We start from the raw sequence: 72,089 nt of genomic DNA on the forward strand, positions 1-72,089 counted from the left end.
TCCTATTGTTTTAAGATTTCTAAAGGGACTTACTAACAAATTTCCTCCATCACCATTTGTAATGTTTCAGTGGGACTTTAATTTGGTATTAACATTTTTAATGGGGTCCCCATTTGAACCAATATATTCTTGCTCTTTGCGGTTGCTGGTTCTCAAGACTGTCGGGGCCGGGGTAGGCGGGAGCACCGCCAACAGGCTGGCGGTGCTCCTGAGGGCATTCTGACCGCGGCGGTATGTCCGCGGTGAGAACCGGAAAACCGGCGGTGTCCCGCCGGTTTTCCGGTGCCCTGAGGAATCCCCCATGGCGGCGCAGCTTGCTGCGCCGCCATGGGGGATTCCGACCCGCTCACCACCATCCTGTCCCTGGCGGTTTCGGCCGCCAGGAACAGGATGGCGGTGAGGGGTGTCGTGGGGCCCCTGGGGGCCCCTGCAGTGCCCATGCCTATGGCATGGGCACTGCAGGGGCCCCCGTAAGAGGGCCCCACTTTGAATTTCAGTGTCTGCTCAGCAGACACTGAAATTCGCGACGGGTGCTACTGCACCCGTCGCACACCTTCCACTCCGCCGGCTCCATTCGGAGCTGGCTTCCTCGTAGAAGGGTGTTTCCCACTGGGCTGGCGGGCGGCCTTTTGGCGGTCGCCCGCCAGCCCAGTGGGAAACCCAGAATGACCGCCGCGGTCTTTTGACCGCGGGACGGTCTTCTGGCGGTCCCAGCCAGGCCGGCGGCTTCTGCCGCCGGCCGGGGTAGAATGACCCCCTGTGTTCCTGGTGGCCATAACATCGGCCAGAAGGGTCAGTGAGCTTCAGGCTCTTAGTGTGGAGCCCCCATACCTTTCTTTCTACAGGGACAAAGTGGTGTTAAGGACCAAGGCGGCTTTCCTCCCGAAGGTTGTTACATCCTTTCACCTGGGGCGCCTGGGGCACGTAAAAAATGGTGATAACTGACGTCTGCACGTCGACGAGGGCTTCTTATTGCCTAGATGACGTCATACGGCGTCGCGTGGAGTCGGGCGATTGTGACGTGATCGTCGACGTGCAGAGCTAGAAGAAATTTCCGTAGAGGCTGGCGTGAGGGGAGAATTCTTTAGATGAGGAATCCACAGGTAGTTACTGTATCCACCAGAAAAAGCGTTACCGAAGGTAAGTAACTTATTCTTATGTGTCTTGGGCTGAGGAGGGTAAAGATGCTGAGGGATGCCATGGTGCGTGGGTGACTGAGTGTTGGGGTGGTGACTGCAGGTATGGTGGTTGTGCTGCAAGTAGGCATGTCTGTGGTTGCGGCATCTGGGGGTGTGGTGTCTGGGGTAGATGTCTCAGGGTCTGCTGGGGTACTGTCTGTGGGTAGGTGTTAGACCTGACAGCCTTAGGGTGGTCACCCCTAGCATTTTGCCTGCCTCCCTCCACTTTTTACACACTGTTTTTGCTGGTTTTAAGACTCTGCACACTTTACCACTGCTAACCAGTACTAAAGTGTATATGCTCTCTCCTTTTTAAACATGGCAACATTGGATCATACCCAATTGGACTATTTAATTTACTTATAAGTCCCTAGTAGAGTGCACTATATGTGCCCAGGGCCTGTAGATTAAATGCTACTAGTGGGTCTGCAGCACTGATTGTGCCACCCACTTAAGTAGCTCCTTAACCTTGTTTCAGGCCTGCCATTGCAAGACCTGTGTGTTCAGTTTCACATCCAATTCGACTTGGCATTTAAAAGTACTTGCCAAGCCTAAAACTCCCCTTTTTCTACATATAAGTCACCCTTCAGGTATGCCCTAGGTAACCCATAGGGCAGGGTGCTGTGGAGGCAAAAGGCAGAACAAGTACCTGTTTAGTTTACATGTCCTGGTAGTGTAAAACTCCTAAATTCATTTTTACACTGCTGTGAGGCCTGCTCCCTTCACTGGCTAACATTGGGGCTACCCTCATATACTGTTTGAGTGGTAGCTGCTGATCTGAAAGGAGTAGGAAGGTCATATTTAGTATGGCCAGAATGGTGATACAAAATCCTGCTGACTGGTGAAGTTGGATTTAATATTACTATTTTAGAAATGCCACTTCTAGAAAGTGAGCATTTCTCTACACCTAAATCCTTCTGTGCCTTACAATCCATATCTGGCTGGGTTCAGTTGACAGCTCCCTTGTGCATTCACTCAGACACACCCCAAACACAAGATACTCAGCCTCACTTGCATACATCTGCATGGGTCTTCCTGGGCTGGGCGGGTGGAGGACCTGACACTCACGTGTCAAATGACTGTAGCCTGCCGTCATACAAAGGACTGGCACACCGCTTACTGGGACACTGGCAGACAGGATTGAACTGAAAGGGGACCTTGTGCACTTCTAAGCCACTCTTTGAAGTCTACCCCACTTCAAAGGCACATTTGGGTATTTAAACAGGGCCTCTGCCCATACCAACTCAGACACGTCTGAGTTAGACACTCTACCTTAAAGACATTTCCTGGAGAAGAGCACCTGAACCAGAATCTGCAACCTGCCCAGCAGAACTGCCTGGCTGCCCAATGGACTCACCTGACTGATTTCTGTGAAGGACTGCTGCCTTGCTGTTGCCCTGCTGCCTTTCTGCTCTCTGGCTGTGCTGAGAAGTGCTCTCCAAGGGCTTGGATATAGCTTTCTTCCTGTCCCCTGAAGTCTCAGGACCAAAAAGACCCTCATTATGAACACAGTGGTAAACACCGTCGACCGCTATGACAACAGCGAACAGAAGACCGCCATTGGCAGTGAACAGAAACCCTCCATATAATGATGCAACAAAAATCTCTCTGCCACCAGTCACTGCCAGGACCTTGTCGGTAGAAATGCAGGACCTCCCACCATGACTCTGCTGAGCACACAAACACCCGCCCTCCAAATAATGAAGCACAAGTCACTGCGGTGGTCAGTGGAAGCCGAACGACCATTGGTGGTACAGATCACCACGGGCAGCAAGTGGACCCAACAGTAAGAAATGCACACATTGGCAAGCTTGAAACCCACACACCTGACACACATCCACAAACCTATAAAACACTCACAGACATACCCCACAAACCTTTGCAACAAAATTAGGGCAACTGATACAGCGAACCCCAGAAGCAGACACTGAACGCCACAATACACAGTGCATACACCCAACCACACAACAGCACCCTCACCTAGATCCACACAAGACACCACTCACAACACACACCATGGCACCCCCCCAACCACCCACGCTTCACAGAAAGGGAGCTAAGGACCATGGTGGACGAGATACTGAAGGTCGAGCCACAATTATTCGGAGCACAGGTCAAGCACACACCCATCTCCAGGAAGATGGAGCTATGGCAGACAATAGTGAACAAGGTCAATGCAGTGGGACACCATCCATGCACCAGGGACAACATCCTCAAGAGATGGAATGACCTGCGTGGGAAGGTCAGGTCCATGGCATCCCGGCACAACATTGAAGTCCAGAAGACTGGGGGAGGACCTCCACCAACACCACCCGACTACACTGACTGGGAAGAAAAGGTACTGGCCATCCTGCACCCTGAGGGACTCACTGGACTCACTGGAGGAATGGACTTGGGTAAGTCCTCCACAATTACCCCATATCCATCACACCTATAATGCATGCACCACCCCACCCCTCCAAAATCCACCAGGACCACCACCCCACCCAGGCCACAATCACTACATCCAGTCCGCCTGCATGCCCACAAACCAACTTACAGGCCCACATCCCTCTCCCTGTGCACAGCCACCTACCCCTGCAAGGAATCACAATGGCATTACTGCACCCACAATACACCTCCACACCCAAAGCAAACTGCAATGCAAACCTCACAAGGCACTCTGCATGGCTCCAAAGTGTGAAAACCTGCCCAGTCCTGTGCACCCCATCCGATCATGCAATTGTAACAGACATGTCCATTCCCTTCAACCGGCACCACCACCCATGCCACCCTGACGGACAGGACAAGGAGTGACAGTGCCCCACAGGGAGACAAAGGCACCTCCCAGGACACTGGAGATGGAGCCCTGGACATTGACTATCACCCTGGCCCCTCTGACAGTCCTGGACTGTCAGCATCCAGCAGCCCCACCCAGGACACCACTGACAGTCAACAACATCAGCCCAGGACAACCGTCCCCAGGCCACAGACTGGTGGAACACATGGACAGAGGCCACAGTCACCCCCTACCAACAGGCAGGAAGATGGCCCCAGTACAAGTGGTACCGTCAGACCTGTGCAGGGGACACAGGCACAGGAGGCCAGGCCCAGTGGGAGGGCATCACTGGTCCAGGGGGAGGCCACAGGATTGATGCTGCAGCCCAGGACATGATCTCTGAGGTCCTCGGAGCATATCACCATACCCAGGACAGATTGGCCCAGATAGTGTCCACCCTGGAGCAGAGTCAAAGGATGCAGCTAGCACACCACCAAGAGGCCATGGGGCACAATGCCACAATGGCCGCCATGGCGCTGCTGCACCTTGTTCCAACACAGCCTGAGGCCCACACAGACCAGGAAGCCCCTACTACAGGCCGGGAAACAGACCGGACAACAGCAGCAGCAACTAGACATGTTCCACCATCTCAGGACACACAGGAGACATGCATCTCATCCCGCATAGGCCAACACCGGGCACCCTAAGGGTCCCGCAGGCCCAGATATGGCACAGGAACACCTGCCCAAACCAAGGCCCCCTCAAAGAAGTGAGATGGACATACCACTACTGCCAACAAATGCTGCAACCATGTTGCCATATTGCACAACCACCAGTAGCCTACTCCCATCACTGTAAACTGTACAATGTGATCCCTGCACCAAATAAAACACAAGTTCACCAATTACAATGTCCCCTGTCATTATGTTGAAACAAATTGAAGTATGGAAGAAACTGTGTTATTAACCATTTATTCTTATCTGAGTAGCAGTATTTGCACCCCATGTACACTGACAGTATGCTGCACAGACAGCAATCTCATCGATTAGTCCCACATAGTAACTGGAAGTAGAGTTGTATCAGTTGGGTCCTGGAATGTACATCTTCCCCCTCCTCATCAGAACCATCACTCACATCCCCTCTCCGAGGAAGCAGGTCTGGATATACAGCACCCACCTCCTCCAAGAGTGGGATAGAATTCCTCACAGCCACGTTGTGCAACATGCAGCAGGCCACCACTATTCTCCACACCTTTTCAGGGCCATAGGCCAGGGAAACCCCAGAGATATGTAGGCAATGAAATCTAGCCTTCAGGAGACCTATTGTGCGCTCTATCACCCTCCTAGTCCGTCCATGGGCCTCATTGTAATTCCTCTCTGCATCTCTCCCAGGATTCCTCACTGGTGTCAGGAGCCAACACATGTTGGGGTATCCAGAATCACCTAAAAAGGGGGGCAAAACAGGACTGTCGCTGACAACCCTCCATGGCAGACAGCCTGGCTGTCTGCTATGTGGCAATAAGTGTCAGACACACCTACCTATGATCCTTCCTCTGTCCCCTTGTAATTGTTCCATCATGCCTATGGGTGTTTTGGGACAATAGGGCCTGCATGGTGCAGATGAGGAATTTACAACTGGGTAGTTAATGCCAAAATGTCTTCCCCCTGTATTCCAGAAGTGTTGTGGTGGAAGTGACCTCAAACCGCTAGCGGTTGACGTAATAGCGTAAGGAGGTGTTTATCGCAGTGCGCAAATTCAGTGTTTAACATGGTTGTCAATGGGCATTATTAGCATATCATTATCGCTGCCAGCAGTGACAGTGCACACCGTCGCAGGGCGTATGCGAACTCGTCACCCCATCTTCACTTGACTCCCAGATCTCGTGCATGCAGGTACTCCACTGAGTGTCCTGGGGTGTCCTGCCTCTTGTGATGGAAATGGCACATGTGGCAGGGGAAAGGGCCCAGGCCTTCACCAGCGAGGAATTAGAGAAGCTCATGAACAGGGTCTGCCCCTGTATGCCAAGCTCTACGGTCGGCCAGAGGTAAATGGGGGGCATGGATGTGTGTAAGGGTGGTAGATGGCTGTATACATGTGTGCACATATGACACTGTATAGTCCTGGGTTCCTGACATGCTGAGCGTGTGTGTGCTGTTAGGCTGTTTAAAATGTCCATCCCATAGTGGACGTATAGCCAGCTGTATATTATTGGCCATTGCCTGACCTCAGTGTTACTTTTTCTGTGTGTCCCTTATAGGTAAGCACCCATCAGAAGAGGGGACTTTGGAAGGCCATCGCCAGGGAGGTGCGGACCTTGGGGGGGTCTACTACCGGGGGAGCACCCACTGCAGGAAGCGGTGGGAGGACCTGCGGTGCTGGGCGAGGAAGGTCTGTGAGGCCCAACTGGGGAAGTCCTCCCAATGAGGAAGGGGTGCCCATCGGGCACTGCCACCCTTATGTGACGCATTCTGGTGGTGGCATACCCGGACCTGGATGGGTGCTTGAAGGCTGCACAGCAGTCACAAGGGGGTGAGTAAAAATACCATACTTTGGCTCCTTGATGGATGTGTCTGTGTGCGTTCGTATGTATGCTGTCTAGTGGCAGGGACTCTGACTGATGTCCATCTTTATAATGGCCCTCGTGGGGAGTAGGGTTGTATGGGTCAAGTCTGCAGTACGTCACGTCCTTCAGTGCTGTGGGGAATGGCTGTAGAGCAAGGTTCTGGCCACTAGTCAGCTGCATAGCCATGTGTATAGTGGTAGGTGCTGCCTGGTGGAATATTTTCAGGGTGGGTGTATGTGTGAACCAGTTATGTACCTCCATTCAGCTATTTACAAGTGTCTCTCCTGTTTTGTCTCCCCATCCCTGTTCTCTTGTGTTGCCTGTGTACATCAGCATCATCTGGCGAGGGAGCTGAGGCACCGGCGAGTGGGGATGCAGCAGCCCACAGTTCCACGGAGGCAAAGTCGTCCGATGCCAAGGGGACCAGTGGGTTGGAGGGAGAGGGGAGTACCACGAGGGAGGCAACTACCACCGGAGGTAGTGACTCTGATACCTCCTCCGATGGGAGCTCCCTGGCGGTGGCGGACCCTAGTGGGCCCACCCATTCTGTGTCATCTTCTGCCACCCCCATACCACCACCGCCCTCCCATTTGTCCCCACCGAGTTGCCCGTGCCCGCTCACCCAGAAGGGTGGGCATCCCCTTTCTCCCCAGGCACCTCCTGCCCCAGTCAGCCCTGCTGCCCTCACGGAGAAGGCTATTGATCTCCTGAGAACCGTCTCTGTAGGACAGACAACCATCATCAATGCCATCCAGGGGCTAGCATCAGAGGTGCAGTAGACCAATGCCTATTCGGATGGCATTCACGGTGCCGTGTCTGGCCTGCAAATATCTTTTCAGGCTCTGGCCACCTATTTGATGGCAGCTAGTGTCCATGGTCATTCTGTCCCACCTCCAACCACCTCTACCCCTTCCAGCACCCCGCTCTCTTTACCCGTCCAAAGCACACATTCTGACACACAGGCACACACCTCAAAACACAGGAAGCACACTTCAAAACACAAGCACCACACCTCCCACCACAGACATACACACAGCCAACATGCACACACACCAACATCCACTTCCCCCAGTGTGTCCACCTCTTCCGCCTCCCTGTCTGTCCCCTCTACATGCACACCCACAGGCACTGCACCCTCAGTCAATGCTGCTGACCCTATTCTTGCAGTCACCACAAAATCAGACATCCATTCATGCACCCCAGACACCACACCTGCACTTACCACGACGACTTTGGTTGACACATGTAGCACACTCACCAGACTTGCAGACACCCAGACAACATACATTTACACTGGCAGCCTGTTTTGTCCCACTGTGTCCACCCAACCCTTCCCAAGACACTCAAACGCACCAAAACACCCACCCATCACACATCCATCACTCCTCAGCATACTGTCCAGTCACCTGCACCCACGTCACGCACACCTACACCTGTCACGTCCACTCCGTCTACCTCCACTCCCACGCCTTCCTCCAGGTCCACCCCAATTGCCCCTAAGAAACTTTTCCTATCCCATGTAGACCTATTTGAACCCACTGGCCCACCCCGTCTCGTCCCTAAACGTGCACACCTCCTTGCCCTGTCTACTCCTCCCACGTCACAGCCCACCCCTCTCCGCCCTTCCCATTCCCGTGCTTGCTCCCCTGTGAGAAAGAGACCCTGTGCTGGCCCTGGAACATCTGCTGCACCCCAGGCCAAGTCCGCTCCACCAGCTGCAACCACGAAACCCTAGCCCCCTCTGCCTTCAAAATGTAAATCAAAGCTCCCCTCCCAGTCATAACTCCCCACCCCCACCGCCCCCTGTTCACTGAGGTGCCTGGATGCCCTGTTGTTGCCCCTATGAGGTGGAGTACCTTTGCACTTGTGGGATTCAAGTTGGGGCCAATATGGACTACGTACACTGGATTGGCCATTGGCCTTTTGTTGCACTTATAATGCTCATTAATCTGAATAAAATTCATGTGTGGCCTGTGTTGTTTATGGCACACTCAGGATCCGTGGTTCATCGTTTCATTGGTTGGGCATGTTGGGCACAGGTGTGTACTTTGGGCAGGTTGGATTTGCCTTGTGTCGGGTAAGTACCTCTTGCTGTGGGGTATATGGCTTGTGCTGCTGTGAAGGGTTTTGGGAGCGTTGCGGGGTGGGTAGAATGAGTGGGTATGTAACTGTGCCCTTTCTTCCCTTTTTTAGTAGGTTGCGGTACTTACTGTTGTGGTCTTCGTCGGCGGTCTCGGTCATGGAGGTATATGGCAAGGAGCAGTGCTGGCATGATCTGCAACTCTCTCTCCATGTCTGCTTCAGCGGGTTGTGTGTGCCCACAGTGAGTGTTTCCTTTTATTTGGTTCATTTCCGCCTGGCTTTGCGTGGCGGTGGTTACCACCCCGGAACTGACGGCGGTCTAGTGCTTCATTATTTGATGTGCGGGTAGGGCCTTTCCGTTGGCCTGTGGGCGGGCTCTGCCGTCATTGTTGCACTCCTCTGCTGGCGGTGAGTGTTTTTCAGGCTTCCTGTCTTTAAGTTGGTTCATCATTTGGCGGTTTAAACCACACATCTGTTGGCGATAGTTACAGCCAACACTGGCGGTGCGGTGTTTACCGCCATGTTCATAATGAGGGCTTTAATCTCTACAAGAAGGACTCCTTGTGTGGCGAAAATCAACACACAGCCTGCTAGAAATGACGCACAGCCTGCACTGCGGTGAAAAATTCACTGCACGCTGAACCGGAACGACACAGCCTGACTTCGCAACGAGAAGATCGATGCAGCGCCAGCATAGCGACCAGAAATTTGACGCACAGCCCACTGGATCAACGCACAGCCAAGCCGGAACCATGCAGCCCGACTTCCTGAGAGGAATCGATGCAGGGCCTGATGTGCAGTAGAAATTTCCACGCAACGGCCACTGGATCGACACAGCCCCTGTGACTTCGTTTTGTCAGCGCCAGAAATCCACGCATCGTCCCCGGGTGTCCGAAAACCCTGCAACCCAAAGAGCATCCACTACCGAGAGCCAGAAATCGACGCACAGCTGTCCCTGTATGAAAATAAAACAACGCATCGCCGTGTGCGGCCCGAGAAATTGACGCACACCTCCTTGTTTTCCTCGCATCTCCTCCTCTGCAGTTCTTTGCGGAGATTTTGAATGCAAACCCGGTACTTTGTGCTTTAAAGAGACATTTATTGCTTTTAAAAGACTAAAGGAAGACACTTTATCTCACTCTTACAGTGATATCTCAACATATACTTATTGCATTTTAATCGTTTTGACCTGCATCCGATCAGAGAAATAATATATATTTTTCAAAACACTGTGTGGTGTATTTTTGTGCTGCTATACTGTGTTATTTCATGATTCTTTGCACAAATACTTTACACATTGCCTTCTAAGTTAAGCCTGACTGCTCAGTGCCATGCTACCAGAGGGTGGGCACAGGATAATTTGGATTGTGTGTGACTTACCCTGGCTAGAATGAGGGCCCTTGCTTGGACAGGGGGTAACCTGACTGCCAACCAAAGACCCCATTTCTAACAATAGGGTAGGTGTAGTGGCTGGATCTGTGAATGTTGATGTGGTGTCTGCAGGTGTGTCAGGTGTGCTGTCTTTAATGCTGGGGGTGGTGGAGGAGTCACAGCAGGTTGTGACTTTTGCTGTGTGTGCATCTGAATGTTGCTTGTGTGTTTACCAGTGGTGTGTCCTGTGGTGCTTTAGTTTGTCGGCGCTACCTTTGGATGTTGAGGTGGATGCATGACTGTCTATTTGTGTGCTTTGGCTGGGTCAGGGAAGGAGGGTTTGAGAGTGGGAAGAGGAAGACAGAGGGGGTGCGGGAGATAAGGGGTGACTGGCTGCCATCAGTGTGGAGGCCAGAGCCTGAAATGATCGTAGGTCAACCAGTGCATTGTGAATGCCCTCCAGGAACTCATTACTCTGTTGTATCTGAGTTGCCAGTCCATGGGTGGCATTCATGATGGTTGACTGACCCACAGAGATAGAGCTCAGGATGTCAATAACCTTCTAACTGAGGGCATCAGGCCTAACAGGTGCTGGGGAATAGGTGCCTGCAGCAAAGGAGGCACCCACCCTCTTGGTTGAGTGAGGACTCCGAACTGGGTGGGGAGCTACACGGAAGGCAGTGATAGAAAGGGAGGTGGTAGACGGGGATAGTTCTGGGGTGGTTTTGATGGGTTTGCCACCACCAGGGACTGTCCACTGGAGCAGGATTCTGAGGATGATGAAGTGGATCCAGTTTCCCTAGTAGCACTCCCCTAGGCCTCTGGGCCACTGGGTCCCTCAGTGTTGGTGTTCGCATGACTGAGGGGCCAGTGGCCAGCAGCTTCCCCACTTGGCTATGCCCCATCTCCTTCACCTGCCAAAGCTAGAAAACAGAAAGTAAGGCAGGGTCATCACATTCTTTACATAACACGTACTACACCCCCAGGTAGAACCCGTTTTGTACCGACATCATGTCACAACAAGATACAATGTACACCCCTAAATAAAAACCTTGTCACACACTAGCTAAACCACCTATCCCACACCTACAATACTATCATATCAGGACAGCTATTACACTAACCATTCCATGACAAGCTGACTTGGCCACATTATACTGGGCCCCTATCCACAGCATCATAGTCAACCAATAACCAAGCTATGGGAAATAGTTGTAACATTGCTTCCCACATATCAAATACACAAAATCTACACATACTAAAATATTGACCTGGTGTCATGCACCAGGCAAGGGACCATATCATATGCAAAAACACAAGGCAACATGCCATAACCATTTCATGTCACTGAGTTCACAACCTTCGCAATGGAAGTCAGCAAACATGCAACTATTCTAATTAGCATATACAAATTTGGAGTTTGATAGAGTCTGAACACATCACCAACACATGTACCAATAGTGATGTAGGAAAGGATGATTCAAACTTTGTGGAACATGTCATCTGATTCAATGATCTCCTGTAAACAAGGTATTGCACACTTTAAGGGCATATTTAGTCCTGAGCATTTACCCACACAGTACCACTAGTAGTATTACAACTCTTTCAGTACAAGGGGCTCCTGTCATTTGCAGGAAGGTGAGACGTAGTACAACGTATCATACTATTATTCCATCAATAGCCCAATGACTGAGTGGCAACATCACCATCCACACATCAGACATGACTAGCCTTACATCTATTTGTGAAAAAATAAGAGACACAAACCACATGATAGGGACACACACCTTGATTCAAGCCAAATGGCTGAACAACACATACCATTAAATCAACATATATATGTGAACCTGCACAACAATGCAATGTAGTCAGTGCAAAAAATAGGTTTCCAATCAAAAAGCATTCAAACAATATCCAAATAGCTAAATAATCTATGTTTAAGACACATTACAAGTGTGATTTTAGACAGAACCTTACAATGTACATATGATGTTGGCAAAAAACAGTTCTCATTGTAATTGTAAATAAGAGGTCTTGGACTATTTATCATGCCTACAACACTCTGGCTAAGGAAATAGCTGGGTAGCCATTTCCCAACTATAGAACATGAACATGTTACTAATATTCGTTGCTCTGATATCAATGTATGTCATGCCATGGGAGTCAAGCAATATCTCCAAGGGTTACCACTCGGATGACACATTACAGAAGCCTATATACATCCCTCACATACCAAAGCGGTTCACCTTGTAACAGCTAAGGTTAAGTTTTGCAAGTATGGCATGTGAAATGTCAGACGGAAATCACAGCCTCACATGATGCTGTCACTCCTCAGAAACCGTGTGAAAAGTATGGATGACTTTAACATGTCTGACTCGATGTTACACATAGACATGGATCAAGGGACATTATAATGGACAAAGGGCAAAGAACTGGACAACTTACCATCATGATATTGGAAGTATAACCTGCAGGTGGGAAGGAACAGCCAGCAGGATATGAAAAGCTGTATAGTGGTATACATCTGACACAGTCACATGTGCATCATCAAATGCTTCTGTACAGAGGGGAAAACATAGTTGAATAATTAGTTTCTATACAAAATAAAATGTCCTCACCTATGTACCAATGTTGATGACTTTACATCTATGTGTTTCTTAAAGATACTTTTAAACCCTTTGCACTTACTATATTATCTCAGCTTAGATTCCTTTACATCATACACTAACCTGGTAAATGAATGAAAATGTTTTGAGTCTGTAATTACCCCCTTATGGCTGTGGGCTACCCTCAAACGCCCATCCAACTCAGGTAGGGCACAGCCAACATGTGGGCCATTGGCAGGGTCAAGGTCTGACGGGCACCCTGTCCTCCTTGGGAGGACATCCCCAGCTGGGCCTCTGTGGTGTTCAGGGCCAAGAGTATCAGGTCCTCCCACGGCTTTTGACAGTGGGTGCTCTGCCAGCTGTGGACCCTCAGGGTCCACACTTTCTTGCCTGTGGCATGCCAAATTCCCTTCTTCTGATGTGAATTGACCTGCCTGGATGACACAGGCAAGAAGAGAATGTCATGTACACATGCACCATACCAAAACAAGCAGGGTGAAAATGCAAGTAAGTGCAAATAACCATACACAGACTTCCTTCAACATCCCCTTCCATGTGGAATTACCATCTGCAGTCAGGCCATGTATGACATTGAGAGAGGCATACAACATGCATATTCAGCACCAGTTGTTGGCTTCAAACATATGACCAGACCACAAGTATGTCGCTAAACATGGTATATCTGTCCAAGTATTTTTCACACTACCTTCAAATATAATTTAATACAGTTTGTAGGTGGGTCAGGGAACACTTACCGTACACTCCCTACTAGGTATCAGGTCTCAAAATCTATATATGAATATGTGCACATGTCCATCTACCCACACATATTACCTCAATCCTTGATTCAACCACATTTCCAGAACATCATCATCCACTCAACAATTAAAACTTTGATATTGGTATGCACTTACCTGCTCCTCAGGTGCACCACAGAGCTGTTCATACAGGGGTAGGACCTCCTCCACAAGCTTTTCCTGCTTCTGAGGTGAGAAGGCAGAGGCCCTGCCACCTGTAGGACGTGGCATGATTGCTCCCAGAGGCGGTACACAGCAGCTTAGGTCATGGAGGTCTTGCTGGCAGGAGTGTCAGGAGTCAAGTGAGGGATGAAGTTTAAGATGGCAGTCACGTGTGCCACAGACAGGACCGTCACCGCCGGCAGATGTCACCATTGGCCCACGTCCGCCAAAGGCAACGATGAGTTCCAATGGCAATGTCCACCATGGATGTATCCGCCTAACGCCATGATGACATCCGCCAGCGGAGTTAGGCCACTTTCTAATGTCCAGTACAGTAGGTCCGGCAGCTGCCATTTTAAGGCTCATGGATGAATGACACAGTTTACAAAGTTGCATTACTAACTGTGAAACATATCTGCGATATTGTGTTCACTGCTGCCTTTATGCAGACATGTAGAAATGTGCATGTATCTTGTAGAGGATGTTAAATAGATGTATCCTGAGTTATGTAAATAAAATAGCATTGTCAGCAGAGTAATGGCAATCTGTAAATGGTCTAGATGTCCCAAATATGTGCATCATGTTAAGTAAGTTAATGTCACGTTTACTTTCAATGACATGTTTCTCCTTTCAGTGAACATGATAGGGTTTAGGGGATCTGAATGCAGTTATAAGCCAAATGTTGCCTAAGTATGTGCTGACTACAACATTTTCATAGTTTCATGTGTCAATAAGGCATTATGGGTGATGTAGTTGTGATCACACTTATGCTGTATAGATTGGTTGATACACATAAATTATGGTGTTCTGCAGCATAGTTACCGTGGCATGAGAAGAGCAAGACGACCGCCAGTGTACCGTCTACTAGCGGACCTGCAGACTATGAAGGAACAACATGTGATTCAAATCTACCACCTGGATAAGCAGACAATCATGGATCTCTGTTGTCTGTTGGCGCCAGATCTGATGCCTGCCATTGGTAATCCCAATAGCATACCTCTCATTCTACAAGTCATGCACTTCCTGGCCACTGGGTCCTTTCGAAATACAGTGACCCTAACTGCAGGGATGTCTCAGCCGATGTTCAGTCTTGTCTTGAAGGGTGTACTGTCTGCATTGTTGAAACACCTGGACAGCTACATCAGATTTCCACAACATGAAGATTTGGCACATGTAAAGGCTGCTTTTTATGCTTTGGGAAGCTTTCCACATGTGGTGGGAGCCATAGATGGCACCCATGTAGCCTTGGTTCCCCTAAATGCCAATGAACAGGTGTAAAGGGAACAGGAAAAACTTCCACTCCACCAATGTCCAGGTGGTCTGTTTGGCTGACCTCTGCATTTCACAAGTTTGTGCAAAGTATCCGCGTTCAGTCCATGATTCCTTCATCATGCGGAACAGCAATATCCCACTGCTGATGACACGACAATACACAGAGAGGGTCTGGCTGGTTGGAAAGTCACATATGTCATGTGTGTCTGTAACTTACATCTGCTACCAGATATGTGGATGTTCAAGATTTATGTTTGGCTTGTTGTAACTATTCCTTACAGGGGACTCTGGCTACCCAAACCATCCTTGGCTGTTGACACCAGTGAGGTACGCAACCACAACAGAGGAAGTCTGCTTCAGTGAAGCCCACGGAAGGAAAAGGCATGTCGTGGAGTGGATTTCTGGGCTCCTGAAGGCAAGATTTTGCTGCATCGATAAGTCTGGAGGATCCCCCCTCTACTCACCCACCAAAGTATGTCAACTTATTGTTGCCTGCTGCATGCTCCATAACCTCGTCCTGAGACATCAGATACCATTTACACCAGATGAAGGTAAGCCACCAGTTCCTGCGGTTGGGAATGCAGATTTACCAAATGAGGATGAGCATGATAAGGACGAAGCTGAAGACATCAGAGCTGATCTCATCAATCAGTACTTCATCTGACTTAAGGTGTGTGATGTGATGTGATGTATTTAAATTGAATCAGTGGGGGATTGGTGAATATTAGAAATGCCTGATAAGGTTCTTAGTATGACCACCAGAGAGGTCATAAGTGGCTCCGAAGCCCATGACTCAGATATGAAGGCAGATTGTTACATAGAGTTGTGTACAGACATGTAATAAACATAGTCTAAGTTTTACACAATGCACAATCAGAGTTACATTTGTATATATGAATTGGGTGTGTTATGTATATGTATCAATGTGGCCCATACCTTATTTTTGTCATTTACAGATAGCAAATTCACTTGTTGGCTCATCCTCATTGCCAATATCAGACAGTGTCACAGGCAGATGGGATTTGCAGGCTTGCATGTGAAGTCAACATGGATTGAACAAGGTACTGTCAGGCATGAGATTTGTAGTGTGTGAATTCTATGCCCAGACTGTCAGGACAGTGGGATGGTAGTGTCTTATACCACACTAAAGTCCTGTTTGGTATTGGAGGTGTGGCCAGTGGTGGCAAGTGTGTGTTCATTCGTCTTTGACACATGTAATAATGTGGTATCCATACCCTCGAACTTCATGATGGTTTGTATTAGATGAAAACTAACTTCTAGGTAGCTGTCAGTGTGTTTGCAGACCAATATGTATATGTCGGAAGACTGACATAGGTGGATGGCAAGCCTACAGATACCTGACCATGGAAAGTGGAAGGTTCCATGACTGGGGAGATTAGTACTGACCTCTGTCTACTTCATGGGGTCTGTTAATTTTGGAGCTATGGTATGGGTATGTGATAAGGATTTAGCTGATGATACACTGAAGAAATATGTTTTCCTCCTGGGATAGCGAAAGACTGACATGTCTCTAACTTCAGTTGTCTGTGGGTTGGGAGTGTATGACACCTATGCTTAAACACTGAGGTTAGCAGCAGTACTTCTCTGTGTGATGATTGGCATTTTCCCAATCTATATGTGGGAAAGTACAATGTAGGTGATTTTAGTAATGCTTGTTATAATTAGCCAATGCAATATATAGCCTGGTTATATTGTACATGTGTGATGAACATGACAAAGGTTTTACATTTGAGAGAAAACATTTTGTGCAAGAGTTGTCATACATGACAGTTGTATATGGTTGATCAAAAACTCGAACACATGATCTGTGGTTAAGTGGTATTTATTGGGGTGTGCACAGCAAATTGAGTGAAATTTAACACAAAAACACAAAGTAAGCAGTTAATGCCCCAGTCATGGTGGATGAAATCATATGGGTAGCTGCTACACTATTTGAAAACACAAGTCCATACCATAGGAAAATGGAGATAGGTTTCAGAACACTCAACAGGGTGTATCCATGCCATACAAGGGGATGCAATTAGTAGAGATTCACTTCCTGGCAGTGGTTTTAATCTTGGCACCTGCTCCTCCAGGATGCTTGGGTAATGTTCACTTTTGCAGAGGGTTCTCCAGCTACAGAGGACGGCGTGTCTGAGGCACATCCTTCCCCTGGCAGGGTCTCCATTCCACTAACTGCCTGATGTTTCATTGCTAGTGAAGATGTTGGGTACAAAACCTACTCAGGGTGGGATTCATGTCTCTCAGCACCCCAGCAATGGAAGCCAGGTATTCATTATGGGCGTGCCATGGCTGCATGACTTCCTGGTGGCTTTTCCTCTGCAGCTGTCTGATCTCCCCCATCATGGTCAGTACCTGGCCCATCATGCCTTGAGATTGTTGGTAAACTCCTAAGACTTGGGAGATGGTGTCCTGGCCAGTTGTGTTCCTTGGAGCTTCTATCTTCTGTCCCACACCATCCCTCCCATGCACTCTACCCCTACGTGCCTGTGGTCCTGGCACAGTTTGCCCACTCCCACTGGTGGCAGGTCCATCATAGTCTGGGTTTATGACAGGAGACTCACATCCTGTACTGGGGGCACACAATGGAAGACACTGCCCTTGGGAAACAGGTTTGGGGCAAATGGTTCCTGTGATGTAGATGCAACAGGGCTGGGAGGAGTCGATGTGGGCAGGGTGAGGCTCACAGTTGTTGACTGACCCGATGTCCATGATGGGCAAGCTTTGCCCTCATTGTCCAAACATCCAGGGGTGTTTTCCTCACTGGGCCAGAGGGGTAGTGTCAGGGTCTGGTGTCCTCTCCATGGTGAGAATGGCAAGGTTGCGTGTAGGAGAAGTGGAACACACAGTTGCTAAAAATAATGCAACAAGTGATATTTAAGTTAGACCACTAGACATGCTATGTGACTTGCACACAAAGCCCTTACATGATCCCCTGATATGACAATGATATCTTCTTCAAATTCTGGGTTAGAGCTATGTGGGACACCGAGACTTCCAATTGCATATACCATGTTCCAAGCGCTTGTAGTACCTTGGTGGTTAGATGACTGTTCATTGACTCATATCCTGTCTGAGTAAAGACATGACAATGTCAATGTTATCTCCTAGTAAGGTGTATGGCATCATTAAGTCAAGTAACAGCTGTACAATGTATAATGGTAACACATCTAGCCAACAGTATAGGAGTTACAATTGAGCCTGGGCCTCTGTATGGGTTTACAGCAAGTACATCCAACTTCCTATATAGTTTTTCCCCCCGGTGGGTACATGACATTGTTTGGATGGTAATTTCAAAGGCCAGTTTAGCAGGGAACCAATCTGTAGCTATGTTTTGCTTGTGATAGTACTGGAAGTAGGCCATAGCATTGCTGTCATTGCCATAGACTATTTAATTGTGTAGCATTGAGGTGGGTTCTATTGATTGTTATTTTAACATGCAAGGCATTTTCACTTGTAGTACACTGTTCTGGTTTTCTTACAGGTAGAACAGTGCCTGCTGCTAGTTGTAGTGCTGTCAGTCCCTGTACCTCACATGCCATACACAAACACTGTGGCCCAAGGTGAGTTTAGTTGACATGTGGCTTACCTGAGAGGGGTATTTAGACATTTCAACACAGGGATAGTGGTTGGTTTGGTCATTGAGGTGGGGAAAGGTGATCAGTGAGAATGTAGTACAAACCTGTTTTGTAACATTATTGGTGTAGTGATTTAGTAGACTATACTCCCCTGGGTATTTCTGCCAGACCCTACGGATGCAGGATGTCCAAGACCTTCTCCTTCCATGATGTGAAAGTAGGGAGAGGAGGCAGGGGTCCACCGCTAGTCTTAAGGGCCGCCAGCTGGTGCCTGGAGGCTGTTGAATGTGCCCTCCCCCTGAGGTCGTTCCACCCCTTCCTGATGTCCTCCCTTATGAGTGGGTAATTGCCACCAGAATTCACTCTGTCGACTATCCTTTGCCACAACTCCACTTTCCTGGCTATTAATGTTTGCTAGACCTGGGCTCCAAAAAGGTATGGCTCTACTCAGAAAATTTGGTCCACCATGACCCTCAACTCATCATCAGTGAAACATGGATGTTTTTGTGAGGACATGATATTGGTGAACGAGACAGTGAGTTAGTGAGAATTGTGCAGAAAACAGAATAGGTGATCAGGTGCGGATGTTGTGATGCAAGTGGGTGATAGTTGTGTATTGTGTAGAGTACTAAATTGTGTGTTTTGTGAGTTGTGCAGGTGTGGGATGAGTGCTAAGTGAAATGTGTAGGGGTGCCTATTGTGTGCTTTGGTATAATTACTTTGTTTGGCTTGTCTCTGGCTGTGTGTCACGTTCTGGTTGCAAAGGTTTGTGGGGCATGAAGGGGTGTGTTATATGGTGCAGTTTGTGTGTCGGGTATCTGGATGTGTGTCAGGTGTGTGGTTTTCAAACTATCCAATGTGGTGTGGTGTTTAACTGATGTGCCCGCCAACCGTCGCGGTTCACACTGTCAATGGTCTTCACCATGGAAGAACCACTCTTGTGATTTTTGGATTGTAATATGATTGGAGTTTTTTTAGAAGGCTGGTGGTACTAGTGGTGGGACCGCCTCTTTCCTGCCCTCCATTCTCCTGGCAGTTTTGGAAATTTGGCTGGAGTTTGGCTGCCTTAGCTGTGTGACTCTTAATACAAAGGTCGGATCACCATCAACATGACGGTCTTTGGTGGTTGCCACCTCAGCAGTCTTGCCAAAAGACCGCCAAACTTGCAATGAGGCCCTATGTGCTTTTTGGTTTGGGTGATGAAGTACCAGTAACATCCTGAGGGGTGAGATGGTGTTTTTAATGGAGATGATTTTTGATGGTGAAGGATGACAAGAATTTGTGGCACTTGTTTGCCTATATCATGGGATGTAAGTCTCATGAAGGCACAGTTGGACACAGATGAACTAGATGAGGGCACATACAGGTTTAGGGGAATCAGTGATCTTTTGACACTGCTAAATGGTTTCTTATGAGCTATGCATGAGCTTGCAGCATATGTTCTAACTGGTAAAAGTCAGTGATTTGGGAAGAATAGTTCAGGACTCTAGCTCACACAAGTAGAAAATAGGAGGCACATTTAATCTGAAGCTCTGTCCTGATTTCCCTTGATTGTTATACATTTGGAATAGCTGATAAAGTGCTTTAAAAGCTTGGGAACTGAAAGCGTGACAACGTCTCCCCAAGTCAATCTATGTAGCCCTGTCTTACCACGGCATTCCATACAACGCTTCATAGTGGGGAACATAGAGGACATAAGATATTTCTGGCCTGTGACCGGAGAGCCAGTCTTGATTTCCGCAGGTCTTAGGCCCTCATTTTAACCTTGGCGGTCTTTTTACAAGACCGCCGAGGTACCGCTGTGCTGAAGACCGCCAGTGCAGGCGGTTTTCCGCACAGCGAATTATGACTGCTGGCAGCCCACCGTCCATTTTCGGATGGAGCGCCGCCAGCAGCCATACTGGCGGTCGGCGGGGAAGTGGAGGCTGCTCCACCTCCATCGCCACGTCATTAGAACACCGCCCACCGAATCATGTCCCACGATTTGGTGTGGCGGTGTTCTGGTGATGGGGAGCTGGTGGCAGAGCAGCCCCCATGGATCCCGGTCCGTCCCGGAGGATCACCGGACAAGGTAAGGTGAACGTCCGTTTGGGGAGGGGGGCTTGGGCGTGTTGTGTGTTGTGTGCGTGCATGGGGGTGTGAGTGTGTAGAGGGGGTGTGTGAGTGAGTGCATGCATACAGGGGGTGTGTTGTGTGTTTTGAAAATGTGTGTGTGTCTGTCTGTTTGTATGTCTGTGAGTATGTGTGCATGTATGTCTGTGAGTATGTGTGCATGTATGTCTGTGTCTGTTGGAATGTCTGTATGTGTGTGGGTATGTGTAGTAGTAGTGTATGTGTGCGTGTAGGGGGGTGTCGATGTTGGGGGATTGGGAGGGGGGTCCTGCCACCTTTGGGGGGTAACAGGGGGGTCAGGAGTGTGGGGGGAGGACTCGGGGTGGTTGGAGACCCCTATCAGTGCCAGGGAAGGAATTCCCTGGCACTGATATTGCCTACCGCTATGGATTTTGTGGTGGTACAGAACTCCATGAAATCCATGGCGGTATGTGGGGTCGTGATACCGCTGGCGGTGTAATGACAGCCACTGGTCTGGAGACCGAAGTCTCCAGCCCAGCGGTCGTTACCACCCTGGCGGTCGGAGTGGAGAAGTGACGGTTTAGCCAAGCGGTCACCGTCATGCTTTTAATGCCATTTTTTTTCCTGTCGGCCTGTTGGCGGTATTACCGCCATTTCTCCACTGACCACCAGGGTTGTAATGAGGGCCTTAGTACATTTAAAATGACTGCAGAATGTGCAGTCTTCATCAGCAGAGGAGAGCAAGATGACTCTGTGAGTTACGCACACTGATGAAATCTACTGTGATTTGAAGCTTCGAGTATCACAAATGCCTTACATTGTTGATTATAATTTAAAAAATAATTTATTATTCTGCTTTGGCTAGCACAGTTTCTGGTTTTCAATGCCTAATGAAGAAAACCTTGGAGGCGTACCTGGTGCTTTAGGTTTTCAGGATTACATTTTAGTCCATGGCAAGGATGAAGAAGAACTTGATTTTCATCTTGAGAAGATTTACAGTGCTCTGGAAAAAAAGGTTTGAACGTGTCAATGTGTGAATATAACATTGAATAGGTGGAATACCTTGGATATTGCATCAGCAGAGAAGTAATAACACCACATGTTGAAGGCATTCCAAAAGCACTTGCGCGTCAAAAAGAAGAATAGTTGGATTCACTCCTTTGACTGTGAAAGGGGAGTAAAACTGTGAGCTATTGACCACATTTAGTATATTTCAGTGCAGAAAAATATTCATGCTGACTGTAAGCCCCAAATATTTTTCTTGGAAGATGTGGAGATAAACAAGTAAGGAGTGGACTGTGAAGTGGCTTTCACAACGTATGATGTGGGGTTTTCACTTTTAGAAAAAGATGGCTGACTGAAATAGAAACTCAGGTGAGGTTGATAGGCTTTTCAGGTGCAACATAGTACAAAGACTGTGCCTTTTCCAGAAGAGATGACAGTCCTTGTGGTTTCCTGAGGAGAAAGGATCTTTCATGTCTGTACTGCAGTTCCTAACAAGAGTATCCGTGCCACCTGCTCTTCACATGCATCTGATGTCTGTGATCTTCATCTTTTTTTCCATGGCTTCACATCTAAAGACTCAGGATTAAATTGTAAACATTTTCAATGTCCCTGATTGGGAGTGATCTTCTAATGGATATTTTAAATGGTAATTAAGGGGGTCATTACAACCCTGGCGGACGGTGTTAAAGCGGCGGTAAGACCGTCAACAGGCCGGTGGTAAAAAAATTGGAATTATGACCGTGGCAGAAACCGCCAACAAAGACAGCCACTTTAACACTCCAACCGCCACGGTGGTACAAACAAACAGCGCGGCGGTCACCGCCAACAGGCAGGCGGAAGACAATGTACCGCCCACAGTATCACAACCTACCAATCCGCCACCTTTTCCAGGGCGGATTCACCGCGGATAAAAATACGGCGGAAACAGCCATTTCAAAGGGAAAACGCTCACCTCTACACACTCCATGAGGAACGATGACAACATGGACCTGGAACTCCATATCCTTCCTGCACTAGTCTTCCTGCTCCTGTACGACGATCATCAACGCCGGCGGCGAAGACAACGGTGAGTACTGCACCTACAACATAGGGGAGGCAAAAGACAGGGACACACACACGCAACACCCCCACCCCCACCCCGACCCTGACCCACTACAACACACACACCAATGCATATCCAAACATTACAGTAACAACCCCCAACCCCCCCGGAAGAATGCAAAGACAAAAGGAAATGAGTGGAACCATTGTAATATATCAAAATACAGTAAGCAAATATATACATATATATACACATTAAACAAAATATACACCACAATTAGTAGTGCAGGTAATGCACAAGTCATTTTCCGTGGACCACTGGGCCCAAAATGCATGGGCGAGGCCCACACAAGATACCTGATCAAAACGGAGAGAACACTGCTGGGCATCAGATACAAATACAACAGGCACCTCAGGAGGAAGGGAAGGGGGGGCACCTCAGCCGGATGAGTGCACCACGCCAGATCCACGAGGGGGCTCCATGCCCATTGATGTATCCTGGGGAGTGCAAAACCACAGTCTCTCAAGTCTCTACAGTGGGTGGGTTGCCCACTGTTCAATCCTGGGGAGTGCAAAGCCACAGTCTCTCAAGTCTCTACAGTGGGTGGTTTGCCCACTGTACCATCCTGGGGAGTGCAAAGCCACAGTCTCTCAAGTCTATACAGTGGGTGGGTTGCCCACTGTTCAATCCTGGGAAGTGCAAAGCCACAGTCTCTCAAGTGGATGCCTTTCTCCATTGGTTCTGGAGGGGGACTGGTGCCCAGAGTGCTTCATCCTGTGCAGGACAGAGGTAGTGGATGCCTTTCTCCACTGGTTCTGGAGGGGGACTGGTGCCCAGAGTGCTTCATCCTGTGCAGGACAGAGGTAGTGGATGCATATCTCCACTGGTTCTGGAGGGGGACTGGTGCCCAGAGTGCTTCATCCTGCCATGGACAGAGGTAGTGGATGCCTTTCTCCACTGGTTCTGGAGGGGGACTGGTGCCCAGAGTGCTTCATCCTGCCAAGGACACAGGTAGTGGATGCCTTTCTCCACTGGTTCTGGAGGGGGACTGGTGCCCAGAGTGCTTCATCCTGCCAAGGACAGAGGTAGTGGATGACTTTCTCCACTTGTTCTGGAGGGGGACTGGTGCCCAGAGTGCTTCATCCTGTGCAGGACAGAGGTAGTGGATGCATATCTCCACTGGTTCTGGTGAGGTACTGGTGCCCAGAGTGCTTCATCCTGCCAAGGACAGAGGTAGTGGATGCCTTTCTCCACTGGTTCTGGAGGGGGAATGGTGCCCAGAGTGCTTCATCCTGTGCAGGACAGAGGTAGTGGATGCATGTCTCCACTGGCTCTGGAGGGGGACTGGTGCCCAGAGTGCTTCATCCTGCCAAGGACAGAGGTAGTGAATGCATATCTCCACTGGTTCTGGAGGGGGACTGGTGCCCAGAATGCTTCATCCTGTGCAGGACAGAGGTAGTGGATGCATGTCCCCACTGGTTTTGGAGGGGGACTGGTGCCCAGAGTGCTTCATCCTGTCAAGGATAGAGGTAGTGGATGCCTTTCTCCACTGGTTCGGGAGGGGGACTGGTGCCCAGAGTGCATCACTGACGGTCCCAGTTGCATCCCTGCCCCTGCCGCTCATGGGCTAGCGGTGCTTGAGTTGGCGGTCCTTGCCCTGTTCAGCGGTCCTTGTCCTGTTCAGCTGTGCTTGCCCTGTTCAGCGGTGCTTGCCATGGTGGTCTTTGCCCTGTTCAGCGGTGCTTGCCCTGTTCAGCGGTGCTTGCTATGGCGGTCCTTCATTGCCCAGCTGGGCTGGGGCTGGCGGTCCTTCATTGGGCAGCTGGGCTGTGGCTGCCAGGCCCTCCTGGGCAGCTGGGCTGTGGCTGGCGGTGGCCTCCTGGCCAGTGACGATTGGGCTGCCCTCCTGGGCACTGACTCTGGCGGTGGCCTCCTGGCCACTGACGATCGGGCTGCCCTCCTGGGCATTGACTCTGGCGGTGGCCTCCTGGCCAGTGACGATTGGGCTGGCGGTGGCCTCCTGGGCAGCGGGGATGATGGCAGTCTTCTCCGCCGTGCTGCTCCTCCCAGACTTTGGCGATTTCTTCTGCCCCTTCCCCACCTTGGGAGGAGTCACAGCTGAGTGAACACTCCCTCCGGGACCCTTGTGAGCGGCTTTGCTGGCTGGAGTCTTCCCCCACTCCCGCCGGGCACTGTCCAACTTCTGGTGCTTCACAGGAGGGGGACTGGCTGTGCTGTGGCTCCGTGTCACACTGGCTGCCCTGGTGCCCGGTGCACTCCACATACCTCTAACAACAGGCACCACTGGTCCCGGAGATTTTTTGGCTGAGGTGCTAGTATGGGACCTATGAATTGGAGGGGGGGGTGGGAAAGAGGTCAAGCTTGGTCAGGAAAAGTTTCTTAGGAACACTGGGATGGGTAGCTGGAGGGGGTCTGGGAGTGGAGGAAGAGGAGGTGGTTGTAGGAGGTGTAACATTTGTGGCTTTGGGTGCAGGTGCATGCGCTGGAGGCTGTCGTGAGGTGGATGTATGTTGGGTGGGTGTGTGCCTGCGTTTGTGTACTTTGGGAGGGGGCATCACAGACACACTGGGAGAGGACACAGGGGACGTGTAAATGGTAGTGGGGGTGGTGAGTGTACGTGAGCGGGGTGTGGTGGTGGGTGTGCTGGTGCGGGACCTAGTGGCTGTAGTGGTAGTGCATGCAGGTGAGAGTGTAGACAAGACTGGGAGGGAGGAGGGAGACGACAAGGAGGGGGACACATTGGAGGCAGTGGATGTTGGTGTGTCTGTATGTGTGTGATGCTTGCGTGAGTGCCTGTGGGATGTGTGGTGCTTATGTTTGCCTGAGCTTCCCTTGGGTGGTGAGGTGTGTGCATGCTGGTCTGATGGTGTGCTTGGGATAGGCTGGGGCACAGGGGATTGGGTCTGGTTGGAGGAAGTTGGATGGGGGAGGATAGAGACAGGGACAATGGGTGCCATCAGTGCTGAGGCCAGAGTTTGCAGGGTTCGATGAAGGGCAGCCTGACCAGAATGAATGCCCTCCAGGAATGCATTTGTGTGTTGCAATTCCCTTTCTACACCCTGGATGGCATTCAAAATGGTAGCCTGCCCAACAGTGAGTGACCTGAGGAGGTCAATGGCCTCCTCACTGAGGGCAGCAGAGGTGACAGGGGCAGGGGCTGAGGTGCCTGGGGCGAAGGTGATGCCCACCCTCCTGGGTGAGAGGCACGGGGTGAAGGCAGAGGGGCTGCTGGGAGGGCGGTGCTGGTAGGAGGGGTGGCAGCTGTACCTGTAGAAGTGGGGGGCACAGATTTTGTCGCCACCACAAGGGAGCTCCCATCAGAGGACGAGTCCGTGTCGCTGGTTGCAGATCCTGTGACTGCCGTGAAGCTCCCCTCGCCCTCCGTCCCACTGGTGTATTCTGAGTCGGTTGTGTGGCTCTCCATGGCCATGTGGGATGCAGCTCCCTCGTGCTTCGGTGCCACTGTACCTCCGCCTGATGATGCTGATGCACACAAGAACAGGGAGACCACAAAAAAGGGGGGGACGACAGAAGAAAGACAGGTTGAGCGCATGGCTTACCGCTACCATTGGCGGACAATACAGACACAGCAGCCCCCTGCTCTATGCCGGGCTCTACAGATGCAGTTCCTGGGACATGGCCTACATGGCTATGGTCGACATCTGCACACATAGATGACACAGGGGCATGTATACCTGTACTTGGCACTCTATAGAGGTGGGGTGGAGTGCCACATGGTCTGCATTACGGAGGGGCCTAGCCTACAGAACTCGCCCTGGCCTAGGGGAACCCACAGCCCTCCTCCCCCACCCAGACACCTTCACTGCGCGCAAAGTCCGCAGAATGATGTTTTACTCACCCCCTTGTGTCTGCTTTGATGCCCTCAAGCGCCCATCCAACTCAGGGTAGGCCACCGCCAGGATCCAAACATCAGGGGGGTCATGGTGCAACGGGCACCCCTCCCAAATTGGGAGGCCATCCCCAGCTGAGCCTCTGCCGTCTTCTTGCTCCAGCGGCGAATGTCCTCCCATCTTTTCCGGCAGTGGGTGCTCCGTCTGTGGTGGACCCCCAGGGTCCGGACGTCCTTGGCGATGGTACGCCAAATATCCTTCTTCTGGTGGGCGCTGACCTAAATAAATGTACAGGGGAAGAAGAGAAGTCATTAGCAACTGCACAGTCGAAATGAGTGGCCCACATCCCTACCCTTCCCATGTGGCACTGCATTCACAGTCCATCTTGCACGCAGAACCGTGGCCCCTTCCTTCTTACAACCAGCCCTCTCCACTCAGGCATTGCCCATACAACGTGCTCCCTGTGTACTTGGTCTGGAGGACCGTAGAGTAGCGTGTACTGGGTGAGGACCCCGTCCACGAGCTTCTCCAACTCCTGTGCAGTGAAGGCAGGGGCCCTTTCCCCAGAAGCACGAACCATTGTCTCTTCCAGACCGAGGTCACAGCAGCACTTGCAGTGTAGGTCCTCTCCTGTCGAAGATCAGGTATCGAGTGATTGAACAGATAGAAAATGGCGGTCAGCTCCGCGGCGGTGACGTCCGCGGCGGTGTGTACCATCACCGCCGGCGCACTTCGTCATTGGCTCCTGGGACCCATATGGTCCAATGTTAACCAATGCAGCATTGCGCCGCGATCTTTGACCACCTACCTCGACAGTGTACAACGCCAGCGCAGTTACCTCACATCCCATTGTCCCAGTTTAGAGGTCAGGCAGCCGCCATTTCAGGGGCCCACATGGCTTCATTTTCAACTGCGTCACACATACCTAGGCCTAGACTCAACACACATACAGGCAACTTTTTGGATTATGTTTCGTGTTCTGTGTAGACTGTGGGTACATACCTCTGAGTTGTTTGACTCTGTGGTCGCTGTTGTCCTTCCTAGGCACCGTCCGCTGGGACATGTGAGGAGATGGCAAAATCCTCCGGTGTACCGACCGCTGGTGGACCTGTTGACAATGGAGGAGTGACATTTAATCATCACCTACAAGTTTGACCGTGCCACAATCCAGGAACTGTGTACCCAGTTGGAGCCTGACCTGATGTCAGCAATCCGCCTTCCCACAGGAATCCCCCCTCAAGTGCAGGTGTTATCAGTGCTCCATTTCCTTGCAAGTGGGTCATTTCAAACAACAGTGGCCATGGCATCAGGGATGTCCCAGCCTATGTTTTCAAATGTGTTGTCCAGAGTGTTGTCTGCCCTGCTGAAACACATGCGGAGCTACATCGTTTTCCCTTAGGTGGAGGATTTGCCTACAGTGAAAGGTGACTTCTATGCCATTGGACATATCCCTAACATCATAGGTGCCATTGATGGGACCCATGTAGCTCTGGTCCCCCCCACAGGAGTGAACAGGTGTACCGGAACCAGAAGAGTTATCATTCCATGAATGTACAGATGGTATGTTTGGCAGACCAGTACATCTCCCAGGTAAATGCTATGTTCCCTGGCTCAGTGCATGACTCCTACATCCTGCGGAATAGCAGCATCCCTTATGTGATGGGTCAACTCCAGAGGCACCAGGTGTGACTACTAGGGGACTCTGGTTACCCCAACCTGTTATGGCTACTGACCCCAGTGAGGAATCCCAGGACCAGGGCAGAGGAACGCTACAATGAGGCCCATGGGCGGACTAGGAGGGTGATCGAACGCACCTTCGGCCTCCTGAAGGCCAGGTTCAGGTGGCGCCATATGACAGGGGGTTCCCTATTCTACTCACCAAGGAAGGTGTGCCAGATCATCGTGGCCTGCTGTATGCCTCACAATTTGGCTTTGCGACGCCAGGTGCCTTTTCTGCAGGAGGATGGCCCAGATGACGGTGTGGCAGCTGTGGAGCCTGTGGACATTGATGAGGAGGAAGCAGAGGAAGAAGACATTGACAACAGGGACTCAGTTATCCAGCAATATTTCCAGTGACACACAGGTGACAATACGTTCCTGCCTACTACAGGTACTTTCACTCTTCTACCTCTATCCTGTCTGTCGATTTCAACCAGTATATGGTAACTGAGATGTACATTTCGATTACGGTTTCACAGGTGTGGTTTCCAACGTGTGTCATCTGCTTAGATTCCTCATGGACTTGAGATGTGTGACATAGGTATGTTGACATTACATTTGAGAACACATTTTGTCACTGTCATTGCTATAATACATTCTCTAAATCACAGAATGACTCCAAGTTGTTTTGTGCTTCAAGGGTGTTTATTTAAGTACTAAATATTGGAGGGAGGTTGTAAAATGGTGAGGGGTGATGGTGGAGGACTGTCCATGGCAGAGTCCAGTCTATTAGTCTCACAGGTGCATTGCCCATATGGGCATAGGAAGTGGAGCTGGGGCAGTTCCAATTTGGACAGGGTTACAAAGTGGGACAGTAGGATGACAATCAGGCTGGTCTTATTTCTTGGCGGGGGTCTTGGCATTGTGCTCTGTCTTGTTCCTGGTTCTCAGGGACCGATTGCGGGGTGGTTCTCCGTCTGCAGGGGGTGGGGTGCTGGTGTGGTGGTCCTGTGGCGGTGCCTCCTGTCCACTAGCGCCGGCGGAGGTGGTGGGCAGTTCATCCTCCTGGCTAGTGTCAGGGGCCCCTTGGAGTGCCACAGTGTCCCTCCTGGTGTTTAGTATCTCCTTCAGCACCAGGGCAGTGCTGATGGTTCTGAGTTCCTCCCTGAAGCCCATATACTGTTCCTCCTGCAGGCGCTGGGTCTCCTGAAACTTGGCCCGGACCGTCGCCATCATCTCCTGGGAGTGGTGGTATGCTCCCATGATGGAGGAGAGGGCCTCGTGGAGAGTGGGTTCCCTAGGCCTGTCCGCCCCCTGTCCCACGGCAGCCCTCCCAGTTCCCCTGTGTTCCTGTGCATCCGTCCCCTGGACCGTGTGCCCACTACCACTGCCCCAGGTCCCTGTTGTTGTTGGGGTGGTGGGTTATCCTGGGTTCCCTGTAGTGGTGGACACACAGCTGATTGACGTGTCCTGGGGACGGAGGTATGGGCCCGCTGGGTGGGTGCTGTGCTGGTGTTACCAGAGGGTGGAAGGTCTGTGGTGGGCAGTGCCTGTGTGAGGGGAACCGACTGTCCCGAGGCCCACGATGGTCCGGGCTGGTCATCTAGGTCCAGTTGGACAGAGCTGCTGTCATCACTGTGGGCCTCTTCTGTGGGTGGGTTGGAGATGTCTGGACCCTCCTGTCTGGTGACGTTGGGTAGTGGTCCTGCAGGGGTGGAAAGGCATGATTATTGCATCTGTGTGTTTCATGGTGTGCAATGGGTGGTTGGCCGTGTACCCCAGTGCTGGCATTCCTGTGTGTGGGCTTGTGTGATGATGGTTGAGGGTGGTGTTATGGGTATGTGCAGTGGGCATGCTTTAGTAACTCATTTACTATGGGCAAGAGAAAGGCCACCTATAAACCCTGGGGGGGCAGCAGGCATAACCTAGTTCGCTAGGCATTCCACAGAGAACTGTACCCTGAATGAAATTGATGATCTGATAGTGGAAGTAGAGGGCTTATGGGCCACAAACAATGCAGGTCTATCTCAGAGTAAAGGGAAACGAGTTACACCTCCCAAGGGTATACAGACGTGGCACCAGGTGCAGCTCTAGCCCAAAAGATAGCTATGCAGCAGGGGATGAGCATTTAAGAGTAAGCACGCTAGCACCTACCCACGTCCCTTCAATAGATCATTTTCAGGTTGAAAGCACAGCCCTATTAATATTGACTGCTCCAACCGGTTTGCCCTCCTAGCTAACCAAGGAACCGTACCAGATGAGAACCCAAATTCATTGGATCTAGCAAGGCACCCAGACACAGTAGATCTAAATCAGCCCAAGATAGGGGAACCACTGGCACAGTTACAGCTACAGGCACTTAGAGGAGAGATACAGGGATTGCGTGGGTGTATGACCAGATGGCTGTCAAATTAGGTGAAAAGGTGGCCAAATTATCTTAACTTAGGTACCAAGATAAGTGGTGCAAATCCAATGCCAAAGCACTATAGCCAAGCAGCCCTCCCAAAGCTGCAGTCAGTTAAGGGTAATGGGTTAGCTGCTGACAATGGTGGGTTTGCTAGTGTGGCACGCTCAACCTCATCTAACCTTGTAAAGGAGAATTAATTGGAGGTAGATACACCCTCAAGCTATACAGTGCACAACCCACTTAGCCCACTGCCTGCCAAACAGTCCAGATTCATTGTTGGAGTCAAAACACCTCCTAAAACAACCAGAGTACACGTCTGTCTAGCCTTATCCACCTGACAAATTTCCCCAAACTCACACACGGAGCCAGTGAAACTCAAGAATCTTGCAATAACAAAGTAATCCACTGGCTCCACCACACCAGGGGTTGCACGTCTATCATTAAGGATGATGTATTATCTGCCTCACGTTGTAGCCCCTTTGCACACCAATGGGATTATATAGGAGTGAAACATAAGAGTCCTAAATTGGTGGATGAGCTGACATCCATGGAATTAAGAAACACACCCATTGCACAAGATGGCACACACAGATACAATAACAATGCATATTCATCCCAACAGGACCCCTACCCAACATCACCGGACAGGAGGTGCCAGCCATATCCAGTCCGCCCACAGAAGAGGCCCACACTGATGACAACAGCTCTGCAGGCCAGGATCAGGATGACCAGCCTAGCCCATCTGGGACCTCTGGACAGTCAGTTCCCCTGCCACAGTCCCAAACCACCACAGAACCTCCCCCCTCAGGAAACATCAGCACAGCACCTACCCAGCGGGCCCATGCCACTGTCCCCAGGACAAGTCAATCAGCAGTGTGTCCACCACTACAGGGATCCCAGGCAACTCCACTAACCCACGACGATCAGGGACCTGGGGTCAGTGGCAGTGGGCACACAGCTCAGGGGGCAGAGGCACAGGACAACAGGGAAGCTGGGAGGACTGCTGTGCGACAGGGGGAGTACAGGCCCAGGGAACCCCCCATCCACGAGGAACTCTCCAACATCATGGGAGCACACCACCATTCCCAGGAGACCATAGGCACGGTACTGGGCAAGTTTCAGGAGACACAGCGGCAGCAAGAGGGACAGTACCTGAGGATCAGGGATGACCTCACCAAAATATACACTGTAGTGAATCCTAGTTTGTTTTAATGGGATAACAGGAGTTAGCTTAGCCTCTGGCTTGCAGACTCGTGCCCCTGTCACCTAGTGACTTTTAACCTACTTAGCTTGCTCTGTCTTAGCTCATTTAATTATTTAATAATTCAGAGATGGTTGCCTTGTTTATATTTAGGCCACTTGTTATGAGTTACATTATCAGTGTCACCGTGCTAAGGCGTCAAGATCAAGCAACAGAGACAAACAAACAGTAGGTGTTCACACTTAGGGATTTTCCCTCTCTATACTTTTGAGGGATTGTTTATATTAATTGCCGTCCCAAGCATGTCTGTTATCTATTGTTTGGGAACACACCTACGTCAGGGGTCCTTGTAGATCTGTATAAATATATAGCACTTTAGACAGATAATCAGAGGGATTCCGACCAGAGGGCATCACCACCATTGTTGATATCGATGCTGCAGTCATCTTGATGCTGACCCAGTCTTCGTGTCCCTGCGGAGTCTGAGACAGAGACCTCATTCCAAGGTAACAAGGGGTGGGGGCTCCTCTCGTGGACATGACAGTGGCAGATTAGGTTTAACAAACCCAGATCTCCTTTAGGTAGGAGGTTAGGCCTTTCACATTAGGGTATTAGGGCATATTACATCCTATATGTCTTTCTTCTGCATTGCAAGATGGTGGGGGTCTTTGTAATAATGACTCTCATCTTCACAATTTTGTTACTTGCTTTATTCATTATCCTAATCATTGCAGCCCATGAAACTTATCGCAAATTGCAGTTATGTTGAATAAAAACTATCGAAACTTTACTGCATCTTTGTCATTGCCTGCGTTTGTATGAGACATTATACATCTGTGAGAAAGGGGTAATCTCCGTTTAACCACGACACTCTCTGAGATGTCTTATTCTCGAGTCCATGCGTAAAGGCTGCCACAAATCACCTTTTACTATTGTGTTTCTGGTGAGGTGCTGCTAGTGAGCCGGAAAGGTTGGGACAACAGTTGTGACTTGTTGTAGGAAAGGCGTAGTTGCCTACAAGTAAAAGTACTGTCATCCTTTAACCAGCAGTCTTGCCCAGAGCAAGAGTCCAAACTACGACAACACCATCCTGGTCACCATAGCAGAGAGTGCTGGCTGATATGGGCAAGACCATGAGGCAGGCAGTGGCTCAACAAAGGGCCCCTGGCACTAGCCAAACCGGGGAACAGCCTTCCACCTCCGCCGGCGCTAGTGGACAGGAAGCCCTGTCACAGGACCAATAGGCCACCAGCACCCCACCCCCTGCAGAAGGAGTACCACCCTACAAACGGTCCCCGCGATCCAGGCAGAAGACAGAGAACATTGCCAAGACCCCCGCCAGGAAATAAGACTCTCCTGATTGTCACCCTTCTGTCCCACTATGTCACCCTGTCCAACTTGAACTGCCATTACTCCCCTTCCTATTCCCCATTGGACAATGCACTTGTGATACAAATAGACTGGACTCTACCATGGACCTTCCTTCACCATCACCCCAGCCCCTTGCACATACCCCTATATCCATTAGCACCTAAATAAACATCCTTTAATCAAAAAACTATCTGCAGTCAGTCTGATCTTTCACAAATGTATTATTACAACATTTGCAACAAATAGCAATGTAAATGTCCATTTACTCATACCAATATATGGCAGTTGTTGGGCAGCAGTACATATAGCAGAAGGCATAATGGGGGTACCTAATCCGCAAGAAGGAAATCCAAAGGGAACAGTCAGTGTCCATAGACAGAGGTTAAGAGGCTGACATGTACAATGTCCCAAAGTATACTGAAATGTGAGGAGGAGTTACAATCTCTTACCTGTGTGTCACTGGAAGTACTGCATGATGATGTTCGTTCTGTTGTCAATATCTTCTTCCTCTGCCTCCTCTTTCTCACTGTCCACAGGCTCCACCGCTGCCACAAGACCATCAACAGGCTCATCCTCCAGCAGAAAAGGCACCTGGCTTCTAAATGTCAGGTTGTGCAACATACAGCATGCCACGATTATCTGGCACACCTTCGTGGGGGAGTAGTACAGGGAGCCACCTGTTAGATGGAGGCACCGGAATCTGGCCTTCAGGAGGCCGAACGTCCTCTCAACAATACGCCAAGTACGCCCATGTGCCTCATTGTAGCGTTCCTCTGCCCTTGTCCTGGGATTCCTCACAGGGGTCAGTAGCCATGAGAGGTTGGGGTACCCAAAGTCACCTGCAAGTTTCGAGGGATACCTGTTAGACATACACTAACCCTTAGGGACTACCCCATACCCAGACACCTACTCATACTGTGTGGGGACCTTGGCCTCACCTATTAGCCACACCCGGTGCCTCTAGAGTTGGCCCATCACATAAGGGATACTGCTATTCTGCAAGATGTAGGCGTCATGCACAGAGCCAGGATACTTGGCTTACCAACTTGGCTTACCAACTTCCTGGAAGACAACAACCTTCTCGACCCTTCACAATCCGGATTCCGAACCAACCACAGCACTGAAACCGCCCTCATCTCAGTCACAGACGACATCAGAAGCCGGATGGACAACGGTGAAACAGTCGCCCTCATCCTCCTCGACCTCTCGGCTGCCTTCGACACCGTCTGTCACTGCACCCTAATAACCCGCCTCCGCTCCACCGGGATCCAAGGCCAGGCCCTGGACTGGATCGCCTCCTTCCTCTCCAACCGCTCTCAAAGAGTCTACCTCCCACCTTTTTGCTCAGACCCCACTGAGATCATCTGCGGCGTCCCTCAAGGCTCCTCGCTCAGCCCGACACTCTTCAATGTCTACATGAGCCCCCTCGCCGACATCGTACGCAAGCATAACATCATCATCACCTCCTACGCCGACGACACTCAACTTATACTTTCCCTCACCAAGGACCCCGCCAGCGCTAAGACCAACCTACAAGACGGCATGAAGGACGTCGCAGATTGGATGAGGCTCAGCCGTCTAAAACTGAACTCAGACAAAACGGAAGTCCTCATCCTCGGCAACACCCCGACCGCATGGGACGACTCCTGGTGGCCCATGGCCCTTGGCACCGCACCGACCCCCTCAGACCACGCCCGCAACCTCGGCTTCATCTTGACCCTCTTCTCACCATGACCAAACAAGTCAACGCCGTGTCCTCCTCCTGCTTCCTCACCCTCCGCATGCTCCGCAAGATCTTCCGCTGGATACACACCGACACCAGAAAAACCGTGACCCACGCCCTAGTCACTAGCCGCCTGGACTACGGCAACACCCTTTATGCTGGGACCACCGCGAACTCCAAAAACGTCTGCAACATATCCAAAACGCCTCCGCCCGCCTCATCCTCGAGGTACCCCGCAACAGCCACATCTCCGCACACCTGAGACACCTGCATTGGCTCCAAGTCAGCAAAAGGATCACCTTCCGACTTCTCACCCACGCACACAAAGCCCTCCACGACAAGGGACCTGAATACCTCAACCGACGCCTCAGCTTCTACGCCCCCACCCGTCTCCTCCGTTCTACCGGCCTCGCGCTCGCTGCCGTTCCTCGCATCCGCCGCTCCACGGCGGGTGGGAGGTCTTTCTCCTACCTGGCAGCCAAGACCTGGAACACCCTCCCCACCAGCCTCAGGACCACTCCTCATTCCAGAGAGTCCTCAAGACCTGGCTCTTCGAGCAGCAGTAACCCCCTTCCCCCTAGCGCCTTGAGACCCGCACGGGTGAGTAGCGCGCTTTATAAATGTTAATGATTTTATTTCATTTGATTTGATTCACATGGGAGATGTACTGGTCTGCCAAACTCACCATTTGCACATTCATCAAATGGTAGCTTTTTCTATTTCTGTACACCTCTGCAGGGGGACAAATGCCACATGTGTACCATCAATGGCACCAAGGATGTTGGGGATATGTCCCAGGGCATAGAAGTCAGCTTTCACTGTGGGCAAATCCTCCACCTGGGGGAAAACGATGTAGGTGCGCATATGTTTCAGCAGGGCAGACAACACTCTGCTCAACATGTTAGAAAACATTGGCTGAGACATCCCAGATGCCATGGCCACTGTAGTTTGAAAGGAGCCACTTGCCAGGAAATGGAGCACTGACAGGACCTGCACTAGAGGGGGTATACCTGTGGGCTGGCGGATAGATGACATCAGGACTGGCTCCAATTGGGCACACAGTTCTTGGATTGGGGCACTATCAAGTCTGTATGTGATTATGATGTGTCTGTCTTCCATTGCCGACAGGTCCACCAGGGGTCTGTACACTGGAGGATGCTGCCATCTCATCATCTGCCCCAGCGGTTGTTGCCTATGGAGGAGAACAGTGAGCAGAGGGTCATTTACCACATAGGTAGCACAACTGTGTCTGAAGTAATGTTAGAGAATTCGTGTGTGTAATCGTAAGTCTGTATATGTGCCAATGTGTGCTGTGACGCAGTTAGGTGCCATGCCCTGTGCACCCCTGAAATGGGGGCTGCCTGACTTGTGAGGAGGAACAAGGGGAAATGAGGTAACTGCGCTGGCATTGTGCAGCGTCACGGTAGGTGGTCAAAGACCTCCGCGCAACTCAGCATTGGTTATCATTGGGCCCTATGGGTTCCAGGAGCCAATGGCCATGTATGCCGGCAGTGACGGTACACACCGCCACGGACGTGTCCGCCATTTTCTATCTCTTCACTTACTTGATACCTGACCATCAACAGGAGAGGACCTACACTGTAAGTGCTGCTGTGACCTGGCCATCAACAGGAGAGGACCTACACTGCAAGTGCTGCTGTGACCTGAGTCTGGAAGCGACAATGGCTACAGTGTCTGGGGAAAGGGTCTCTGCCTTCACTGCGGAGGAGGTCGACAAATTGGTGGATGGGGTCCTCCCCCAGTACACGCTACTCTACGGTCCTCCAGACAAACAGGTGCGTACACTGTGAGCATGATGCATGGGCAATGTCTGTTTGGAGTGGTGTGGATGTAAGGCTCATGTTGGGTGGGGGTTGAGTGCTGCATGCGAGGATGGTCAGTGTATGTGAGTCAGGGCATGGGTGGTAACTGGTGGGCAATGAGTATGATGGTCTGGACGGGTGAGTAATTTCCTATCCTCCTGTACTTTCCCTCTAGGTCAGCGCCCACCAGAAGAAGGGTATTTGGCATGCCATTGCCAAGCAAGTGCGGACCCTGGAGGTCTATCACAGACGGAGAACCAACTGCTGCAAGAGATGGGAGGACCTGCGCCGCTGGAGCAAGAAGACTTTGGAGGCACAGCTGGGGCTGGCCTCCCGATGTGGAAGGGATGCCTGTCGCACCATGACCCCCCGGATGTTCCGCATCCTGGCAGTGGCCTATCCGGAGTTGGATGGCACTTGAGGGTATCACAGCAGCCACAAGGGGGTGAGTACAGTGTCATAATGCTAACTCTGCACAGTTTAGGAGGGATCTAGATGGGGGTGTGGGCTGTGGGTGCCCCTAGGCCAGGGCGGTCTTGCCAGGGTAGGTCCTTTGTTTGCAGGCTCAGAAGCACGCCAACCCAATGGTAAAATTGTGCAGCTACTAGTGTGCAGGGTCCTGTGGGTGTCAGGTATGCATGTGTTGGCGTTAGGCATTGTACCCCATAGGGTAGTGACTACAATAGTGACTGGTTGGGCAAGGCCTAGTGCACAGGGCAGCTCAGTGTGTGTTGTGTCCGCCAACGGTAGTGGCGTTGCTGGCATTGACCATCCTTCTCTCACCTAGCTGCCAAGACTTGGAACTCCCTACTGCTCCACCTTCGCCAGACCCAAGACCTCTTGACATTAAGGAAATGCTGCAAGAGATGGGAGGACCTGCGCCGCTGGAGCAAGAAGACTTTGGAGGCACAGCTGGGGCTGGCCTCCCGATGTGGAAGGGATGCCTGTCGCACCATGACCCCCCGGATGTTCCGCATCCTGGCAGTGGCCTATCCGGAGTTGGATGGCACTTGAGGGTATCACAGCAGCCACAAGGGGGTGAGTACAGTGTCATAATGCTAACTCTGCACAGTTTAGGAGGGATCTAGATGGGGGTGTGGGCTGTGGGTGCCCCTAGGCCAGGGCGGTCTTGCCAGGGTAGGTCCTTTGTTTGCAGGCTCAGAAGCACGCCAACCCAATGGTAAAATTGTGCAGCTACTAGTGTGCAGGGTCCTGTGGGTGTCAGGTATGCATGTGTTGGCGTTAGGCATTGTACCCCATAGGGTAGTGACTACAATAGTGACTGGTTGGGCAAGGCCTAGTGCACAGGGCAGCTCAGTGTGTGTTGTGTCCGCCAACGGTAGTGGCGTTGCTGGCATTGACCATCCTTCTCTCACCTAGCTGCCAAGACTTGGAACTCCCTACTGCTCCACCTTCGCCAAACCCAAGACCTCTTGACATTCAGGAAATGCCTCAAGACATGGCTCTACGACCAGTAGTCCCCCCCCAGCGCCTTGAGACCCTAACGGGTGATTAGTGCGCTCTATAAATCCTTGATTGATTGATTGATTGATGTGTGTCCTCTGTCTCCCCCCCCTTCTTGTTTTGTCACCCTGTCCTTGTGTGCATTAGCATCATCTGGCAGAGGAGCAGAGGCACCAGCAAAGGAGGGAGCTGCATCCCAAATGGCCCATGAGGGTAAAACCACGGAGGGTGAAGGCACCAGTGGGACGGAGGGCGAGGGGAGCACCAAAACAGGGACAGGAGGGGATACCAGCGACAGTGACTCCTCGTCTTATGGAAGCTTCCTGGTGGTAGTGGACACCTCTGTGCCCACCCCAACTACAGGTACAGCCGCCACCCCTCCTATCAGCACCGCCCTCCCAGCAGCCCCTCAGCGTGTTTCCCGTTCCTGCTCACCCAGGAGGGTGGGCTTCTCCTTCGCCCAAGGCACCTCAGGCTCTGCCCCAGTCAGCCCTGCTGCCCTCAGTGAGGAGGCTATTGACCTCCTGAGATTCCTCACTGTTGGGCAGTCAACCATTCTGAATGCCATCCAGGGTGTCGAGAGGCATTTGCAGGAAACAAATGCATACCTGGAGGGCATTCATTCTGGCGTGGCAGCCCAACAGAGAGCATTTCAGGCTCTGGCCTCAGCACTGATGGCAGCCATTGTCCCTGTGTCCAGCCTCCCCCCTTCAACTTCCACTACCCCGACCTAATCCCCTCTACCTCAGCCCATCCCAAGCACACCTTCAGACCAACATGCACACACATCAACACACATAAGTGGCTCAGGAAAACACAAGCACTACACATCACACAGGCAATTACACAAGCACCATACGCATGCACACATACCAACATCGACTTCCTCCACTGTGTCCCCCTCCTCAACGTCCTCCACCTCCCTCTCAATCTCGTCTCCACTCACACCTGCATGCACTACATCATCAGCCACTGCCTCTATCACTAGCACGTCCATCACTACACACCGCTCACGTGCAATCACAACCCCCACTACCATTCACACGAACCCTGTGTCCTCTCCCAGTGTGTCTGTGAGCCCTCCTCCCAAAGTACACAAACGCAGGCACACACCCACTCAACTTAGGACCAGAATGTTTAGATCCCAGCCTAGCACCTCAGCCACTACATCTGCGTCTGCTGTGATCCTTGTAATTAGGGTGAATCAAAGGGGGCACTCGTCAGAGCTGCCAGTGTGCCACCTACAGATGTGAAGGACCAAATGATTCCGCCACCTGTCAAGGTCAAAAAGGGGCCAGCTTCCAGCAGGGGAAAGTCACACCACCCACCCAGCAAGGCCTCACCCAAACACAGAGAGGACAGTGCCAAGGTCCCAGCAGCGACTGCCAAGGTGGGGAAGGGACACAAGACAAAGGGCAAGTCACCTCAGGGCACGATGCCTCCTGGTAAGGGGCTGGTGACCACCATTTCCTCAGGGATGTCAGCGACCTGTACCACAGTCACCACAGTCGCAACGACCGCCACCTGCACCGCCACAACGTCAGTCTGCAGCATCCTCCCCAAAGATCAGCCGCCCAAGTCTGCCGGAGATGGTATGGTATCTCCCTCCAGCACAACAGACACCTGCACCACGGCCAGCACCGGCAGCATCTCCGCTGCAGCCACCGCCGCAGCCACCACCACCTGTACCACCATCTGCACCGCCTCGTGCCCAGCACGTATCACTATATCGGACGTCAGCAGCATCACCAGTGGGCAGCCGCCCAAGGCTACAGGTGATGTCTTGGCCCTGGACATGCCACCTGAGGCACCAGCACTGGCATGACCAGCAGTTGCCAGCCTAAGTCGCCGCAGGATAGAGTGTGGCTCTGCCTCCATGGAGCATCATGCTACCTGTTCCATGTACATCTCGTGGCTCAGACACCAGGTGAGAGGATGTATTTCCACACCCCAGGTGCAGCATAACTGGGCACAATGCCCCCTCCATAACCAGTGGAGAAAGGCATCCACTCACTCAATTCTTAGCAGGATAAAGCACACTGGGCACAATGCCCCCTCCAGAACCAGTCTAGAAAGGCATACACTCACCCAATCCTTGACAGGATGAAGCACACTGGGCACAAAGCCCCCTCCAGAACCAGTGGAGAAAGGCTTCCACTCACCCAATCCTTGGCAGGATGAAGCACACTGGGCACAAAGCCCCCTCCAGAACCAGTGGAGATATGCATCCACTCACCCAATCCTTGGCAGGATGAAGCACACTGGGCACAAAGCCCCCTCCAGAACCAGTGGAGAAAGTCACCCACTAGAGAGACTGTGGCTTTGCACATCCCATGACCAAGCAGTGGGCAACCCACCCACTTGAGAGACTTGAGAGACTATGGCTTTCCACTTATCAGGACCAAACAGTGGCGTCGTACCATCATCCGGCTGCGGTGCCCCCCTCCCCTTCCCCCTGAGGTGCTTGTGTTTTTTTGACCTGATGCCCCTGCAGTGTGCTCTCCGTTTTGAGGCAGGTGTCATGTCTGGGCTTCGCCCACGCTTTTTGGGACCACTAGTCCACAGACATTTACAAGGGACAGTGTGCAGCCTTGTGTATATGATGTGAACTTTTGTATATACTGATTATTTGATTTGATTTTCTCTTGCTATATCTGAATGTTTCAATATAACACTAGTTCGACTCATTTCCTTTTGTCCTCGCGTTCTTCCAGGGGGTGACAGGCTGTATCTGCATTGTTGTTGGATGTGTTAGTGTGTATGTTGTTGTGGGTGAGGGTGGTGGTGGGGAGTGGGGGTGTTTTGCGTGCTGCGTGTGTGTCACTCTCTTTTCCCTCCTCCCCTTCCCTGTGTGCTAGGTGCAGTACTCACCGTCGTCGCCGCCTCCACCTTCTTTCTACTTCCTGGTGTATTAGTAGATACCCCAACATGGGGAGGATCTGCAAATCGGCCCCATGGCGTCCTGGTTCTTCGTGGAGTGTCAAAAGCTGAGTGGTTCCCCTTCATTGTACAGTTTCTGACGTGCTTTTGATGTCATTGGTACCGCCCCGGAAAAGATGGTGGATTGGCCTCTCACAATAGTGTGGGCAGTACATTGTCTTCCCCCTGTCTGTTGGCGGTGACCGCCGCGGTGTTTGTTGCTTCCGCCGTGACGGTCAGAGTGTTAGAGTGGCTGTCTATGTTGGCGGTTTCCGCCGTGGTCGTGGTCTCCTTTTTTTTACCGCCGGCCTGTTGGCGGTGTAACTGCCTCTTTAACACCGACTGCCAGGGTTGTAATGAGGGCCATAGGGGGTCGTTAAGACATTGGCGGGCGGCGCCAATGCGGCCGCACTCCCGCGGCCCCCATTACGACATTCCCGCTGGGCCGGCGGGGATGAGGCCGCAACATAGGAGCCGGCTCCTAATGGAGCCGGCGGTGTTGCGGCCGTGCAACGGGTGCAGTAGCACCCGTCGCGCTTTTCACTGTCTGCTATGCAGACAGTGAAAAGCTGGCTGGGGCCCAGTTAGGGGGCCCCTGCACTGCCCATGCCAGTGGCATGGGCAGTGCAGGGGCCCCCATGGGCCCCAGGACACCCCTTACCACCAGCCTCTTCCTGGCGGTGCAAACCGCCAGAGACAGGCTGGCGGTAGGGGTGTCATAATCCCCAGGGCAGTGCTGCCCTGGTGGATTATCACCGCTGGGGCTAAAACGGCGGGAAACCGCCGGCCCCGGCAGGGGTCGTAATAAAGGCCTCCGTACCGCCAGCCTGTTGGCGGTACGGACGCTACATTACCCCTGGCGGTCTCTGACCGCCAGGGTCGTAATGACCCCCATAGTCTATTTGCAGGATCTCCAAGCTGCTCTGATTGGTTATGGGGCAGCCGCACAAACGATAGGGAAATTAAGCACTGCAGCTGGCCAACTAGAAGATCTGATAATGGAGAATGGCTTAATAATTGCTAACGGCAATACCTGTTCTGATAATCCACCACACCTGACCTTTAAGAGAAGAATTTTGAGTTCTTACATTGACTATCTCCTGGTCGACCTCGAAATATGGCCGCTCTTGACAGACATGGCAGTTATCCCTCGAACAGATAGCGATCATGAGGCCTTAAGTGCTGTATTCTCTCCTGCTATATTTACGAGATGTGATCTGTCAGCGGCAATCCATGCAAATCCCCTACAGACAATTAATAACAGGAGGAACGTGAAATGGGCAGAAGTCATGGATAATGCGGAAATTCAAACTAAAATATACAAACTATTTGTGGATAACCTAGTTGAAGTAACATCTTTAAGAGGGTATGGACCTGATATGGTTCTTGTGCATTGTCAGCTCATGGAACAGCTTAGGCCTCTGTTTACTAAAATTAGGAAAAGAGAAGCTTCCAACAAAGTTGCCCCAGGTTGGTTCACTAAGGACTGTCAGTTGGCCAACCTTGGTCTCCTAGACGATTTGAAGCAGTGATTCAAGCTAAAAATAACCATTGCTAGGAATAACTACAAGGCTATCCTAAAAAAGGCTAAACAGAACTGAGATGGGAAGAGCTTACCAATGCACTTGAGAGTAAGAATCGGAAGATGTTTTGGTCACTGGTGGCATCCAGCTCGAAATTAATAGATAACCACCTTGAAGCGGTAGTGCAACCATGAGCTTGGGTTGAGCACTTCAGATCCCTGTACAGTGAGGGGAGGGTGGAAAACGATGAAAGCATTAGGGAGGAAGTAACTGAGAGGGATTGCTTGATAGGCCTGGAGGCCTTTTCCAACCCTCCTGTTATGGATGCTAATGTAGAGACTGAGTGCCCATATTTCTGCCAGGCTGAAACCAGGGTAGCCCTGATGCAAATGAAGAAGGAGAAAGCCCCTGGCCCGGATGGTATTCCTGGCGATCTTTTCCTCTCACACCCAGATGTCTGGATGCCCTACCTGAATACATTGAGCAACGCTATAATGAAAGGCATGACCATTCCACCGACCAGGCTAGGAGCTTTAATCCTACCCATATTCAAAAAAGGAAGCAGGGATGTTCCCTCTAACTACCAACCCAGAAGCCTGTTGGACAATTCTCAAAAAATCTTTTGCAGACGGGTTCTGGCCAAACTGCAAGCATGGGTAATGGAAAATCATATCCTTGAGGATGCCCAAGCAGGATTCAGGTGCATGATCAGCACTGTTGATCAAGTCTTTCGTTTCAAGATGTTATGCTGGAAGTATGTCACCCTAAAGAGGGATCACCTGTATGTTGCCTTTATAGATATTAGGGCAGCCTTCGGCCTGTTACCTAGTGATAACTTGTGGGAAATACTTGCAGGATATAGGGTGCTGCTTGACCTACTACGTATCTTGAGAGCACTCCACATAAACACCTATGCCAAAGTGAGATGGAACACAGGGGGGATTTAAGAGACCCAATTCCAACTCGTCGAGAGGTAAAGCAAGGTTGCATACTGGGCTGACACTTTTCAGTCTCTGCATTAATTGGGCAGTTAAATGACTTTCACAATGTACGCATGATGTAGAACTGGACTTCTTCATGGCCTTTTGTAAGGCTAGGGGTCTGGAAATTAACCCAACAAAAACAAACGTATGGGGATAAACACCCACAAGATATTTAGAGTGAGAATGTTAATCAATGGATCCACAATTGAGCAAGTCAAACACTTTGACTACTTAGGGGTCCGAATGTCTGATTCAATGTCTTGCGGCCATCAGTTGGTGGAGAGAAAAAATCTCCTCATCAAGAAGGCTTACCCCATCAGCCGGAAACAGAAGGAAACGGGAAGTGGTACAGTGTCCCCGGTTCTCCAGATATACAAAGCTACTGCCCTCATGGCAGCCACTTAAGGGGCAGAGATTTGGGGTTTTACGGATGCTACTGTCCTTCTAACAGCTGAGAACTATTTTCTTAGGAACATGCTCAAGTTAGCTAAGGGCACGCCACTGGTGCCACTGAGGATGGACTTAGCACTAAACCCTGTAAATGTGGTGGTAGCTTTAAAACCCTTTTTGTATTGGGTGTGGCTGTGGAAATGCAGGGAACTAACACCGTATAGGGACTCCTTGATTGATCTAATTTGTAGTGACTCACGGGTACTTATGCCTTGGCTGAACTACATTAAGTCCCACTGTGAGAAGCTGAAAATGATTGACCTTTGGAAGTCTCCCACAGTGGTTACCAAGGATATAGCCCTGACATTAAAAATAGCTTATTGGAACTATTCCTTGGAACGGACATGGTTGAACAATGGTCATGAGAACCTGGCTGGGCAATTTTTAAACATTAAATGCTCCCCATCCCATGAAAATGTCCTGGATGAAATCCATCCGCCCTTTGCCAACCGCCTGTACCTACAGCTTAGGTTCAGGTCCCTACCACTAAGACATTTAACGGCTAAATGGGAGAAGCGTTCATCCTCTGTGTCTTGTAATTTCTGCCCTCAGCTAAAGGAAACTGAAGAACACTTTCTCTTTTTCTGCCCGCAATAGTCACACCCTTGTGGGATATGGACAATCCCTGTTTGTAAGCTCTTGGGTGCCAGACACTACTGAGAGGCCCTGAGAATCCTTAAATATGACTCAAAGGCGGTGATAGTCATTGCTATAACCAAATATCTGGAGCAAGCCTGGCGCATAAGACGGAGAGCCATGTCCTAATGGGTATTCTTGGACTAACAAAGCGCCCAGGCTGTCTAGCTATTGGACAGATACTTTTGAAGTTACATTTAATTACTCCATCTCCAATTTAAACCTGTTTCTCATATGCCATAAATGTACTTCAAGTTAAATTTGTACCTTGCACTTACACGATGCATATGTGTTTTAATTCTTTTACATGTGTAAATAATACATATTTTTATCTTTTCTTAAAGATCTGAATGCACTAGGTGATTGTATATACTCAATTTTATGATTGTATTTATGTATACTTTTATGGTTGTTTAACCAAAATAAAGTAAATGCTACTATTACTACTACAAATAATCTGCATCACACACTGGCCCTTGTGGTTAGTGAAGTTACTTGAGCATTAACCATGGACTAGATTGATATGCACACTGTAACCAGAATAAGGCTGACAGTTCTAAATCTGTGGGGCTTGTGATTGATGAAAATGGTAATATTGCACCTCACCCTTTTCATTTGTCAAGATAACCAACCCTAGCATGTCTGCTGATTCATAAGATTATTTCAATCAATAGGGAGTCAGCAATCAGATCCAACTCAAGTTATATTTGTGACTCCAGACCTCCCTATGCACATCCTGCAAAGGAAAAAGCTCCTGAATGCCTGGGGCATTGAGGTAACCACATATCAAAGAGATAGATATCCATACCCATTATTAGAGGAGTATAATCTTATAGATGCTCCCTCGTCTGTGCTACGAGTGGCAAATGGGAAATCCAATTCTGGAGAAGTCAACAAAGGAGAAGTCAATGAAGGAGCTGCAGTCCAGTCCAACTTGAGAGTCCAAAATTGGAAAGAGGAGGGGCAAAGGAAGATCCTAACAAGATGTGACCCCCCCAGGACAAGTGGAGCTGGTTACCCACAGTTCTATCATAGGAATGCCCCCCAAAATTTGAATAACAACTCAACAGACTCCACTCCCACAATGAGTATTGAGCATTTGTTCTTGGAATATAGGGGGCCTGCAGGACAAAATAGAGGATCCAGTAGTTCCTTAATTTCTAGGCTCATTTAATATCATAATGATCCAGGAATCCTGGGCACAAGTGTGTGTACCCTTAATTGTGTACGAAGAATTTATTAAGCCAGCAGGGAAAACCAGCATGTTCGGAAGGGCAAAAAGTGGCCTAGCGACTTACATTAGTACTAATATTTCTGTCAAGACCTCAGAACTCCATATAAAGGATCAGCCCTTCCTGTTGGTCTGACTGGATGATGGTTGGGCAAAGAACATAAGTAAACCCCTGATTTTAATTAATGTATATGTCAATCCAAAAAGAAAAGCTGTTGAAGCTATTAAGCTTTTAGACCATTTGCTTCATATAAAAAGCTTAATTAGTCCGGCATATTGGCTAGTCTCAGGTGACTTCAACCTCAACTTATTCCATCGCCCAAGCAAGAAACATGTTCAAACAGTGGTATTGGTGCCAAGCCAAAGCATGCCATTGCATGTAAAGAAAGATACAATTGGAGAGAAGTTAATAAAGACCTGTGAGTTAGCTGGCCTATTTACCCTGAATGGGCAGAATCAGGCTGATATTCTTCCTGCATAGACAAGAGCCTCAGGAAAGGTGAGCGAATTCAGAGTTCTAGATCATGTGGAAAGTGACAACAATCCCCAAATAATTAGGCTGGAGACAACAATGTGTAAGCAGGAGAAATCAACAGTCCTTAAGGGGGAGATCAGCACTGAAAACTTAAAGGGATTGAAGTGGAGGTCCCATTCAGTCAAAACTCAAGCAGAAGCAGCAGTGACCAGCTTGGAGGGCACGACCACTGGAAATCCAGATTTGACATCTGTATGGGAGTCTTTCACAAAATAATTTACAAGCCAAGGCCCTTCGAAGAGAATGAAGGCATCTTAATGGCATATCTATGCCGTGCTCAGTGCGCATGAGAAAACCAGGTGTGTAGGCTGCTAAGGCAACTGTGTAAATATCCAGAGGATGAAACATTATTAAACACCCTCCGAGAGCAAAGGAAGCATTTAAAAAATGAAATATGGTCTTTAAAAAAAATCCCAGCAGGAAACATTATGGGCCAAACTGCAGTATGCATCAGCATCCGCGGACTCAAAATGATTTTGGAAACTGGTTAACAACATTGAAAAAGGCCCAAGAGCTGCCCACAATGCAAACCTAAGTGAGAAAGCATGGGTTGGATACTTGAAATCACATTTTAAAGAAAGTTCCACAGTAGAAGTCTCTTCAATACCATGGAAGGGGGTTCTCAGGGATCTGAGGAACAGAATACTGTTGTATTTACATTATCAGAAATAATTAAGGTTATTGAGAAATCATATTCTGACTGCGCACCTGGCCCTAATGGGTTACCACAAGCACTGTTTAAACAGCTAACGATAAGATGGGCAACCTTCCTCGCAGCGATGTTTAATTACATCCTGTCAACTTGAATTGTTCCGTCTAGTTGGAAGGGATAAAAAAATACATCCTATCTATAAGGGAAGGAAGGCCGCCTTATATTACTGATTAATCGCCCTTTTGGACATGGACCTTAAATACTTCTCTGTACGTCTATTGCAGCATCTGGAGTCTTGGGCTGTAGATAATGGCAGACTTCCCATGAATCAAGCCAGCTTTATTAAGAATCAAGGCACATAAACCAATCTTCTGGCGTTGGGTTTGACAGTTAAAATAGCAAAGGCAACAGGGACTCCTCTCTATTTGTGCTTTGTTGATTTTAAAGCAGCCTTTGGGTTTGTCCCCCGTGGTAACCCGTGGGCAAAACTACAGTGATCGGGCTGCCCTCAACTATTTTGAATGCCATCAGACAGCTTTATTCTGACACTTGTGTAAAAATTAAGCTTGGTGAGGGCTCTCACTCATCTAGGGCAGTTAAACCAACATCTGGCTTAAATCAAGGCAGCGTTTTAGCACCACTTCTTTTCAACCTATATTTTGAAGACCTTTCTACGGTGATATACAGCCAGTCAGTTCATCCTCCGGCCTTTGGCGGTCACCAGCTATCCAACTTACTGTACAGAGATGACCTGCTGTTGCTTAGCAATTCTATAATAGGTTTATAGATACTGTTGAACAGCCTAGGAGGGTATACTAATATCAATGAGTTGGAAATAAATCAAAGTAAAACAAAAGTAATCGCCCTTAATCATAAACCCTCTAATCAGTGTAAGTGGCATGTAAATTGAAAGTTAATTGAGAAAGTGGCCACTTATACGTATTTAGGGGTCAAGATAGACTCAATAGGCACATATGCATGCCATGGGAAATGATAAAGGATAAAGCTCAAGCTCTCAATCATAACTTTGGAACTTTAGCAAGAACTATCCATGGGCATACTTTTAAGCCATTGCCAGCAGTTATGAGAGCTAAACTACTACCAATGCTCTCTTATGGTACAGAAATAATGAGGGGTGGAGAAAGTTCTCTTGGATAAATTAATGGTAAAATCATGGAAGCAAGATTTCCGGTTACCCAGGTTGACATCCTCTGCCCAGTCAGACTGGAATTCTCGATAGTAAGGCATCGCTAGCTAGACCTGCAGCATTTATAAGATGTTGTCATAAATTGCAGCATTCTTTGGAAGGGACGCTAGCTAATTTAGCATGGCTGGAAATTAATCTTGAGAGGGGCAATAGTATCTTGAACAAAGTATAGAACAGCTGAATCTGGGCAACTTATGGGACTGTACCTTGTCTGGTCCAGTATTTAGGAAAGCAGTTAACAAATCAATTACGCTCCAAAGCTGGTTAGAAGACATGGAGGAATTATCCTAGCTTTGAGATTGGTGGTTGGATTTAAAATCATATAAAGCATAAAAAGAATCACCTATTATGGCCGGTCCCTCTTCTTTGAAAATCAAGCAAAGTTTTTTAAGGCTAAGACTGGGAGACATTCCAACGTTAGACTTCCTACCTAAATGGAAGAAGGATATTCAGTGAGAAAATCAGGAATGTTGTTTATGTCATGTGGTTGTGGAACTGTTGGTATATGTGGTCTGTATCTGTCCAGCTCTGGTTAATCAGAGAAGAAAATTGTTGATAAAGGAATGTAATGCTTTAGGGATCAGAGTCTATAGACCAGCACTTATTGAAGCATTCAACCCATGAAATGACATTTTAAACATCAGGCTGGTCCAGTTCTTGGAAAACTTTACTTCACTTGTTACTTTAACTAGTTTGTAGTGATAAAGGAATCTTGGCCAGTAACAGGACATGCTGATAATGGGACTCTGTGCTTGTTTCCCAACAATTTTGATCCCTAGCTCCTCTGAGTCATGTTAAAGGGATTGGGATTATGTGGTGTATACCGTCCCCTGCAAACCATATCAGCTATGGAAAACATTAGTTTTGGGTATTTGAGTTGGTCCAGCATTGGGACTTGTTTATAAATACAAATTGGTCTGTTGCTAACTGCTCTGATAACTGCTTCCTATGTTGATGGAAGGAGAGGAACTTTCCCGATCTATTGTGTACACCACACTTGAAGTATGAGGCATTTCCGGCACATATTGTGTATTAGTGAAGGCATAACATGGAATTTTGAAGTTGGGTTAGTGCCTGGACAACAAGTCAAGGGTTAATTTGCTCATACTTTACTGCGTATGTACTTTTACAGTGTTCAGTCTGATTGTAATGCCCTTACGGTCTAACTTTGCCCAGGTTTTTTGACAGGATAGAAAATGAAGATGAGCTAGTCTTGGTATATTCAACTAAGGATTAATGATTCAAATTTGATTGGCATTTACCTATCATGCAGATAGAATGTTATGCACTTTTCACTTAACTTTGCACAATATTAACGTTGGCAATTTTAATACCAATTGTTTTGATACGTTGCTTCATAGGAACAATGTTTAATATGCTTCCTTGGCATAATATTTATATTATGATACACAGATGGTATGTTATGCACCTCCTGCTTAATTTTGCACATTATTAACGTTAGGACTTTTAATACCAATTATCTTGATACTTTGCTTCCTAGGACCAAGGACTAATATGCTCCCGTTGGCATAATATTTATACTACAACATTCGTGATAGAACCCTTTTAATGTGATTTTTATGGCTATGACCAAGGAATATTTAAAAAAGTTCACTGCTGGAATGATTTGCACAACAATTTTGGTGGATTACGAATGGCTGAGGGTGGGCTATTTTGTGCTATAACCTGTTTATACTCCTGTTAAGTATGATCTGCTGTTTGTTGAAAATGAAATTATGGGGTCAAATATTTTTATTGTATTGAACACAGTTTGAACTACTTTTATCATGGAACTGGAATGTTTTCTGCTTTTTAATAACTAATAAAATAATTATTACCTTACCCTCACTTCAACCAAGAGATGGAGTAATTCCCTTTGCAAGATGGACGAGAAACAGATTACCTTCCATATTAGTTGGGTTTGTAGGGGAAGAATTTTCTCCACAGGCAAAATGGTTTTCACCACAGTGAAAAACAGGGCAACTACGCAAAAGGTTGTTTTTGCCACACTGGAAGAAAGGGCAATTCCCCCTGTTCAAAATTCTTCACTATGTAGAATTCCTCACAGAGGGAGTAGATACCTGTGCGAGATTATCACATGACAATCCCAGTATTACGCCTGAGAACCTGATCCTGACACAGTTTTTCATACATACTACTGGTAATGTTTGTGAACAGAATAAAATGTAAAATTAAGTTCTGATGGAGATGTACATCTCTGTCTATATGTTTACAATCTTTCCTAAATAAAGCCCTCTGCGTGCATTAATACACATTGTGTAATCTCTAAGACCCAAGACACTAGGAGACACTCAGCTCCATTGTCACACAAAAAGTTTGCAGGCATTCAGCTACTCCTATATTCAGGATGAAGACAATCCATACAACTGTGAAAAAGTGGTAGGACTTTTTAATATTATATTTATATATGACACAGCAGTGGCACTGTCTGTTGGCTTTCTTGCATCTAAACATGCAGCAATATTGTATTAGTAGTTAGCAAAAATTGATTTGTATTCTGTTTTCTAAAAAATGTAAACAATATTTTGCAGGACATCCTAAGAAGGACAAGAGTGTTTTAAACATAGGCCCTCATTACAACCCTGGCGGTAAGTGCCGCCTACTGCCATGCTGACTGCCGCCAACATCCCGCTACGGGTAGTATGACCCACACAGAGAAATCTGTCACTATACAGACACACACACAAGTCCGCCAGACCAAAGGTCAGTGATAAACTGGTGGTACCAAAACCCACACCGTTACGCCAACAGAAATACACCCACAACATCATGACCCATGAATCACCGCAGCAGTCATTCAACCGCGGTAAACCATTGGCAGTACACACCGCTGCGCTCAAAATACACACACACATCAAAACAACACCACATTGGACAATTCAAAATACACACACCTGACACACATACACATAGCACACCCACACCAATATGAAACACACACCCACAATACTCACAACCCTTTACGACCCAAACATTTTGGCAACTGAGAGAGAGACAAGCCAGGAGCACCCACTGAATCTGAGCAACAAAACACCATCACCCATACACCATCCACGCACCTCACAGCACACACCCCAACACATTACCCCACACACCCTCACACATACCACTCACACTACACCCAAGGCACCTCAAAGACACCCCAGGTTTTCAGAGGAGGAGCTAAGGGTCATGGTGGAGGAAATTATCTGGGTAGAGCCAGAGCTATTCGGATCACAGGTGCAGCATACGTCCATTGCTAGGAAGATGGAGCTATGGAGGAGAGTCGTGGACAGGGTCAACACCTGGGACACTAGGTAGCTGTACAGAGGACTGGCGGTGGACCCCCACCTTCTCCCCCACAACTTACAGCATGGGAGGAGCAAGTCTTGGCGATCATGCATCCTGAGGGCCTGGCAGGAGTAGCAGGAAGCCTGGACTCTGGTAAGTCAAATCTTTACTACTTTATCCCCCACCCTACCTTCATGCCATCCCAGACAACAACCCCTACCCTCAACCCCATCACCCTGCCACCTCACATATACCCCACCATCACAACCCACCCATCCCAACACCAAGCCCTGCATGCAACACCAATCCATGGACACCCATCACAGACCTCCATGGACATCAATCGACAAAGCATGCACACTAGTGACAATCACTTACCCAAACCAAGCACAACTCACACAAGCCAAAGCTGCCTTGCTAATAACAATCATCGACGGAAACATATCCATGCACAAGATGAAACACGCAGTAACAATAACACTGCATTTACATCCCCACAGGACCCCCACTCAACATCACCGGAGGCCCACAGTGATGACAGCAGCTCTGCACACTTGGATCACGATGACCAACCTGGCCCATCAGGGACCTCTGGACAGTCGGTATCCCAGCCACAGTGCCATCCCACCACAGAGCCTCCCCCCTCAGGAAACACCAGCACAGCACCCACCCAGCGGGCCCATCCCTTGGTCCCCAGGACACGTCAATCAGCAGTGTGTTCACCACTACAGGGACCCCAGGCCAGCCCACAAACACAGGATGATCAGGGAACTGGGGCCAGTGGCAGCGGGCACACGGTTCAGGGACAGAGGCACAGGACAACAGGGAAGCTGGGAGGACTGCTGTGCAACAGGGGGAGGACAGGCCCAGGGAACCGACTCTCCATGAGGCACTCGCCAAAATCCTGGGAGCATACAAACCTTCCCAGGAGACCATGGGCCAGAAAGTGGCCAAGCTGCAGGAGACCCAGCAGCTGCGGGAGGGACAGTACCTGGGGATCAGGGAGGACCTGAGGGACAGCCACACCACCCCGGTCACAATTGCAGGGGTGCTGGCAGACATGGCCAACACCATGAGGGATGCAGTGGCACACCAAAGGGCCCCTGACACTAGCCAAACTGAAGAACAGCCCTCCACCTCCGCTGGTGCTAGTGGACGGAAGGCCTCCCCACAGGAACAACAGGCCACCAGCACCCTACCCCCTGCAGAAGGAGAACCACCATGGAAACGGCCCCTGTGATCTAGGCAGAAGCCAGAGAACATTGCCAAGACCCCTGCTAGGAAATAAGACTCTCCTGATTGTCAACCTCTGTCCCACTCTGTCACACCATCCACCTTGAACTGAAATTACTCCACTTCCTATGCCCCCTTGGACAATGCACCTGGGATACAAATAGAATGGACTCTACCCTGGACTTTCCTCCATCAGCAACCCAGCCCATGTCAATACCCCCTACACATACTAGCACATAAATAAACACCCTTGGAGCAAATTAAAGTATTGAGTCTGTGAATTCTATGACAAATGTGTAAGTTTCACAAACAGTAAACATTGCAATTCAAATGTACTGTAATATTTACATAGGTATGACTTGCAGTGGGCAGCAGTAAACACACCAGGAGCCAGAGTGGGACACAGAGATCTGAAAATAGAGATGCCAAAGGGTACAGTAAGTGGCCATAGAAATAGGGAATTCAGGCTGCCATGTTCAATGTCAAACACAAAACTGCAATGGAAGGTGAAGTTACAGTGTCTTACCTGTGTTTTACTGGAGGTACTGTCGAATTAGTGTACTTCTGTTGTCCACATCTTCTTCCTCTGCCTCCTCTTCATCACTGTCCACCACCCCCAGGCTCATCCTCCTGCAGAAAGGCACCTGGCGTCTCAAGGCCAGGTTGTACAACATGCAACATGCAACGATGATCTGGCACACCTTCTTGGGAGAGTAGGACAGGGATTCACCAGTCAGATGAAGGCACCGGAATCTGGACTTCAGGAGGCCAAAGGTTCTCTCAATGATCCTCCTTGTTCGCCCATGTGCCTCATTGTAACGTTCCTCTGCCCTTGTCCTGGCATTCATCACTGGGGTCAGTAGCCATTAGAGGTTGGGGTAACCAGAGTCACCTGCAAATATTTGAGGGATACCTGTTAGCCACACACTCACCCTTAGGGACAAACCCACACCCATATACCTATATCAACTGGGTGGGGACCATGAGCTCACCTATTAGCCACACCCTGTGTCTCTGGAGTTAAGACATCACATATGGAATGCTGCTATTCCTCATGATAAAGGCATCATGCATAGAGCCAGTATAGTTGGCATTGACATGGGAGATGTACTGGTCCGCCAAACACACCATGTGCACATTCAGAGAGTGAAAGCTTTTCCTATTTCTGAAAACTTGTTCATTTCTCCGAGGGGGGACAAATGTAATATGTGTACCATCAATGGCACCAATGATGTTGGGATATGTCCCAGTGCATAAAAGTCAGCCTTCACTGTGGCCAAATCCTCCACCTGGGGGAATACAATGTAGCTGCGCATGTGCTTCAGCAGGGCAGACAACACTCTGGTCAGAACATTTGAGAACATTGGCTGAGACATCCCTGATGCCATGGCCACTGTCGCTGGGAAGGAACCACTTGCCAGGAAATGGAGCACTGACAGGACCTGCACTAGAAGGGGGATACCTGTGGGCTGGCGGATAGCTGAAATCAGGTCTGGCTCCAATTGGGCACACAGTTCTTGGATTGTGGCCCTATCAAGTATGTAGGTCAGGATAATGTGCCTGTCCTCCATTGTCACCAGGTCCACCAGGGGTCTGTACAAGGGGGATGTCACCATCTCCTATTCATCCTCAGCGGTTGAACTCTAGGGTGACAACCGGTGAGCAGAGGGTCATACTCACACATATGTCAATATTAATATGCATTTCTTCATTTACAGAAACAGTATGTGAACTTGAGAGTCAGTTGATGTGCCAATGTCTGCTGTGACGCAGTTAGGTGCCATGGCCTGTGCCCCCATGAAATGGTGGCTGCCTGACCTGTGAGGAGAGACAAGTGGAAATTAGGTAATTCCGCTGGTGTTGTGCGCCATTACGGTCGGCGATTGATGACTGCCGCGGAACATCGTATTAGTTATCGTTGGGCCCTATGGGTTCCAGAGCCAAAGGCAATGTACGCCGGTGGTGACGGTACGCACCGCTGTGGAGGTGACCGCCATTTCCTATCTGTTCACTCACTTGCTACCTGACGTTCAACAGGAGAGGACCTACACAGCAAGTGCTGCTGTGACCTATGTCTGGAAGCGACAATGGCTCGAGTGTCTGGGGAAAGGGCCCCGCCCTCACTTTGGAGGAGTTGGAGAGACTAGTGGATGGGGTCCTACCCAGTACACTTTACTCAATGGTCCTCAAGACAAACAGGTGCGTACACTGTGAGCATGATGCATGTCCCATTAATGATTGGATTACTGTGTGTGTAAGCCCTGTGTAGAGGGGGTTCTGAGGGGTCCTAGGCAGAGTGCTACATGTATGGTGGGGAATGTATGTGCGTAAGGGGATGGGAGGGATATGGTGGGCCATGAGTATGACAGACCGGACGGTATGACTAATCCCTTTTCTGCTGTATTTTGTCTGCAGGTCAGCGCCCATCAGAAAAAGGGTATTTGGCGTGCCATCGCCAAGGAGGTGCGAACCCTGGGGGTCTTTGACAGGAAGAGCACCCACTGCCGCAAATGGTGGGAGGACCTGTGCCGCTGGGCAAGGAAGACAGCAGAGTCCCAGCTGGGGCTGGCCTCCCAACCAGGAAGGGGTGCCCGTCGTACCCTGACCCCCCTGATGTACCGCATCCTGACTGTGGCCTATTTAGAGTTGGATGTGCGCTCGAGGGCATCACAGCAGCCACAAGCGGGTGCATACAGAATCAGAATCATGACTTTGCGTGCGTTAAGGTTTTACCTGGGTGTGGGATGTGGGCTGTGGGTGCCCCTAGGCCAGGGCGAACATGGCATGGTATGTTCAATGATGGGCAAGATCAGATGCACTCCAACCCCAATATTGTTAGTGGGCATCTACCACTGAGCAGGGTCCTGTGAGTTTCAGGTGTGCAGCTGATGGCATTAGGCATTGTACGCCATGGGCTGGTGACTAGCATTGTAACTGGTAGTGCATGGCCTAGTGCACAGGGCTGTTCCCTGTGTGTTGTGTACACCAACGGTAGTGTTGTTGCTGGCATTGACCAAGTGTATCCTCTGTCTCTCTCCCCCTTCTTGTTTTGTCATCCTGTCCTTGTGTGCATTAGCATCATCTGGCGGAGGAGCAGAGACAACGGTGACCGAGGGAGCTGCATTTCACATAGGCCTGGAGGGCGAATACACTGACGGTGAGGGCACCAGTGGGACGGAGTGCGAGGGGAGCACCACGACGGAGACAGGAGGGAACACTAACGACAGTGACTCCTCCTTCAATGGAAGCTCCCTGGCGGTGGTGAACACCTCTGTTCCCATCCCAACAACAGGTACAGCTGCCACCCCCGTACCAGCACCGCCCTCCCAGCAGCCCCTCAGCATGTTTCCTGTGCCCGCTCACCCAGGAGGGTGGGCATCTCCTTCTCCGGAGGCACCTCACGCCCTTCCCCAGTCAGCCCTGCTGCCCTCAGTGAGGAGGCTATTGACCTCCTGAGACCCCTCTATGTTGGGCATTTAACCATACTGAATACCATCCAGGGTGTAGCAGGGCATTTGCAGCAAACAAATGCATACCTGGAGGGCATTCACTCTGGCGTGGCGGCCCAACAGAGAGCATTCCAGGCTCAGGCCTCCGCACTGTTGGCAGCCATTGTCCCTGTCTGTGCCATCTTCCGGCTGCGGTGCCCCCCCTCACCGTCCCCTTGAAATGCCTGTGTGTTTTCGACCTGCTGCCCCTGCAGTGTTCTCTCCAGCTCGGGCTCCATGGCTTCATGGTTCTTCCTTGAGTGTCAAGAGGTGAGTCGTTTCCCTTCTGTGTTCTGTTTCTGCCGTGCTTTTGATGGCGTTGGTACCGCCCCGGAAAAGCTGGCGGATGGGTGGGTTGTAATGCAGTGGGCGGTACATTGTCTTCCTCCTGGCTGTTGGCGGTTACTGCTGTGGTGTTTGTTGCTACCGCTTTGGTTGTCGGAATGTTAAAGTGGCCGTATCCGTTGGCGCTTTCCGCCATGGTCATGATTCCATTTTTGTTACAGCCGCTTTATCACCAACTGCCAGGGTTGTAATGAGGGCCATAGTGGCCATATGTCAAAATCTGTGGGAATTGCAGCCATTTCTTTGAGACTTGGAAGATGTATAAGATGTTGCAAGGAGCCAATGGGCTTCTCTAACAGCACTGTCTCATACTGAGCAATACAAAGTCAATTACAGGTTTGTGGTGCAGTAATAAATAATAAGATGGAGTCATCCACCATTGACACCTCATCGGTGAGTCTTACTAACATGACTACTCCAAATGTAGACTTCTTTGAATTTTCTGCAAAGTCAGCAGTGAGAATGCTAGTATCCACCATGTCATTCCACTAACCCTCACTATTTGCCAATGGTGAGAAAATAATTCACGACCTTTAAGGATTTTTAAGGTCTAGCTGTGGTTAAGAACACATTCAAACTCTTATGGTTAAATGCCTGAATTAATTAGGCAATATTAACCTCTGGTGGTACATCTGTGCTCCTATTGTGAATCCTTGCTACCTATCTCCACTGTCTAGTCAAATTTTGGGTCCCATTCAGTAGTAGATGTTAGATATTCAGGAGGTTGACCCTGGGAAGCAGTGTGGCTCCTGAAACAGAGATGGACATTTTAGGCTGTTCGGGAACTGCAGAACCGTCCACGATTAACCTCTTTGTACAGAGCTGTGTCAGTCAATAACAGCACTACTGTCATTAGTGCCACAACACTCCCTACCGATGGGCAGTCAGTAGATTGTCTATCTGTAACAAATAAGCAGATCAGGAGTTCATCCAGGTACCTGTTCTGGGACAACAGCGCTCTCTGTTACACCCCAAAGCACTCCAAAAATTCAAAAACCCTAAAAGGAAATACTATTTCACACTTTAACTGTGTTCAGTATCACAATTTAATTAGCACCGTTTTGAGAAGGCCAGTGCAGGAAATGCTAGAAAGGCCTGTGGCTTAAATTATGCATCTCTCTCTGAAACAAGAACCGTACTGGTGCTAAAATAAAGAGTAACAGCCAGCACTGAACACAATGCAGAATAATTGTGTGTGGGGTGAAATAGCAAACATAACACCTGAACATGTTTTCAATGCACCTGCACAGTTCAACATATTGTATGGTTATATTATCAAATCCATATTTAACATGAGGTCACTACTTCTTTATGTGATAGTTAGTCGACATCTTAAGAGATAGAAACAAAATTTACCTAATTAATTTAGAAAATAAACCAATTTGACGACGTACTCACCACTATTTGGTTGTACTCAGACACATCCTAATCATGTTAATAATAAAACTATACCAATTTGCCTTCCATTTCATGTAGCCCTGGTGTGTTGTTAATAAGACCACTTTTTTACTATACCATCTAGAGAAAATGTATACATATATAATTAATTGTCTTATTGTTGTTTCCAAGGTCGAGGCTACTGTAGAGGGTTTGAAAATAAACCTCTACATTGCTTTAAAGTTACCTAATGGCTTCAGGAAGGTTTCAGATCATTCCATGAAAATGAGCCAATTGTTTAAAGTCCTTTTAAGGTTGAGCGTTAGCGTTCGACGTGTTGTATACTTTTAAGCAAAGTGATTCAAGTGATTTAATTTGTTGGTTCCAGTGTCCTTTAAAATCCTCGCTTGCTAGTGGTCAGTTCTGCCTCTTTGTCCTGCCTTTTTCTCTTTGGGAGCAGTACCAAGTACTGTATAATTACACTATGGGGGTCATTACGACCCTAGCGGCCGGTGGAACACTGGTGGTAATACCGCCAACAGGCTGGCTGTGTTCTGCCAGTGTATTATGACCATGGCGCATTAGCCACGCCCATACTGCCGGCACTGCCACTATACCGCAAGGCTTCGGCCGGGCGGTCATAATACCCAGGGCAGCGCTGCCAGCCTTATGATTATGAGTTCCCAACCGCCAGCCTGTCCATGGCATTAAACACCGCCATGGATAGGCTGGTGGTAAGGGGGGCGGGGTAACCCCGGGGGCCCTGCACTGCCCATGCAGTTGGCATGGGCAGTGCAGGGGCTCCCAGGCACAGCCCTATCACGCATTTCACTACCTGAATTTCAGGCAGTGAAATGCGCGACGGGTGCTGCTGTACCCGCTGCACATTAACATTGCCGCCGGCTCTATTATGAGCCGGCTTCAATGTTGATGTGACTTTTCCGCTGGCCCAGCAGAAGAGTCATAATAGGGGGCCAGCCATACCGCCAGCACTGGCAGTATGTTGGCTCCCGTGGCTTCAGCGGTCTTTTTCAAAGGCCGCCGAAGTCGTAATGAGGGCCTATGTCCTGTTTATCTCTTCTGTAAGGGACTTTTTTTTTTAGTGTTTGCTTGTTTGTCTTACATTGTGGGTGTGTGTTCAGTACCTCCTCCCCATCAGCTCCCTCTGTAAACATAAACCAACAGCATTGGGGTGCTTTTCCAGGGCCAGATCGTCCTTGCTCTCTTTCTCTTATTTGATCAGGCTAGAAGGTTTCTTTTCTCCAGGAGCCTACATGCATGGGAGGGGAGCATTACAATGAAACTATTTCACGCTTCTGAAGGGGGAGAGTGGAGCGAGAACAGAAGCAGCCTGGCAAGTCACGGTGCTGCATTTAGCTTTTAAGTGTTAAAGACAGTGGCAATATCCACAGAGGGATCGGCTTATCTGTGAGTCAGAGCCCCTGAGCTCGTTCAGCCCCATTACTAGCTTGTAGTTGGGGGTTCCCTCTGACTTTACCAACAGCTGCATATCTTCCTGGTGCTTCCCATTTTCTAACTTTTATTTTTCCATATTTCTTCCAGTTTTAAAATGGTTCATCAATTCACACCAGTTAAATGGTAACAGCGCTAACTCCATCTGAGACATTGGAGTGATTTATCAGCAATCCTTATTGTACGAGACCCTATATAACAGATGCCCATCTTGCTCTCTTTGACAAGTAACACACCTGATTTGTATTTTGTGAGTGCCATTTTCCTGCGAGGTTTGTGCATGCATTTTTTTCTGAACAAAAACATATTTTTGTTTAAAAGAGAGCAGAGCATGGGGCACGTGTGTCCTCTTTCATCTTCAGCTATTAGATTGCATGTGGAAAAGAAATCAATCTATATAGTGTGTGCGACCCACCAGCATATTTGTGTTTTAACAAAAGCTGCTTCTCGGAAGCTTTGCTCCCTGTGAGTTGCCACGGTGAATATTTATTGCTCTCCTACAAAATATCAGTAGCCCAGAGTTCACATTTCTGGAATTCCTCCATTCCCAGACAGAAAGGGAAGGGGCGGTGGAGCGCATTAATCCAGCATTGTAGAGACTGATTTGGGACTGCTGAGACAGTGTGGTGGTTCTGGGTTTTGTGACAGTGACTACATTTACTTCAGTCAGTCACAGTGCTGACACTGCAAGTACAAATGAAAAACCTTTGCAGAAGGTTTTTTCCTTATACATACAGCAGAAACGAGAAAACACAGAAGGCCAAAATGTCTCCGCAAATGTCATAACCCACAAGTGATAACAATGAGCCTAGTTGAAAAAATATTTAACGCACCTCATAGAAACTTGTAATTCTCTGCAATGCAGTGACACTTGTACCAAATAATAATATATATAATAAAATAATGACAATGTTTACATTTTTTCAGCAGAAAGAGGAAGATGGTTAATTGAAGTGCTTTAGTTATTTGCAGGGCCACGGGAATTATGTACAGAGAGGACCAAAATATACGTCAGGGTTGACCAACTTAAGTGGCAAGAAAAGTTCATTTATGCATTTAGCTCCATACGAAATATGTTGTTTATGCTATATTGTGTCCATGCAAAATTCAGAATGTAGGAAAAACCACACAAAAAGTGAAACGTAGAATTATCCAACATAGAAGTAGGATCAACTAGGAATACAGTATTTAAAACAGGTCTGCGTTGCCAATTCAAGGGCTCTGTTTAATTAACATTATTTGATAGCAAATACCCACATACACTGTGAACTAAGTATATGCCCACGTCTACTACATGATAGGACTTTTCATAAGTGTTTTCAAGCTAAAAATATCTTTAACAATTAATCTGGCCTAAGGTTAACTATTAGCTGTCACAAACATATTATTAAGAACCATCACATTTTGGATGAAATCAGTCGGTAATTAATACAGCCAAAACCTTAAGATGCATTCATGAAAATGCCTCAGTATAGAATCATAACCTGGATTTACATAGAGGGTTATGTTCTATCACTACATAATTTAAGTTTTCCCTCCCCTGCTTTTTTGGCCCAAGTAATAGAATTCTTATTTTGTTTCTCATACACTAGCAAAAAAATAGCCATTATAACACTAGACTTTCCTTATTTATTAGAGGAACAATCTATTTTTTGGCCACTAGACAGCAGCAGAGGGTAACCTTGTGCACATTATGTAAGGCTGGCATCCATATCTATGTATAGAACGAGGTAGGCAGCAGGCTCTAATGGATTCACCGAGCTGCTGAACTACCAGCAAAGTAAGTAGATCGAATCAACATAATTGCTGCAAATTTTAGTTGGCAGAGACTCATTTATCTGACTTCATTATATTTTGTTTACTTTCTTCCCAAAACTAGAGCTTTTAACCTGATTAAATCTGGGCTACAAATCCTTAACTTTAAAATAGGACAAGGCCAACATGTTTTAAAAAGGACTTTAGACAATTGGCTCATTTTCATGGAACGATCTAAGACCTTCCTGAAGCCATTATGTAACTATAGAGCAATTTTCAGGTTTATTTTCAAACCCTATAGAGTAGCCTTGACCTTGGAAACAACAATAAGACAATTAATTATATATATATAATTTTTCTCTAGATGGTAAATTAAGAAAGTGGTATCATTAACAACATACCAGGGCTACATGAAATGGAAGGCAAAGTGGTATAGTTTTATTGTTAACACGACTAGGATGTGTCTGAGTACAATCAAATGGGATGAGTATGTCTTCAAATTGGTTTATTTTCTAAATTAAATAGGTACCTTTTGTTTCTATCTCTTAAGAGGTCGATTAACTATCACATAAAGACGTAGTGATCTCATGGTAAATATGAATTAATTTATTTGATTGTGGTTGAAAATGTGGATTGGCATTTGAAAAATTCAGCAGGCTCACAGTACCTATGGTTATAGGTGCTTATTTGAGACCTCCTGCTTTCACCCACAGTTTAGTTTCAGTTTTCATGTAAATAGCACCTCAACACTTATACTAACACATAATTCACTCACACTGCTCTGTTATACAGGAGCACCTCGATTACTTTACTTTAAATTGTGGAATGTAAGTTTCTAATAAATGTGATATATTACTCACAAACGTCATTGGTACAGAAAGTTCTTTATGGTACAACCACTGTAGTGGAGGTTAATTCATATCCTTCCCCCAGAGGGACCAAAACATTTTTCTGTTACATGAGTAAGATGATAAGGCAGGGAAAAAGATAATCAGCTACAAATATTTACTTCCTTATTTGTCTTTCTTCATTACTTTTATTTAAGGAAGTGTCTCCAAGTGCCCCATGTGGAAAAATAAAAACAGGTTCACCCGGCTATTTTAGTCCAATGAAAGGGAAAGCATGGCTAATGGGTGAAAAAAAGTGATTGCCTAATATTTCTGCCCCCCCCTAATTATACAGCCATTTTGCTTACCCCTCTGTGACGATCTCATTCATGCACTGAGGCAAGTTGTAACCTAGATTGGCATGTTTTGTCCATCGGGTAGCGAGAATGCCAACCTTAGATTCATCTTGCACCTTTTCAATACTTCTCGTTTATCCTGCTCTGGTTTGCTCTAAAAGGCTGACCCCAGCAGAAATAATATAGTACCCCATCAATCCATTCTCAAACTATTTGCCATAGAGAATATGGAGCTGCATTACTAACAGCCTTCTGTCAGTGGGAACCATTTGTATACATTTACTTCTTATACTTCTGAAAGGTTCACTTCAAATTTCACCAGCTAATCTATCTAAACTCATCCTTATCTTGTAAGCTACATCAGTAACATTCTTAGCAGCACTTGTTTCATGGAGGCACTTTAATAGTGTGAGGTATCTAGCTGAAGGACAAGTGTCCGCATACTTTCATTCAATCCACTATTTGTACCCTGTGTGCACTCTTGAGAATTTCCACGTAGCCCACCCTCGATGAACACATGCAGGGTGAATTATCTTCTAATGCACCTACTGACATAAAAACAGTTGTGCACTTTTAAGAATCAATCCTTGATTAAAAAAAGTCTCCAATCTCAATCAAATCTTGTGCAGTTGAGCAGATGGCTCGAGGGGAGCTTTCTTGGCGATCATAGTTTTAAAATTACCCCCAGAGCTGGCAGTGGTTAATTTATATAAAAAATAAATAGGTACTAGGCCCCTCGCCGGTGTGCCAGTGCAGTGTGCATTACACAAGGCCCCAGACAGTGCTGCTAGTGACAGCACCCTCACAATACTTACTGTCACCCTCCTACCAGAGAGAGAATTCAGACTATTCACTGATGACAAAGTTATAAGGATGGTTTGGGCAGCAGATATTCCTCATTTATGATGTAGATTGAATTAATAGGCAAATGTTGTTGTGCTTATTGCTAAATTAGGCAAACAGCACCACCATGTGGTAGACTGTCATAAGTGTTGGTGCTGAGCACCAGAAACCACCAGCTCAAATTAAGCACTGGGAACAGGATAGACATATCTAGAGAGCTCCCTTCTACAAATAACCTTTTGCAAGCAGTATAAATATACGAAAGAAAACACAACATCGAAGTGTCTGAGTGTAGCAAAAGTGTTTTTAGGGGACAAATATAGAAATACAGGAAGGGTGCTTTAGGATAAAAGGCCCAGAGCTGTACTAGTGACCCATTTTCAAAATGTTTTCTTTTGTCCATGCAGACCCCCTGTTTTGTTCTTAATTATTTTTTTAGGGCACCGTATTCCCCAGGTATCCTCCAACCTGAAAGTTTAGCTCTAACAAGTCTCAGCCTTGTTATATCTAGAAGACAAGGGAAATCTCAAAGTTGTCTTCTAGTGATCAGACCATTGTGGGGTTCAAAATATTCCCCCCATTAGCTGTTGGAAGCATTTGTTGAGTTTTGGTGGGAAATAATTGCAAAGATGATGGCTATAGGCCCCTCAGTGTAAATTAAGTTCAGTCAGCTTGGAAAAACAAGATTAATTCCTGATTATTTTTTAACCCCTTCCCCGCCAGGGACGTAATGGTTACGTCCATGGCAGCACCCGTGTGGCGCCATGGACGTAACCATTACGTCCTGAATGCTGCCCTCGGGAGAAGCGCTAGCGCTCCTCCCGAGGGCCGCCCCCCCACCCCCCTAGGTCAGGGCTGACAGGGGAATCCCTTCCCCTTCAACCCTTGACCCACCCCACCCCTCCTGTGACGTCAGCGCGCGAGTGCGCGCTGACAATCACACAACCTCCCCCATCGAGAGAAATGCTCAGCATTTCTCTTTCGATCACGTGGGGGAGGCCCGGATGGGCTTCAAAGGGAAGGAAATGTATTCCCTTCCCTTTGAAGTCTCTCCGAGGGTTTCAAAAGCCGGATTGCTTGCAATCCGGCTTTTGAAACCCCACTAGACACCAGGGATTTTTTTTTTTTTATATGTAATTGACAGAAGGGAGCGACCCCTTGGGCAAGGGTCGCTCCCAGGGGGTCATTTTTTTTTAAGGCCTTTTCTGCCCCAGGGGGGGCAGAAACCTCTAGACACCAGGGATACTTTTGTTTTTTTTGTTTTTTGATTTGTTTTCTTTTGTGTTTTAGGTGTGGGATGCGACCCCTTAGGCAAGGGTCGCTCCCATAGGGGGGAAATTATATTTAGGCCATTTCTGCCCCCTTTGGGGGCAGATTGGCTTATTTTTATGAGGCCAATCTGCCCCCAAGGGGGGCAGAAACCACTAGACACCAGGGAGTTTTTTTTGTTTGTTTGTTTTTCACGTAAGGGGAGCGACCCCTTAGGCAAGGGTCGTTCCCATGGGGGGCAAATTTATTTTAGGCCATTTCTGCCCCCCATGGGGGCAGATCAGCCTATTTTTATTAGGCCGATCTGCCCCCACGGGGGGCAGAAACCACTAGGCACCAGGGATTTTTGTTGTTGTTGTGTTTTACAGATGGGGAGCGTCCCCTTAGGCAAGGGTCGCTCCCCTGGGGGGCAAATTGTATTTAGACCATTTCTGCCCCCCTTGGGGGCAGATTGGCCGATTGTAGGTCAATCTGCCCCCAAGGGGGGCAGAAACCACTAGGCACCAGGGATCTTTTTTTTGCGCCGTCACGCAAGGGGAGCGACCTTGTAGGCAAGGGTCGCTCCCCGGGGGGCGGGGGGGTGAGGGGGGCAAATTTATTTTAGGCCATTTCTGCCCCCCCTGGGGGCAGATCGGCCTATTGGTATTAGGCCGATCTGCCCCCGGGGGGGCAGAAACCTTTAGGCGCCAGGGCAATTTTTTTTTTGTGTGGTTTTTTTTTTTGTTTGTTTGTTTTTTTAGAGATGGGGAGCGACGCATTAGGCAAGGGTCGCTCCCCTGGGGGGCAAATTGTATTTAGACCATTTCTGCCCCCCTTGGGGGCAGATTGGCCGATTGTAGGTCAATCTGCCCCCAAGGGGGGCAGAAACCACTAGGCACGAGGGATCTTTTTTTTGCGCCGTCACGCAAGGGGAGCGACCTTGCAGGCAAGGGTCGCTCCCCTGGGGGGTGGGGGGGCAAATTTATTTTAGGCCATTTCTGCCCCCCTGGGGGCAGATCGGCCTATTGGTATTAGGCCGATCTGCCCCCGGGGGGGCAGAAACCTTTAGGCGCCAGGGCAATTTTTTTTTTGTGTGTTTTTTTTTTTTGTTTGTTTGTTTTTTTAGAGATGGGGAGCGACGCATTAGGCAAGGGTCGCTCCCCTGGGGGGCAAATTGTATTTAGACCATTTCTGCCCCCCTTGGGGGCAGATTGGCCGATTGTAGGTCAATCTGCCCCCAAGGGGGGCAGAAACCACTAGGCACGAGGGATCTTTTTTTTGCGCCGTCACGCCGGGGGTGGGTGGGGGGGCAAATTTATTTTAGGCCATTTCTGCCCCCCTGGGGCAGATCGGCCTATTGGTATTAGGCCGATCTGCCCCCGGGGGGGGGCCGAAACCTTTAGGCGCCAGGGCAATTTTTTTTTTGTGGGTTTTTTTTTTTTGTTTGTTTGTTTTTTTAGAGATGGGGAGCAACGCATTAGGCAAGGGTCGCTCCCCTGGGGGGCAAATTGTATTTAGACCATTTCTGCCCCCCTTGGGGGCAGATTGGCCGATTGTAGGTCAATCTGCCCCCAAGGGGGGCAGAAACCACTAGGCACCAGGGATCTTTTTTTTGCGCCGTCACGCAAGGGGAGCGACCTTGCAGGCAAGGGTCGCTCCCTGGGAGGGGGGTGGGGGGGCAAATTTATTTTAGGACATTTCTGCCCCCCCTGGGGGCAGATCGGCCTATTGGTATTAGGCCGATCTGCCCACAGGGGGGGCAGAAACCTCTAGGCGCCTGGGCAAATAGTTTTTTGTGTTTTTTTTTTTGTTTGTTTGTTTTTTTAGAGATGGGGAGCGACGCATTAGGCAAGGGTCGCTCCCCTGGGGGGCAAATTGTATTTAGACCATTTCTGCCCCCCTTGGGGGCAGATTGGCCGATTGTAGGTCAATCTGCCCCCAAGGGGGGCAGAAACCACTAGGCACCAGGGATCTTTTTTTTGCGCCGTCACGCAAGGGGAGCGACCTTGCAGGCAAGGGTCGCTCCCCTGGTGGGTGGGGGGGCAAATTTATTTTAGGCCATTTCTGCCCCCCTGGGGGCAGATCGGCCTATTGGTATTAGGCCGATCTGCCCCCGGGGGGGCAGAAACCTTTAGGCGCCAGGGCAATTTTTTTTTTGTGTGGTTTTTTTTTTGTTTGTTTGTTTTTTTAGAGATGGGGAGCGACGCATTAGGCAAGGGTCGCTCCCCTGGGGGGCAAATTGTATTTAGACCATTTCTGCCCCCCTTGGGGGCAGATTGGCCGATTGTAGGTCAATCTGCCCCCAAGGGGGGCAGAAACCACTAGGCACGAGGGATCTTTTTTTTGCGCCGTCACGCAAGGGGAGCAACCTTGCAGGCAAGGGTCGCTCCCCGGGGGGGGTGGGGGGGCAAATTTCTTTTAGGCCATTTCTGCCCCCCTGGGGCAGATCGGCCTATTGGTATTAGGCCGATCTGCCCCCGGGGGAGGGCCGAAACCTTTAGGCGCCAGGGCAATTTTTTTTTTGTGGTTTTTTTTTTTTTGTTTGTTTGTTTTTTTAGAGATGGGGAGCAACGCATTAGGCAAGGGTCGCTCCCCTGGGGGGCAAATTGTATTTAGACCATTTCTGCCCCCCTTGGGGGCAGATTGGCCGATTGTAGGTCAATCTGCCCCCAAGGGGAGCAGAAACCACTAGGCACCAGGGATCTTTTTTTTGCGCCGTCACGCAAGGGGAGCGACCTTGCAGGCAAGGGTCGCTCCCTGGGAGGGGGGTGGGGGGGCAAATTTATTTTAGGCCATTTCTGCCCCCCTGAGGGCAGATCGGCCTATTGGTATTAGGCCGATCTGCCCCCGGGGGGGACAGAAACCTTTAGGCGCCAGGGCAATTCTTTTTTTGTGTGTTTTTTTTTTTGTTTGTTTGTTTTTTTAGAGATGGGGAGCGACGCATTAGGCAAGGGTCGCTCCCCTGGGGGGCAAATTGTATTTAGACCATTTCTGCCCCCCTTGGGGGCAGATTGGCCGATTGTAGGTCAATCTGCCCCCAAGGGGGGCAGAAACCACTAGGCACCAGGGATCTTTTTTTTGCGCCGTCACGCAATGGGGGCGACCTTGGAGGCAAGGGTCGCTCCCCGGGGGGCGTGGGGGGCAAATTTATTTTAGGCCATTTCTGCCCCCCTGGGGGCAGATCGGCCTATTGGTATTAGGCCGATCTGCCCCCGGGGGGGCAGAAACCTTTAGGCGCCAGGGCAATTTTTTTTTGTGTGGGTTTTTTTTTTGTTTGTTTGATTTTTTAGAGATGGGGAGCGACGCATTAGGCAAGGGTCGCTCCCCTGGGAGGCAAATTGTATTTAGACCATTTCTGCCCCCCTTGGGGGCAGATTGGCCGATTGTAGGTCAATCTGCCCCCAAGGGGGGCAGAAACCACTAGGCACCGTGGATTTTTTTTTTTGCACCAATGTCACGCAGGGGGAGCGACCCCATAGGCAAGGGTCGCTCCCGGGGGGGCGGGGGGTTGGGGGTTGGAGGACAAATTTATTTTAGGCCATTTCTGCCCCCCCTGGGCCCGGCTGAGCTAGAGGCCAAAATCCACAGGTAGGCACTGTTTTCTATGAAAAAATTTGATGTGTCCACGTTGTGTTTTGGGCCATTTCCTGTCGCGGGCGCTAGGCCTACCCACACCAGTGAGGTATCATTTTTATCGGGAGACTTGGGGGAACGCTAGGTGGAAGGAAATTTGTGGCTCCTCTCAGATTCCAGAACTTTCTGTCACTGAAATGTGAGGAAAACATGTTTTTTTAGCCAAAATTTTGAGGTTTGCAAAGGATTCTGGGTAACAGAACCTGGTCCGATCCCCACAAGTCACCCCATCTTGGATTCCCCTAGGTCTCTAGTTTTCAAAAATGCACAGGTTTGGTAGGTTTCCCTATGTGCCGGCTGAGCTAGAGGCCAAAATCTACAAGTAGGCACTTTGCAAAAAACAGCTCTGTTTTCTGTGATGTGTCCACGTTGTGTTTTGGGGCATATCCTGTCGCGGGCGCTTGGCCTACCCACACAAGTGAGGTATCATTTTTATCGGGAGACTTGGGGGAACGCTGGGTGAAAGGAAATTTTTGGCTCCTCTCAGATTCCAGAACTTTCTGCCACAGAAATGTGAGGAACATGTGTTTTTTTAGCCAAATTTTGAGGTTTGCACAGGATTCTGGGTAACAGAACCTGGTCCGAGCCCCGCAAGTCACCCCTCCTTGGATTCCCATAGGTCTCTAGTTTTCAGAAATGCACAGGTTTGGTAGGTTTCCCTAGGTGCCGGCTGAGCTAGAGGCCAAAATCTACAGGTAGGCACTTCGCAAAAAACACCTCTGTTTTCTTCCCAAAATTTGGATGTGTCCACGTTGCGCTTTGGGGCGTTTCCTGTCGCGGGCGCTAGGCCTACCCACACAAGTGAGGTATCATTTTTATCGGGAGACTTGGGGGAACGCTGTGTGGAAGGAAATTCGTGGCTCCTCTCAGATTCCAGAACTTTCTGACACAGAAATGTGAGGAACATGTGTTTTTTTAGCCAAATTTTGAGGTTTGCAAAGGATTCTGGGTAACAGAACCTGGTCCGAGCCCCGCAAGTCACCCCTCCTTGGATTCCCCTAGGTCTCTAGTTTTCAGAAATGCACAGGTTTGGTAGGTTTCCCTAGGTGCCGGCTGAGCTAGAGGCCAAAATCTACAGGTAGGCACTTTGCAAAAAACACCTCTGTTGTCTTCCAAAAATTTGGATGTGTCCACGTTGCGCTTTGGGGCGTTTCCTGTCGCGGGCGCTAGGCCTACCCACACAAGTGAGGTATCATTTTTATCGGGAGACTTGGGGGAACGCTGGGTGGAAGGAAATTTGTGGCTCCTCTCAGATTCCAGAACTTTCTGACACAGAAATGTGAGGAACATGTGTTTTTTTAGCCAAATTTTGAGGTTTGCAAAGGATTCTGGGTAACAGAACCTGGTCCGAGCCCCGCAAGTCACCCCTCCTTGGATTCCCCTAGGTCTCTAGTTTTCAGAAATGCACAGGTTTGGTAGGTTTCCCTAGGTGCCGGCTGAGCTAGAGGCCAAAATCTACAGGTAGGCACTTCGCAAAAAACACCTCTGTTGTCTTCCAAAAATTTTGATGTGTCCACGTTGCGCTTTGGGGCGTTTCCTGTCGCGGGCGCTAGGCCTACCCACACAAGTGAGGTATCATTTTTATCGGGAGACTTGGGGGAACGCTGGGTGAAAGGAAATTTTTTGCTCCTCTCAGATTCCAGAACTTTCTGCCACAGAAATGTGAGGAACATGTGTTTTTTTAGCCAAATGTTTGAGGTTTGCAAAGGATTCTGGGTAACAGAACCTGGTCCGAGCCCCGCAAGTCACCCCTCCTTGGATTTCCCTAGGTCTCTAGTTTTCAGAAATGCACAGGTTTGGTAGGTTTCCCTAGGTGCCGGCTGAGCTAGAGGCCAAAATCTACAGGTAGGCACTTCGCAAAAAACACCTCTGTTTTCTTCCAAAAATTTGGATGTGTCCACGTTGCGCTTTGGGGCGTTTCCTGTCGCGGGCGCTAGGCCTACCCACACAAGTGAGGTATCATTTTTATCGGGAGACTTGGGGGAACATAGATTAGCAAAACAAGTGTTATTGCCCCTTGTCTTTCTCTACATTTTTTCCTTCCAAATATAGGAGAGTGTCTAAAAAAGACATCTATTTGAGAAAAGCCCTGTAATTCACATGCTTGTATGGTCACCCCGGAATTCAGAGATGTGCAAATAACCACTGCTCCTCAACACCTTATCTTGTGCCCTTTTTGGAAATACAAAGGTTTTCTTGATAGCAATTTTTTACTCTTTATATTTCAGCAAATGAATTGCTGTATACCCGGTATAGAATGAAAACGCACGTCAGGGTGCAGCTCATTTATTGGCTCTGGGTTCCTCGGGTTCTTGATGAACCTACAAGCCCTATATATCCCCGCAACCAGAGGAGTCCAGCAGACGTAACGGTATATTGCTTTCGATAATCTGACATTGCAGGGAAAAGTTACAGAGTAAAACGTAGAGAAACATTTATGTTTTTTTCACCTAAATTTCAATATTTTTCTTTTTCAGTTGTTATTTTCTGTAGGAAACCCTTGTAGGATCTACACAAATGACCCCTTGCTGAATTCAGAATTTTGTCTACATTTCAGAAATGTTTAGGTTTCTGGGATCCAGCATTGGTTTCATGCCCATTTCTGTCACTGACTGGAAGGAGGCTGAAAGCACAAAAAATTGCAAAAATGGGGTATGTCCCAGAAAAATGCCAAAATTGTGTTGAAAAATTGGGTTTTCTGATTCAAGTCTGCCTGTTCCTGAAAGCTGGGAAGCTGCTGAGTTTAGCACCGCAAACCCTTTGTTGATGCCATTTTCAGGGGAAAAACCACAAGCCTTCTACTGCAGCCACTTTTTCCAATTTTTTTGAAAAAAACTAAATTTTCCCGGTATTTTGGCAAATTTCTTGGCCTCTTTCAGGGGAACCCACAAAGTCTGGGTACCTCCAGAATCCCTAGGATGTTGGAAAAAAAGGACGCAAATTTGGCTTGTTTAGCTTATGTGGACAAAAAGTTATGCGGGCCTAAGCGCAAACTGCCCCAAATAGGCAAAAAAAGGCCTGGCACAGGAGGGGGAAAAGGCCTGGCAGCGAAGGGGTTAAACTGAATGTATTCCATTAATGATTGTAAACATTGGAGCCAGTGCAGACAGAAGACTCATCACAATCACTTTTGATACACTTGTCATGAAGTTTGGCCTCATATAATTGTGAACATGTATGAATTGTGAACGTGACATGGGGGAAGGCCGCTTCCCACGTGGAAACAATGAGGGCAAACAATGCCTCACTTCAGAGCATGAAGAGAGCAGAAGGCTGGAGCATGTACCCACCTGGTGTCATATTGGCCTCTACCAGCAGTATACATCATCGGTACAGTACAGCCCCGGCCTTGGCATCCATACTCTCCAAGAAGAGAGGCCCTATTCACACTGATTGGTGGGAGTCTTTAACTTTGAAGATGCACTATCACTGATAATAGGTGGGATGAGTTGAGTCCCAGTTGCCAAGGACTGAGCATATTTTTGTGCAGTTTTTTATAGTCAGTACTCGGCCCACAGGCAAGAGAGCTCTTTACATGAAAATAAGGCACAGGGAGATTAAGTGATTAACCCATAATCAGGATTCAACCCTAGTTCACCAATACTGAAGTCAGCATTTAAGCCCCACTCACGGAACAGGAAGAGCTCCACTTGTACTAACCTTCATGGAACCTGCCTCTGAAACCGCACTGTAATTCAACAATGCACATTGAAGACTAAGCACAGTATGTGACTTTTGGCCACATATTGCACCCATTCTCTATTCCGGCCAGGAGAGCTGTAGAGGATCTTTTGCTCTGGACATCAGGTTTGGGAGATACATTGTAGCAGAATATTTTCACCAAAATATTGCCTAACACAAATATTGTTGGTAACAACATTGCCCTGTTGGAGTAAATTGTAGGAAATCGACACCCAATAGGATAATATACGTATTTTTTTGCAGCTTGGCTCAAAGCAATTAGAGCATTTTGCATAAGAACCAGAGTACATTAAACAAGGCCAGATTTTGTTTGGCACAGGAAGATTTAGAAAGTGATTTAGAGTTCAGGGGACA

Source organism: Pleurodeles waltl, chromosome 9 (genome assembly GCF_031143425.1).
Source record: "Pleurodeles waltl isolate 20211129_DDA chromosome 9, aPleWal1.hap1.20221129, whole genome shotgun sequence".
Taxonomy (NCBI): Eukaryota; Metazoa; Chordata; class Amphibia; order Caudata; family Salamandridae; genus Pleurodeles; species Pleurodeles waltl.